The 72089-nt window shown below is 52.9% G+C and overlaps 3 protein-coding genes across 7 annotated transcripts in view; 1 reads left to right on the plus strand and 2 right to left on the minus strand.

The window, feature by feature from the left end:
• Positions 1–1525: 1525 nt before the first annotated feature.
• Positions 1526–29048, minus strand: KREMEN2 (kringle containing transmembrane protein 2). Of its 2 annotated transcripts, none has more exons than XM_073635294.1 (10): positions 27358–29048; positions 27186–27265; positions 26672–26840; positions 24600–24691; positions 21686–21810; positions 16893–17046; positions 16236–16568; positions 15416–15472; positions 5632–5695; positions 1526–4120 (listed from the first exon to the last, which is right to left on the minus strand). In XM_073635294.1, exons 2-10 carry the CDS (start codon positions 27241–27243, stop codon positions 3766–3768), a joined length of 1407 nt encoding a protein of 468 aa, XP_073491395.1. In that variant the 5' UTR covers positions 27244–27265; positions 27358–29048; the 3' UTR covers positions 1526–3765. The 2 variants fall into 2 exon arrangements, with proteins under 2 accessions (XP_073491395.1, XP_073491394.1); XM_073635293.1 differs by having other exon boundaries at positions 1527–4120; positions 27186–27269; positions 27358–29047.
• Positions 29049–33543: 4495 nt separating this feature from the next.
• Positions 33544–60954, minus strand: PELO (pelota mRNA surveillance and ribosome rescue factor). The gene is made up of 13 exons (XM_073635295.1): positions 60679–60954; positions 55978–56070; positions 55747–55897; positions 55325–55415; positions 52961–53124; positions 52262–52322; positions 51942–52103; positions 49485–49531; positions 47047–47120; positions 42589–42660; positions 42431–42505; positions 41371–41402; positions 33544–33904 (listed from the first exon to the last, which is right to left on the minus strand). The coding sequence occupies exons 1-13, from the start codon at positions 60717–60719 to the stop codon at positions 33816–33818; spliced, it is 1152 nt and encodes a 383-aa protein (XP_073491396.1). The 5' UTR covers positions 60720–60954; the 3' UTR covers positions 33544–33815.
• An 8376-nt stretch (positions 60955–69330) lies between these two features.
• LOC141148128 (claudin-6-like) overlaps positions 69331–72089 on the plus strand; it is a 69945-nt gene continuing 67186 nt past the window's right edge. Inside the window, exon 1 of one of the 4 annotated variants that reach the window (XM_073635302.1) lies at positions 69331–69625. Coding sequence is in view for 1 of the 4 variants with exons in the window: in XM_073635300.1 (XP_073491401.1) it covers positions 71122–71198 (77 nt within the window). In the remaining 3 variants the exon portion in view is untranslated. The other 3 variants (XM_073635303.1, XM_073635300.1, XM_073635304.1) reach the window with 3 other exon arrangements.

The raw sequence follows: 72089 nt of genomic DNA on the forward strand, positions 1-72089 counted from the left end.
ACTACTGTATTTCTATTTGAATATATACATGTGTGTGATTGGTTCTTTTGAAAGAATACAAATGTCTGATTGGCTGATTCTGAAGCCACCACCTTCCTTTGTTATTCATGTTTACAGTATAAATAAAAGGAGTTGCTCATCCTAGGGAGGATGGTCTGCTGAGCTCAACGTGATATCAGCGTCTGTCTGTGTTACTTGGAGATATACAGGCGTGCTTTCCCAGCATTATACAAGAGAGCTATGGTTGTGCTTATTAGCGCATGGAATTATTTGCTTATAAAGAGAAGCTTTAAATAATCCACAACACAATGTATAGTCTGATCTGTGGGGGGAGGGGGACTAAGGAAATGCCTCCTCCTCCTTCTACAAAGTGACAATGTACAGTCTGATCACTGGGGGGAGGGGGACTGAGGAAATGCCTCCTCCTCCTTCTACAAAGTTATAATGTACAGTCTGATCACTAGGGGAGACGGAGGAAATGACTCCTCCTCCTTCTACAAAGTTACAATGTACAGTCTGATCACTGGGGGAGATGGAGGAAATGCCTCTTCCTCCTTCAACAAAGTTACAATGTACAGTCTGATCACTGAGGGAGGGGAGACTGAGGCAATGCTTTCTTCTGCCCGCAGCAGACTGACGACAGAGGCACACAGCCCACTTGTGTAACAGGAAGGCTTACATGTTATAAATTAATAAAAGGCTTCCAATGATTGGCTAGGGAGGTTGTGATGTCATCACAATACGGTGTCAAGGATGGTTGTTGGGGACAGCAGAGGAGAGTAGGGTACAGTGTCAGGGATGGTGGAGGAGAGAAGGGTACGTTGTTGGGGATGGGGGAGGAGGGTACGATGTCAGGGACGGAGGAAGAAAGGAGGGTGCGGTGTCGTAGATGGGGGAGGAGAGAAGGGTATGGTGTTAGGAATGGCAGTGGAGAGGAGGGAGCGGTGTCAAGCATGGTGGAAGAGGGGGGTGGGTATGGTGTCAGGGATGGCGGGGGAGGTACAGGGTTGGAAAGGACAGGAAAGTACTGTGTCGGGGATGGTGTGGGGGAGCAGGGACGGTGTCAGGGATGGTGGGGAGATAAGGTGTGGGGGAGCAGGGATGGTGTCGGGGATGGTGAGGAGATAAGATGTGGGGGAGCAGGGATGGTGTCGGGGATGGTGAAGAGATAAGGTGCGGGGGAGCAGGGATGGTGGGAAGATAAGATGTGGGGGAGCAGGGACAGTGTCAGGGATGGTGAGGAAATAAGGTGTGGGGGAGCAGGGATGGTGTCGGGGATGGTGAAGAGATAAGGTGCGGGGGAGCAGGGATGGTGGGGAGATAAGGTGTGGGGGAGCAGGGATGGTGGGAAGATAAGATGTGGAGGAGCAGGGATGGTGGTGACGAACACTCTACCCCCCTTCCCACCCACCATCTTTGACATTGTACCTCCAAATCACCCCTGGCCCTGTACCCTCCTATCCCATGCCATTTCCTTTCCCTCCCCCGCCCTCCCTAATCTAACATTGATTGGTTTAGGTTTGCCCTCATATCACATGGTTCTGGGCCGGGCAATGATTGGACAGTCAGATGGATACTTGTATGGCCAGCTTACAGTGCGTAGAATGAATACCCAAAGTGTAGACAGAGCGATATAGAAGACACCAGAAGGGCTCTATATTTGGAGATCCTTTATACACATCATTGTATATACATTATTCACATTGTATGGCCCACATGGAGTGCTGGGTGTTCATCGTCTGGTCTTCCTCTACCAAGCTTAGCTGTGCCGTTCTCCGAGGACACAACAGGTCCTCTTATGTTTCTGATTGATACAAGGACACCATGCGTTGGTTTAGTACTGACTGCACAGCTATTGGTCCTTCATGACAGGTCCTCTTGAGTGTTCTCTCTGTGAAGTGTAAACACTGCTTTTGATGGTAGAAAAAGAAGAAGAGCAGAAACTAAAGAGGAGGTGTCTAAGCATGATCCACAAGAAGACCTGTCTATGCAGATCACAAATAACATGACTGTGCTGCCCTTTGCGGCTTCCTCTCCAGTTTATACGGATCGCTGTGATGGATCATTTGGGATGTTTAGATGTCAAGGTACAAAAAAAAAATCTGAAAAAAAAAAAATCTGAAAAAAAAAAAAAACAGAAAAGTGGTGGGAACTGGCAAAGTGACACCACCTGGGGGGAATACCTTCTGCAGCTCCCCTTAGACAAATGTCTTTGAATACACCGCTCCAGGCAAAGTCATGCAGCACCCGACTGCAGGTGCTTGGCTACCTGGGATCCACCTTCATCCCTCCAGACATGTAAACTCATTAGCCACGCTTTGATTAATTTTATTTTTTTGCTGAATCAAAACAAGTTTTATGGAGACCAGAGTAGGTCTAATTATCACCCTTGTGAGAGGTGACCCTGCCAAAATGCATTTCGCCCGTAATAAAAACTTGATCATAGCAGATTAAGCACATATTACAGGTGAAGCACGTCAGGTTCAGAGTTACATCTAATGAGGGAGAAAAGGTCTGTCTGACCTAATCTGGTGTGAATAAAGCTTGGTGTAGTTCAGCAAAAAAATAAAAGTGCAGCTGAAATATACAGTTTCTTAAGCCGAATTTAGCAAGGTGGAAACTCTGAGCAAAATACAGGAATACAAAATATGCAGGAAAGTCTGTAAATTGGTGGACAGTTGGCTGTTAGGTTCAACGTGATGGAAAACTAGGGAGAACAAGCAGAGGGGATGCCCGCGGTACATTGACATTTGGAGCTTTAATCTGATAAGATCTGATTGGCTTGCGTGAGTTCAGATTTTTTAATTAACAATTGATGAGGTTTATTCCAGAAGAGTCCTGGGCTGCCAACAGCTAATTCCCAGCAAAACCCGCTGCCAGCAGCACCCATTCCAGAGAAGCAGAGAACGGTTGGACCCTGCTTGAGGTTTGATAAGCAGTCCTGGGCTTTCCCAGACTGTCCTTGGGTGGATTCCTCAGTCATGGATATTCCCCAACTATCCTTGCGTGGATTCTTCAGTCATGGACCTTCCCAGACTATCATTGCGTGGATTCCTCAGTCATGGACCTTCCCGGATTATCCTTGGGTGGATTCCTCAGTAATGGACCTTCCTGCACTTTTTCCTTGGGTGGATTCCTCAGTCATGGACATTCCCCAACTATCCTTGCGTGGATTTTTCAGTCATGGACATTCTCCAAAATTCTTTGTGTTGATTCTTCAGTCATGGACCTTCCCAGACTATCATTGCGTGGATTCCACAGTCCTGCACCTACCAGGATTATCCTTGCGTGAACTCGGCAGTCCTGGACCTTCCCAGACTATCCTTGGGTAGACTATGATTGTAACAATAAAAATTTGGGAACGTTATTGTATTTATCTTTTCTGTTTATTGTCTGTGCTCTGAAAGCCCCAAATACCCACCACTACTTTGTATCCTTTTCAAGTAATACTATGGAATGTTGGTGCACACACACACAGTATCAGGTAACACCACGTTTTCTATCTATCCTTGGGAGGATTTAGCAGTCCTGGAACTTTCTGGATTATCCTTGGATGGATTTTGCAGTCCTGGGCCTTCTTGGTCAATCCATGAGTGGATTTTGCAGTCCTGGAACGCCTTGGACAATCCTTGGGTGGATTTTGCAGTCCTGGAACGCCTTGGACAGACCTTCGGTGGATTTTTCAGTTCTGGACTTTATTGGACAATCTTTAAGAGGATTTTGCAGTCCTTGTTCTTCCCAGATGATATGGCCTTGGTTCAGATCTCATGCTGTGACCCATGGTCTGATAGCAGGGACAGAGAAGTCTGTTCCATCCTCACAGTGTCCAGCACTGTATGAGTGTCTATAAATGTTCCACCACATTGGCTCAGTGACCACCATGTGCGGTTTGCAGGCTTCATTCACCACTGGTCTGCAGGGGGCCACAATGACCCATTGCCTGTAATTACAAAGTTCAGACTGCTCAATTTTGGACCATCGGATCAGAGATTTCATTGAAGACTGATTGACGCTAGCCAGATCCCCAGTCGGGCCCTTTGTTTGTCTGCACAGCATGAAGCAGTATGGACGCTCGCCATCTTTTCCCCGGACCAGAGCCCGCCGTCCACAGGGGGCATACCTGAGAAAAAGCATAACCTTATGAATAAGAGTCATGTCTGATAACGAACCTTATCGGCAGTATTAGAACTAACATTCAAAACTGCACATTGTTCCTCAGAGGATGAACAATCGACCTGTGGGGTACCAGTGGAAAATGCACAGAAACTCAAAGTTTAGCAATTAAGAAGGGTGAGGGTTGAGGAACTGCAAATGGCATAAATGTACCTGCCTGCCATAGGGTCCCACGCCACTCTGTCCTGGTCATGTGACCTGTCATGTGGTCTGTGCCGGCTGGAAAAGGATGCGGATTACAATACGCTTACCTTCTCTCCATATTATTTATAGTAGCCCTCAATCCTGGTTCTGAGTTCTGGTTCTGGTGAGCATTTTAATTGGACAGAAAGTGATGGGAAATTCAAACAGGAGGAACGGAAATCTTATGCTGGTGACAGCTGTCTAAAAGGGGATTCTACCTCACTTTAGTGGGATATCCTTTTACTACCTGTTGTGTCGACAGCAGTGGTTTCCAAACTGCTGCTCTTTTCTTGCCTTTTTTCAGCCATTGGGGCAATGTTTCTTCCACTGATACAAGGTACTATTCCTCCCACTGACACCAACGATTAGGAACCTTTCCTTTCACTGACACCAATGACGGGGCACTATTCCTTCCACTGATACCAATGATGGGGCACTATTCCTTCCACTGATACCAATGATGGGGCACTATTCCTTCCACTGATACTAATGATGGGGTGCTATTCCTTCCAATGACACCAATGATGAGGAACCATTTCTCCCACTGACACCAGTGATGGGGCACTATTTATTCCACTGATACCAATGATGGGGTACAATGTTTCTTCCACTGATACCAAAGATGGGGCACTATTCCTCCCAAACTATAGTTATGTGTGTGAATGTCAAAGTTTTACAATGCCTCATGGGACGTGTAGTTCCGCATCAGCTGGAGGGCCATAGTTTGGAGATCCCTGGTCTACAGGATGGAAAGTGAGGGGGACTTTCCCCAACAGGACACAGACAATAAAAAAATAAACTGTTGGGCTATAACCCTTCCACACTTCCTCCAAAACAAAGGTTTTTGCCAGAGATACACCTCCAAGTAAAACTGCCTTATTGGCACTAAACAATGCTGACAGACCCCAATATCTGACCAGGACTGGGAGCCATTCATAGTATAAGAGACATGTTTTTGGTTCAGGATTTAACAGGTGCAACTGGAAAGCTCCAGCATTAGATTTACAAGTCATCGAGTTGGTTATCCACCAAGACCTGAATGAGGGTTTTGTCACCTAAGGCTTCTTTTACCCCTCACCAATCCCCCAACATCAGACCAGTACCCCGCTCCGATCCCCGCACTGTGTCCATTTGATCAGTGGAATGGGAACCCTCATTAAATACTTCCAAGTCAGAGGTTGATCGGAAGTGAAAGGTCCCAGCATTCTTTGACATCACAACCCCAACAAACGGCTTCACCCATTACACAAAGATGTGTTTTCCAGGAATACTTACTGCCATATGAAGTAGCCGATCCCGAGAGCCAGGAGGGACAATCCAGCCGCCAGGAGGAACCAGGCTGTAACACAGATTATGACTGGGTATGAGGTCACGTAGTTCTAAGACCATTTCAGATCTACAGCCACTCCAACAAAACCCCTACCTAACCCACAAGCATGCCAGATCTAGCTTCAACAAAACCCCAACCCAACCCACAAGCATGCCAGACCCAGCTCCAACAAAACCCCAACCCAACCCACAAGCATTCCAGATCCAACAAAACCCCAACCCACAAGCATGCCAAACTCAGCTCCAACAAAATCACAACCTAACGCACAAACATGCCAGACCCAGCTCCAACAAAAACCCCAACCCAACCCACAAGCATGCCAGACCCAGCTCCAACAAAACCACAACCCAACACACAAGCAAGCCAGACCCAGCTCCAACAAAACCCCAACCAAACCCTCAAGCTTGCCAGACCCAGCTCCAACAAAACCCCAACCCACAAGCATGCCAGACCCAACTCCAACAAAACCCCAACCCACAAGCATGCCAGACCCAACTCCAACAAAACCCCAACCCACAAGCATTCCAGATCCAAAAAAACCCAACACACAAGCATGCCAGACCCAGCTTCAATAAAACCCCAGCCCAAACCACAAGCATGCCACACCCAACTCCAACAAAACCCCAACCCACAAGCATGCCAGACCCAGCTTTAACAAAAACCCAACCCAAAAGCACACTGGAGCCAGCGCCAACAAAACCCCAACCCACAAGCATGCCAGATCCAGCTCCAACAAAACCACAAGCATGCCAGACCCAGCTCCAACAAAACCCTAACCCAACCCACAAGCATGCCAGACCCAGCTCCAACAAAACCCCAACATAACCCTATAAGCATGCCAGACCCAGCTCCAACAGAAACCCCAAACCCAACCCACAAGCATGCCAGGTCCCAGCTCCAGCAAAGCCACAACCCAACCCACAAGCATGCAAGACCCAGCTCCAACAAAACATAACCCTATAAGCATGCCAGACCCAGCTCCAACAAAACCCCAGCCCACAAGCATGCCAGACCCAGCTCCAACAAAACCACAACCCACAAGCATGCCAGACCTAGCTCCAACAAAACCCCAACCCAACCCACAAGCATGCCAGACCTAGCTTCAACAGTACCCAAACCCAACCTATAAGCATGCCAGACCCAGCTCCAACAAAACCCTAACCCACAAGCATGCTAGACCCAGCTCCAACAAAAACCCAACCCACAAGCATGCCAGACCCAACTCCAACAAAACCCCAACCCACAAGCATTCCAGATCCAAAAAAACCCAACACACAAGCATGCCAGACCCAGCTTCAATAAAACCCCAGCCCAAACCACTAGCATGCCACACCCAACTCCACCAAAACCCCAACCCACAAGCATGCTAGACCTAGCTCCAACAAATCCCCAACCCAACCCACAAACATGCCAAACCCAGCTCCAACAAAACCACAATCCAATGCACAAGCATAACAGACCCAGCTCCAACAAAACCCCAAACCCACCCACAAGCATGCCAGACCCAGCTCCAACAAAACCCCAACCCACAAGCATGCCAGGCCCAGCTCCAACAAAACCCCAACCCACAAGCATGCCAAACCCAGCTCCAACAAAACCACAACCCAACACACAAGCATGCCAAACCCAGCTCCAACAAAACCACAACCCAACACACAAGCATGCCAGACCCAGCTCTAACAAAACCACAACACAAGCCACAAGCATGCTAGACCCAGTTTCAACAAAACCCCAACCCAACCCACAAGCATGCCAGATCCAGCTCCAACAAAACCACAACCCAACACACAAGCATGCCAGATCCAGCTTCAACAAAACCCCAACCCACAAGCATGCCAGACCCAGCTCCAACAAAACCCCAACACAACTCACAAGCATGCTAGACCCCGCTTCAACAAAACCCCAACCCAACCCACAAGCATGCCAGATCCAGCTCGAACAAAACCACAACCCAACACAAAAGCATGCCAGACCCAGCTTCAACAAAACCCCAACCCACAAGCATGCCAGACCCAGCTCCAACATGACCCCAACCCACAAGCATTCCAGATCCAACAAAACCTCAACACAACCCACAAGCAAGCCAGACCCAGCTCCAACAAAACCACAACCCAACACACAAGCATGCCAGACCCAGCTTCAACAAAACCCCAACCCACAAGCATGCCAGACCGAGCTCCAACACAACCCACAAGCATGCCAGACCTAGCTCCAACAAAACTTCAACCCAACCTATAAGCATGCCAGACCCAGCTTCAACAAAACCCTAACCCACAAGCATGCTAGACCCAGCTTCAACAAAACCCCAACCCACAAGCATGCCAGACCCAGCTCCAACATAACCCCAACCCACAAGCATGCCAGACCCAACTCCAACAAAACCCCAACCCACAAGCATTCCAGATCCAAAAAAAACCAACACACAAGCATGCCAGACCCAGCTTCAATAAAACCCCAGCCCAAACCACAAGCATGCCACACCCAACTCCAACAAAACCCCAACCCACAAGCATGCCAGACCCAGCTTTAACAAAAACCCAACCCAAAAGCACACTGGAGCCAGCGCCAACAAAACCCCAACCCACAAGCATGCCAGATCCAGCTCCAACAAAACCCCAACCCAACCCACAAGCATGCCAGACCCAGCTCCAAAAAAACCACAAGCATGCCAGACCCAGCTCCAACAAAACCCTAACCCAACCCACAAGCATGCCAGACCCAGCTCCAACAAAACCCCAACATAACCCTATAAGCATGCCAGACCCAGCTCCAACAGAAACCCAACCCACAAGCATGCCAGGTCCCAGCTCCAGCAAAGCCACAACCCAACCCACAAGCATGCAAGACCCAGCTCCAACAAAACATAACCCTATAAGCATGCCATACCCAGCTCCAACAAAACCCCAGCCCACAAGCATGCCAGACCCAGCTCCAACAAAACCACAACCCACAAGCATGCCAGACCTAGCTCCAACAAAACCCCAACCCAACCCACAAGCATGCCAGACCTAGCTTCAACAGTACCCAAACCCAACCTATAAGCATGCCAGACCCAGCTCCAACAAAACCCTAACCCACAAGCATGCTAGACCCAGCACCAACAAAAACCCAACCCACAAGCATGCCAGACCCAACTCCAACAAAACCCCAACCCACAAGCATTCCAGATCCAAAAAAACCCAACACACAAGCATGCCAGACCCAGCTTCAATAAAACCCCAGCCCAAACCACTAGCATGCCACACCCAACAAAACCCCAACCCACAAGCATGCTAGACCTAGCTCCAACAAATCCCCAACCCAACCCACAAACATGCCAAACCCAGCTCCAACAAAACCACAATCCAATGCACAAGCATAACAGACCCAGCTCCAACAAAACCCCAAACCCACCCACAAGCATGCCAGACCCAGCTCCAACAAAACCCCAACCCACAAGCATGCCAGGCCCAGCTCCAACAAAATCCCAAAACACAAGCATGCCAAACCCAGCTCCAACAAAACCACAACCCAACACACAAGCATGCCAAACCCAGCTCCAACAAAACCACAACCCAACACACAAGCATGCCAGACCCAGCTCTAACAAAACCACAACACAACCCACAAGCATGCTAGATCCAGTTTCAACAAAACCCCAACCCAACCCACAAGCATGCCAGATCCAGCTCCAACAAAACCACAACCCAACACACAAGCATGCCAGATCCAGCTTCAACAAAACCCCAACCCACAAGCATGCCAGACCCAGCTCCAACAAAACCCCAACACAACTCACAAGCATGCTAGACCCCGCTTCAACAAAACCCCAACCCAACCCACAAGCATGCCAGATCCAGCTCGAACAAAACCACAACCCAACACACAAGCATGCCAGACCCAGCTTCAACAAAACCCCAACCCACAAGCATGCCAGACCCAGCTCCAACATGACCCCAACCCACAAGCATTCCAGATCCAACAAAACCTCAACACAACCCACAAGCAAGCCAGACCCAGCTCCAACAAAACCACAACCCAACACACAAGCATGCCAGACCCAGCTTCAACAAAACCCCAACCCACAAGCATGCCAGACCGAGCTCCAACACAACCCACAAGCATGCCAGACCTAGCTCCAACAAAACTCCAACCCAACCTATAAGCATGCCAGACCCAGCTTCAACAAAACCCTAACCCACAAGCATGCTAGACCCAGCTTCAACAAAACCCCAACCCACAAGCATGCCAGACCCAGCTCCAACATAACCCCAACCCACAAGCATGCCAGACCCAGCTCCAGCAAAACCCCAACCCACAAGCATGCCAGACCCAGCTCCAACAAAACCACAACCCAACGCACAAGCAAAACAGACCCAGCTTCAACAAAACCCCAACCCACAAGCATGCCAGACCCAGCTCCAACAAAACCACAACCCAACGCACAAGCAAAACAGACCCAGCTTCAACAAAACCCCAACCCACAAGCATGCCAGACCGAGCTCCAACAAAATCACAACCCAACACACAAGCATTCCAGATCCAACAAAACCCCAACACAACCCACAAGCATGCCAGATCCAGCTCCAACAAAATCACAACCCAACACACAAGCATGCAAAACCCAGCTTCAACAAAACCTCAACCCACAAGCATGCCAGACATAGGCAGGCTGGCAGCGGTGCGCTGTGCAGAACAATACCTATTATTTCACAGCCAGCAGGGAGGGGCAGGGCTGGAGCGCCAGTGATGCTCTGACCCCGCCCCATGCAGCTTAAATACTCGGGACTCAAAGGCTGCGGGGTAGGAGCTGGAGTGGGAGCTGCTGAGTCGACAGCTTTGAGAACCTGCCTGCGGAAGTGGCATTGTGGCTGGTGTCATGGTGAGCCCAGCTGTCCAGCACTGTTTGCACAGAAGGGCTTTGAATGCCCGGAGGGATGCTTCCTCTTCTGCCCCTCCTTCTGCCTGCTTGACTTGATTGGTATAGTTGAGTCCTTGTCACAGTGCTGGAGGTGGGCCAAAAGTTCATATGCACTGCATCTCCACTGGAAAAGGGGGTACTACATGGATGGAATAATGGTGCTGGGGGATATCAAGGGTGTATGGGGTAAAACAATGCTGAGGGGGGATCTGGGGTGTATAGGGGGTAGCAATGCTTTGGGTATCTTGGATGGCTATAGTGTTAGAGGTATCAGGGATGTAGTGAGGCCACCGTGTAGGGTGTATCAGGGATGTAGTGGGGTCACAATACAAGGGGTATCTTATGGTATATGGTAACAGTGCTGGGGGGATATCTGGGGTGTAGAGGGGTCAGAGTGCTGGGGGATATCTGGGGTGTAGAGGGATCAGAGTGCTGGGGGGATATCTGGGGTGTAGAGGGGTCAGAGTGCTGGGGGATATCTGGGGTGTAGAGGGGTCAGAGTGCTGGGGAGATATCTGGGGTGTAGAGGGGTCAGAGTGCTGGGGGGAAATCTGGGATGTAGAGTGTGTCACAGTGCTGGGGGGATATCTGGGGTGTAGAGAGATCAGAGTGCTGGGGGGGGATATCTGGGGTGTAGAGAGATCAGAGTGCTGGGGGGGGATATCTGGGGTGTAGAGGGGACAGAGTGCTGGGGGGATATCTGGATATCTAGGGTGTAGAGGGGTCAGAGTGCTGGGGGGATATCTGGGGTATAGAGGGGTCACAGTGCTGGGTGGGAGATATCTGGGGTGCAGAGGGGTCAGAGTGCTGGGGGGATATCTGGGGTATAGAGGGGTCAGAGTGCTGGGGGGAAATCTGGGGTGTAGAGGGGACAGAGTGCTGGGGGGATATCTGGATATCTAGGGTGTAGAGGGGTCACAGTGCTGGGGGGGGGATATCTGGGGTACAGAGGGGTCACAGTGCTGGGTGGGAGATATCTGGATATCTGGGGTACAGAGGGGTCACAGTGCTGGGTGGGAGATATCTGGGGTGTAGAGGGGTCAGAGTGCTGGGGGGAAATCTGGGGTGTAGAGGGGTCAGAGTGCTGGGGGGGATGTCTGGGGTACAGAGGGGTCACAGTGCTCGGTGGGAGATATCTGGGGTGTAGAGGGGTCAGAGTGCTGGGGGGGAAATCTGGGGTGTAGAGGGGTCAGAGTGCTGGGGGGGGATATCTAGGGTGTAGAGGGGTCAGAGTGCTGGGGGGATATCTGGGGTGTAGAGAGATCAGAGTGCTGGGGGGGGGGGAATACCCGGATATCTGGGGTGTAGAGGGGACAGAGTGCTGGGGGGATATCTGGATATCTGGGGTGTAGAGGGGTCACAGTGCTGGGTGGGAGATATCTGGGGTGTAGAGGGGTCACAGTGCTGCGTGGAAGATATCTGGGGTGTAGAGGGGTCACAGTGCTGGGGGGATATCTGGGGTGTAGAGGGGTCAGAGTGCTGGGGGGAAATCTGGGGTGTAGAGGGGTCAGAGTGCTGGGGGGATATCTGAGGTGTAGAGGGGTCAGAGTGCTGTGGGGATATCTGGGGTGTAGAGGGGTCGGAGTGCTGGGGGGATATCTGGGGTGCAGAGGGGTCAGAGTGCTGGGAGATATCTGGGGTGTAGAGGGGTCAGAGTGCTGGGGGCATATTTGGGGTGTAGAGGGGTCAGAGTGCTGGGTGGAAGATATCTGGGGTGTAGAGGGGTCAGAGTGCTGGGGGGAAATCTGGGGTGTAGAGGGGTCAGAGTGCTGTGGGGATATCTGGGGTGTAGAGGGGTCAGAGTGCTGGGGGGATATCTGGGGTGTAGAGGGGTCAGAGTGCTGGGAGGATATCTGGGGTGTAGAGGGGTCGGAGTGCTGGGGGGATATCTGGGGTGTAGAGGGGTCAGAGTGCTGGGGGCATATTTGGGGTGTAGAGGGGTCAGAGTGCTGGGGGGATATTGGGGTGTAGAGGGATCAGAGTGCTGGGGGGATATCTGGGGTGTAGAGGGGTCAGAGTGCTGGGGGCATATTTGGGGTGTAGAGGGGTCAGAGTGCTGGGTGGAAGATATCTGGGGTGTAGAGGGGTCAGTGTGATGGGGGGGGGATATCTGGGGTGTAGAGGGGTCACAGTGCTGGGGGGATATCTGGGGTGTAGAGGAGTCAGAGTGCTGGGGGGAAATCTGGGGTGTAGAGGGGTCAGAGTGCTGGGGGGATATCTGAGGTGTAGAGGGGTCAGAGTGCTGTGGGGATATCTGGGGTGTAGAGGGGTCAGAGTGCTGGGGGGATATCTGGGGTGTAGAGGGGTCAGAGTGCTGGGGGATATCTGGGGTGTAGAGGGGTCAGAGTGCTGGGGGGATATCTGGGGTGTAGAGGGGTCAGAGTGCTGGGGAGATATCTGGGGTGTAGAGGGGTCAGAGTGCTGGGGGGGATATCTGGGGTGCAGAGGGGTCAGAGTGCTGGGAGATATCTGGGGTGTAGAGGGGTCAGAGTGCTGTGGGGATATCTGGGGTGTAGAGGGGTCGGAGTGCTGGGGGGATATCTGGGATGTAGAGGGGTCAGAGTGCTGGGGGGATATCTGGGGTGTAGAGGGGTCAGAGTGCTGGGTGGAAGATATCTGGGGTGTAGAGGGGTCAGAGTGCTGGGGGCATATTTGGGGTGTAGAGGGGTCAGAGTGCTGGGTGGAAGATATCTGGGGTGTAGAGGGGTCAGAGTGCTGGGGGGAAATCTGGGGTGTAGAGGGGTCAGAGTGCTGGGGGGATATCTGGGGTGCAGAGGGGTCAGAGTGCTGGTGGATTTATCTAGGGTGTAGAGGGGTCAGAGTGCTGTGGGGATATCTGGGGTGTAGAGGGCTCGGAGTGCTGGGGGGATATCTGGGGTGTAGAGGGGTCAGAGTGCTGGGGGCATATTTGGGGTGTAGAGGGGTCAGAGTGCTGGGGGGATATCTGGGGTGTAGAGGGGTCGGAGTGCTGGGGGGATATCTGGGGTGTAGAGGGGTCAGAGTGCTGGGGGCATATTTGGGGTGTAGAGGGGTCAGAGTGTTGGGGGGATATCTGGGGTGTAGAGGGATCAGAGTGCTGGGGGGATATCTGGGGTGTAGAGGGGTCAGAGTGCTGGGGGCATATTTGGGGTGTAGAGGGGTCAGAGTGCTGGGGAAATATCTGGGGTGTAGAGGGATTGGAGTGCTGGGGGATATCTGGGGTGTAGAGGGGTCAGAGTGCTGGTGGATTTATCTAGGGTGTAGAGGGGTCAGAGTGCTGTGGGGATATTTGGGGTGTAGAGGGGTCAGAGTGCTGGGGGCATATTTGGGGTGTAGAGGGGTCAGAGTGCTGGGGGGATATCTGGGGTGTAGAGGGGTCAGAGTGCTGGGGGCATATTTGGGGTGTAGAGGGGTCAGAGTGCTGGGGGGATATCTGGGGTGTAGAGGGGTCGGAGTGCTGGGGGGATATCTGGGGTGTAGAGGGGTCAGAGTGCTGGGGGCATATTTGGGGTGTAGAGGGGTCAGAGTGTTGGGGGGATATCTGGGGTGTAGAGGAGTCAGAGTGCTGGGGGGGTTTATCTGGGGTGTAGAGGGGTCAGAGTGCTGGGGGGATATCTGGGGTGTAGAGGGATCGGAGTGCTGGGGGGATATCTGGGGTGTAGAGGGATCGGAGTGCTGGGGGGATATCTGGGGTGTAGAGGGATCGGAGTGTTGGGGGGATATCTGGGGTGTAGAGGGATCGGAGTGCTGGGGGGATATCTGGGGTGTAGAGGGGTCAGAGTGCTGGGGGCATATTTGGGGTGTAGAGGGGTCAGAGTGCTGGGGGAATATCTGGGGTGTAGAGGGATTGGAGTGCTGGGGGGATATCTGGGGTGTAGAGGGGTCAGAGTGCTGGGGGGATATCTGGGGTGTAGAGGGATCGGAGTGCTGGGGGGATATCTGGGGTGTAGAGGGGTCAGAGTGCTGGGGGGATATCTGGGGTGTAGAGGGATCGGAGTGCTGGGGGGATATCTGGGGTGTAGAGGGGTCAGAGTGCTGGGGGCATATTTGGGGTGTAGAGGGGTCAGAGTGCTGGGGGAATATCTGGGGTGTAGAGGGATTGGAGTGCTGGGGGGATATCTGGGGTGTAGAGGAGTCAGAGTGCTGGGGGGGATATCTGGGGTGTAGAGGGGTCAGAGTGCTGGGGGGATATCTGGGGTGTAGAGGGGTCAGAGTGCTGGGGGGGATATCTGGGGTGTAGAGGGATCGGAGTGCTGGGGGAATATCTGGGGTGTAGAGGGATTGGAGTGCTGGGGGGATATCTGGGGTGTAGAGGGGTCAGAGTGCTGGGGGGATATGTGGGGTGTTGAGGGATCGGAGTGCTGGGGGGATATCTGGGGTGTAGAGGGGTCAGAGTGCTGGGGGGATATCTGGGGTGTAGAGGGGTCAGAGTGCTGGGGGGATATCTGGGGTGTAGAGGGATCGGAGTGCTGGGGGGGGGGGCATCATTCTAGCAGATATATTATATGCACAGAACAGTTTTGTTACTTTATGTAATATTTTGTTTCTTTGCTGTACAGAATGATTGTTCATGTAGTTAATGCGGAGCTCCACCCAAAAGGGGAAGCTCCGCTTGTCTGCCTCCTACCTACTTGATGTCTGTTTACCTGTGCTGTCTTCATTGTAGGGGCCCCAGAGCATTACTTTGCCCAGGGGCCCATGATGCTATTAAGACGGTCCTGCCTATAAGCATGCCAGACTCAGCTCCAACAAAACCTCAACCCTCAAGCATGTTTAGACCCAGCTTTCTGCAGATGTTGGCCCTCATTGAACAGCACCAGGCATTGAGGGTTATTGGCAATAAAACTCACTGTTATTGGTCTTTACTTCAACTGGAGTAGTCGAATTTTCAGAGTCGGGTATCATACCTAAAACACAGGGTGAGAAGCCGGTTACTTCCTGTATTACACCTTCTCGGCATCCTCTCCTGACCTGTAGCAGTGTGACTTGGCTTCATTGAATAACAATCCCATGTGACCATTACGTCAGTGCAAATCTGGTGATCACATAACTTTGTTAGGTCCATCTCTGCTCCTCATCCCTAATTAAATGCAGATAAGGCACCAAGTGAGTTTAGTAACCACCTTAATCAGCCACAGAACGTGTGTAATTAATATGTGTTCGGGTTTAAAGGGATGAGGTGGCAACCATATATGGTGGTGATAATAAAACTCTGCCTTGGAAGGTCATTCACTTCATTGGAGGTTACATAGCTCAGTAAATACTTTTTCTGAAGAATGGGTTGGTCAGTGTATTCTTCTATCCTCGTCTACCTGCACCTGTCATGCTGACTCCTTAGTGGTTAGGAATGAAGGAACCCCAACTAGACTAGTGCGATTAATTTCATTACGAATCGAAATTTGGATTAAATTTTCATTATTTGGTGATTTGGATTTAATCCATCTTCTGAAACTCGAATTTCAAATCGATTTGAAGATAACGAATATAAGAAACAAATTCCGAAAATGAATCATTCTAACATAACAAATATGACGAAACAAAATTATTGATGTAACCTATCTGAAATTAAGCAAATTTTTCCGTGGTGCACCTCTGTAACCCCCACCACCACCCACACCAATCTCCTGAACCCCCTGTAATCTGTAGGAGATCCCACCCACCTCGTCTTACCTTTGTAGGTCAGGACAAATCCCTGGCCGCTGCGTGCGCCATCAGATGTGAAGATGAGGCGGAGAGATCCGGTTGGATAGGTCACAGTGTTGGGAGGATCCTGGCCTCCTTTTATTTGGGTGAGAAGACTTCCGGTTTCTTTATCTCGCACCTCCAGAACGTCGTTTGGGTCTTCAACATGGAAGATATGAAAGGTGATCTCCATGGTGGCGGCTCCCGGGGTGTGAATATCCCAGGAACAGGAGCTGCCCGGACCGTATTCATCAGGATAATCCGGAGAGTATAGGACTCCGGATAGAGAAGAGAAGTTCCCGCTACAGGCCCCGATCCACGCTGCAGAGAGAACACAACACCAACATTACCCCATGGAGGCCTACAGAGAGGATCTCCTGCATATCGGGGGCCAAATGGGCACCCTAGGCCCGACTCTCACCCCCTCTGAGGAGTGACGGAAATGTTGACAAGTCGATAGACCTCTGAAATTATCTGCCACATTCTAATGAATTATCTGTGGACACGTATTTATAAATCTCTTGGTAATCTGTGGACTATCTTCACCTCTATGGGAACATGAAGAGATTGGCTCCAGCAACTGGAAGCCTTTTATAAACCGGGCCCTGTATACATGGAGCCCCCAATCTATATCACCATACTTACTGCTATACACGCTGAGATTCCCGTCTCCACCGCACACCTCGCTGGCCTTCCCGAAGCAGGTATGGTCACACTGGGAGTTGCTAACCCTCTGCAACAAGGCCACATCGGAAGGACTGCCGCAGAAACAGGCGTAGCCTGCCTCCAGACCTGCATACTGACACAAAGACCAGATACCAAAGTCAGGAACCGTGCACCGACAGGCACCTCTATTCACAAAGGGCATAGCGCTCAATTCACAAAGATCATAAGGTTCAATTCACCAAGGGCATAAGGCTCCATTCACAAAAAGGCATAGGGCTCCATTCACAAAGGGCATAAGGCTCAATTCTCAAAGGGAATAAGGCTCTACTCACAAAGAGCATAGGGCTCAATTCACAAAGGGCATAGGGCTCAATTCACAAAGGGCATAGGGCTCAATTCACAAAGGGCATAGGGCTCAATTCACAAAGGGCATAGGGCTCAATTCACAAAAGAGAATAAGGCTCCATTCACAAAGAGCATAGGGCTCAATTCATAAAGGGCATGGGACTGCGGAGTGTATCGGAGGGTGTTGGGACAGTAGAGTGTATCAGAGGGTGGTGGGACTATGGAGTGTATCGGAGGGTGTTGGGACTATGGAGTGTATCGGAGGGTGTTGGGACTATGGAGGGTGTTGGGACTATGGAGTGTATCGGAGGGTGGTGGGACTATGGAGTGTATTGGAGGGTGTTAGGACTATGGAGTGTATCGGAGGGTGTTGGGACTATAGAGGGTGTTGGGACTATGGAGTGTATTGGAGGGTGTTGGGACTATGGAGTGTATCAGAGAGTGTTGAGACTATGGAGTGTATCAGAGGGTGGTGAGACTGTGGAGTGTATCGGAGGGTGTTGTGACTATGGAATGTATCGGAGGGTGGTGGGAATGTGGAGTGTATCGGAGGGTGTTGTGACTATGGAATGTATCGGAGGGTGGTGGGACTATGGAATGTATCGGAGGGTGGTGGGACTGTGGAGTGTATCAGAGGGTGGTGGGACTATGGAGTGTATCGGAGGGTGGTGGGACTACAGAGTGTATCGGAGGGTGGTGGGACTGTGGAGTGTATCGGAGGGTGGTGGGACTATGGAGTGTATCGGAGGGTGGTGGGACTACAGAGTGTATTGGAGGGTGGTGGGACTGCAGAGTGTATCGGAGGGTAGTGGGACTGCGGAGCATATTGGAGGGTGTTGGGACAATGGAGTATATCGGAGGGTGGTGGGACTACGGAGTGTATAGGAGGGTGTTGTGACTATGGAATGTATCGGAGGGTGTTGGGACAATGGAGTATATCGGAGGGTGGTGGGACTATGGAGTATATCGGAGGGTGGTGGGACTATGGAATGTATCGGAGGGTGGTGGGACTACGGAGAGTATCGGAGGGTGGTGGAACTGCGGAGTGTATCGGAGGGTAGTGGGACTGCAGAGTATATCGGAGGGTTTTGGGACAATGGAGTATATCGGAGGGTGGTGGGACTACGGAGTGTATCGGAGGGTGGTGGGCTTTTGGAGTATATTGGAGGGTGTTGGGACTATGGAGTATATTGGAGGGTGGTGGGACTACGGAGTGTATCGGAGGGTGTTGGGACAATGGAGTATATCGGAGGGGTGGGACTACGGAGTGTATCGGAGGATGGTGGGACTGCAGAGTGTATTGGGGGGGTAGTTGGACTGCGGAGTATATCGGAGGGTGCTGGGACAATGGAGTATATCGGAGGGTGGTGGGACTACGGAGTGTATCGGAGGGTGTTGGGACAATGGAGTATATCGGAGGGTGGTGGGACTACGGAGTGTATCGGAGGATGGTGGGACTGTGGAGTGTTCTGGACGATGGTGGGACTATGGAGTGTATAGGAGGGTGTTGTGACTATGGAATGTATCGGAGGGTTGTGGGACTGTGGAGTGTACTGGAGGGTGGTGGGACTACGGAGTATATCGGAGGGTGTTGAGACAATGGAGTATATCGGAGGGGGTGGGACTGCAGAGTGTATTGGGGGGGGGGGGGGGCGGGGTAGTTGGACTGCGGAGTATATTGGAGGGTGTTGGGACTATGGAGTATATTGGAGGGTGGTGGGACAATGGAGTATATCGGAGGGTGGTGGGACTACGGAGTGTATCGGAGGGTGTTGGGACAATGGAGTATATCGGAGGGTGGTGGGACTACGGAGTGTATCGGAGGATGGTGGGACTGTGGAGTGTTTTGGACGATGGTGGGACTATGGAGTGTATAGGAGGGTGTTGTGACTATGGAATGTATCGGAGGGTTGTGGGACTGTGGAGTGTATTGGAGGTTGGTGGGACTACGGAGTATATCGGAGGGTGTTGAGACAATGGAGTATATCGGAGGGGTGGGACTACGGAGTGTATTGGGGGGGTAGTTGGACTGCGGAGTATATCGGAGGGTGCTGGGACAATGGAGTATATCGGAGTGTGTTGGGACTACGGAGTGTATCGGAGGGTGGTGGGACTGCGGAGTGTATCGGAGGGTGGTGGGACTGCGGAGTATAAGGGAGGGTGTTGGGACAATGGAGTATATCGGAGGGTGGTGGGACTGAGGAGTGTATCGGAGGGTGTTGGGACAATGGAGTATATCGGAGGGTGGTGGGACTACGGAGTGTATCGGAGGGTGGTGGGACTATGGAGTATATCGGAGGGTGGTGGGACTATGGAGTGTATAGGAGGGTGTTGTGACTATGGAATGTATCGGAGGGTGTTGGGACAATGGAGTATATCGGAGGGTGGTGGGACTATGGAGTATATCGGAGGGTGTTGGGACTATGGAGTATATTGGAGGGTGGTGGGACTATGGAATGTATCGGAGGGTGGTGGGACTACGGAGAGTATCGGAGGGTGGTGGAACTGCGGAGTGTATCGGAGGGTGGTGGAACTGCGGAGTGTATCGGAGGGTAGTGGGACTGCAGAGTATATCGGAGGGTTTTGGGACAATGGAGTATATCGGAGGGTGGTGGGACTACGGAGTGTATCGGAGGGTGGTGGGCTTTTGGAGCATATTGGAGGGTGTTGGGACTATGGAGTATATTGGAGGGTGGTGGGACTACGGAGTGTATCGGAGGATGGTGGGACTATGGAGTATATCGGAGGGGGTTGGGACTGCGGAGTGTATTGGGGGGGGGGGTAGTTGGACTGCGGAGTATATTGGAGGGTGTTGGGACTATGGAGTATATTGGAGGGTGGTGGGACTACAGAGTGTATCAGAGGGTGTTGGGACTGCGGAATATATCGGAGGGTGTTGGGACAATGGAGTATATCGGAGGGGTGGGACTACGGAGTGTATCGGAGGATGGTGGGACTGCAGAGTGTATTGGGGGGGTAGTTGGACTGCGGAGTATATCGGAGGGTGCTGGGACAATGGAGTATATCGGAGGGTGGTGGGACTACGGAGTGTATCGGAGGGTGGTGGGACAATGGAGTATATCGGAGGGTGGTGGGACTACGGAGTGTATCGGAGGGTGGTGGAACTGCGGAGTGTATCGGAGGGTAGTGGGACTGCAGAGTATATCGGAGGGTTTTGGGACAATGGAGTATATCGGAGGGTGGTGGGACTACGGAGTGTATCGGAGGGTGGTGGGCTTTTGGAGCATATTGGAGGGTGTTGGGACTATGGAGTATATTGGAGGGTGGTGGGACTACGGAGTGTATCGGAGGATGGTGGGACTACGGAGTGTATCGGAGGATGGTGGGACTGCAGAGTGTATTGGGGGGGTAGTTGGACTGCGGAGTATATCGGAGGGTGCTGGGACAATGGAGTATATCGGAGGGTGGTGGGACTACGGAGTGTATCGGAGGGTGTTGGGACAATGGAGTATATCGGAGGGTGGTGGGACTACGGAGTGTATCGGAGGATGGTGGGACTGTGGAGTGTTCTGGACGATGGTGGGACTATGGAGTGTATAGGAGGGTGTTGTGACTATGGAATGTATCGGAGGGTTGTGGGACTGTGGAGTGTATTGGAGGGTGGTGGGACTACGGAGTATATCGGAGGGTGTTGAGACAATGGAGTATATCGGAGGGGGTGGGACTGCAGAGTGTATGGGGGGGGGGGTAGTTGGACTGCGGAGTATATTGGAGGGTGTTGGGACTATGGAGTATATTGGAGGGTGGTGGGACAATGGAGTATATCGGAGGGTGGTGGGACAATGGAGTATATCGGAGGGTGGTGGGACTACGGAGTGTATCGGAGGGTGTTGGGACAATGGAGTATATCGGAGGGTGGTGGGACTACGGAGTGTATCGGAGGATGGTGGGACTGTGGAGTGTTTTGGACGATGGTGGGACTATGGAGTGTATAGGAGGGTGTTGTGACTATGGAATGTATCGGAGGGTTGTGGGACTGTGGAGTGTATTGGAGGTTGGTGGGACTACGGAGTATATCGGAGGGTGTTGAGACAATGGAGTATATCGGAGGGGTGGGACTACGGAGTGTATTGGGGGGGTAGTTGGACTGCAGAGTATATCGGAGGGTGCTGGGACAATGGAGTATATCGGAGTGTGTTGGGACTACGGAGTGTATCGGAGGGTGGTGGGACTGCGGAGTGTATTGGAGGGTAGTGGGACTGCGGAGTATATCGGAGGGTGTTGGGACAATGGAGTATATCGGAGGGTGGTGGGACTGAGGAGTGTATCGGAGGGTGTTGGGACAATGGAGTATATCGGAGGGTGGTGGGACTACGGAGTGTATCGGAGGATGGTGGGACTGTGGAGTGTATTGGACGATGGTGGGACTGAGTAGTGTTTTGGGAAGATCTGGCTGTAGTGAGTACCTGATACCCCCGTATGCGGCAGAACTGGATGCAGGTGTGGATGGTCAGTTTTCCGGAGGTTCCGCTACTCCCGGAAAAAGCCGGAGGAGTCCCGTAGTCTACAAAGCATCCAATGTACCCAGGCACTGCAGGAAGACACATTTCACCATCATCATCCTCATCCCTTTATCCAGAGAACATTTTATATTATACAGACACTGAAGTAACACTACCACCTAGTGGCAGAACTAGAAATCACAGCATAATGTATGAGAATGGTTGTTGCACCTGTGTCTGTAAAAACTGCATGCCAACACCCCCACTCAACAGCAATCTCACAATTTGGCATTGCTAGTGGTTTTGTCACAGCATCTGCTTTTATCACAGTATAATATATGAGAATGGTTGTAGCACCTCTGTCTGTATAAAACAACATGCTAACGCCATGCTAATCTAGTCTAGCAGTGCCATCTTCTGAGAACCCAATACCTGGCGGCACCCAGAACATACAGAGGACATGGAAGGATGGACCCTCACCAAAACATTTCTAACATTACATTTCTGCAGATCTCGTGGACTTGTTAGAACTCTTCAAAGAAAACATTTGATTCCAATACCAGTATGGTCATTGAGTCAACCATCCAATGTGACAACACTGATGGGATCAAATATAAATCTCTAATCAGTGCCCCCCCCCCCACCCCCCATTTGATTGACTCATAAGGTTTTCAATCTCTCTCAGCTCTACTGATTGGCCGGTGGCAGAATATTTGTTGACCACTTCTGTTTGCTTGAACCATTTTTTGTGTGTGTGCCGAACTGATCCATTAAACACCTTACTACCGCCATATTGGAAAAGAACGGCGGTTAGGTTATTTCTTTGGGGTGCAGACTGGGGGCATATTAACCACTAATGAGAAAACACCACTGACCACCAACAGTTATGAGGCACTCACCACTTACCACTGCCAGAAAGGGGCACTCACCACCGACCACCACCATAAGGGGCCACTTACTACTGGCCACCACCATAAGGGGCACTCACCACCAACCACTACCATAGAGGGGCACTCATCATCGACCACCACCATAAGGGGGCACTCACCACCGACCTCCATCATATAGGGGGGGGGGGATCGCCACCGACCACCACCATAAGGGGGCACTCACCATCGACCACCGACAGAAGGGGGCACTCACCACTGACCACCACCATAAAGGGGCACTCACGACCGACTACTATCATAAAGGGGCACTTACTACCAAACACTGCCAGAAGGGGGCACTCACCATCAACCACTATCAGAAGGGGGCACTCAACACTGATGACTGCCAGAAGGGGGCACTCACCACTGACGACTGCCAGAAGGGGGCACTTAACTCCGATCACCGCCAAAAAGGGGCACTCACCATCACCAGAGGGAGGCACTCACTACTGATCACCACCAGAAGAGGGCACTCACCACTGACCAGCACCATAAGAGGGCACTCACCACCAACCATACCCAGAAGGGGGCACTCACCACCAACCACCGCCAGAAGAGGGCACTCACCGCGACCACCGCCAGAAGGGGGCACTCACCACTGACCACCAACATAAGGAGGCACTAATAAGTGACCACCAACATAAAGGGGCTCTCACCACCAACCACTGTCAGAAGGGGGCAATCACCACCGCTAGAAGGGGGCACTCACCACTGACCACCGCCAGAAGGGGGCACTCACCACTAACCACCAACATAAGGAGGCACTCACCACCGATCTCCATCATAAATGGGGGGAAATCACCACCAGCCACCACCATAAGGGGGCAATCACCACCGACCACCGTCAGAAGGGGGCACTTACCACTTACCACCACCATAAGAAGGCACTTACTACCAAACACTGCCAGAAGGGGGCACTCACCACTGACCACCTCCAGAAGTGGTCACGCACCTCCAACCACAGCCAGAAGGGGGCACTCACCTCCGACCATCACCAGAAGGGGGCACTCACCTCTGACCACCGCCAGAAGGGGGAACTCACCTCCAACCCCCGCCAGAAGGGGGCACTCACCATCATTATAGGGAAGCACTCACCACTGACCACCACCAGAATGGGCACTCACCACTGACCACCACCATAAGATGGCACTCACCACCGACCATACCCAGAAGGGGGCACTCACCCCCGACCACTGCCAGAAGAGGGCACTCACCACCGACCATCGCCAGAAGAGAGCAGTCACCACTGACCACCAAAATAAGGAGGCACTCACCACCAACCACTGCCAGAAGGGAGCAATCACCACCGCCAGAAGGGGGCACTCACCACTGACCACCGCCAGAAGGGGGCACTCACAACTGACTCCTGACTATTGATATCTGCAAGCTGCTCTGCTCTCTGACCCCTGCATTGTCCTAAAGAATTTTGGGGGTGTTTATACTCTCCTGGCATTTTAGGGCTATTTTTGAAATATGATGGCAGCCAAAACATTTTTTTCCAAATGTTTTCCTATATTACTAAATACCACCAACAAAAATCGTTCTGTCTCAAATAAAGGGTACAAAATTAATCTGGGCATAGTGTTGCATGAGTCAGTAATTGTCAGTCAAACTATGACAGCACTGGAAATTGGTCTGGTAATGAAAAGGTATGTACAGGTAAGTGGTTACACGATCAATACAATTCATTGTTTACATTTAGGATTGATTGATCACAAAAGTGCATGAACACGGGATGTCCAATCACTTCACCTCATACAGGACATGGACTTGGAGGGAAAGGTTCCTACAGAGATAACGTAACACGGATGACCATCGATGGCCGTCGTGTGCCAGCTACTAATCCGATCCTTCACCCGGGCCACTAATGACTGGAATGTCTGGAATATTCTACACATACCCAACATTCCCACTGAGAAGAACGATCTAGCCAGGCGTGTGCTACTCACTGTGGCATGTCGGGATATCGCAAAACTTCCAGTATTGTCCATCGTCTGTCTCCGATACGTAGCACCACGGCTGGACGTCAGAGTCCGGGTTCCTGCAGGAAAATGCCATCTCTGTATACTCTGTATATATGGAAGTGCCATTAAGTGATACAGGAGAAACCCACCCAGATATCATCCCATAATCTAGTGGTCTCCAAACTGAGACCCACGGGCTGGAAAAAAAACGCTGTGAAGGTGCACCTACCCTGGACCGAAGAGTGCTGATGGCGAGAAAGCAAAGACTCTGCTACTGACGATAGGCGCCAGAAAAATATCTTTGCCAGTATCTTTCTATCGACATTAAGAAGGCTGATGGGGCGCCAATTCTCAACCATCGAAGGAACTTTGAAAGAAGAATCACAGCCGAGTGCCTCATGGAAGGGGGAAGTACCCCCTCAGCAAGGCAACTGTTAAAAACCTCAACCAAATGTGGGGGCCAGAATAGGCTTAAAAGCTTTGTAAAACTCAGCCGTCAAGCCATCCGGTCCAGGTGACTTTTTGATGGCAAGCTGTTCAATTGCCCTCATCACCTCTTCAACTGTGATCTCCTCTGTCAGTCACACATTCAATTTCCCATCAGGAATAGTCACAATTTGTGATGTAATACCAGCTGTCTCCTGAAGCTGTGCTGTAGAGTCTTCAGCAGCTGTGGGGCAAACAGCTTTGGACTCAGCTAAAGGAGGGTTAATAGGTTGGGCTGACACTTGTAGTTCCTCTGCAGGAAAGTCATTTTTTAATTGCAACTTTTGCTGCGCTGCAGCATCAGCAGGCACAGCATTCCTACACATGGGATTAGCAACATGATGGGGCACTATTCCTCCCACTGACACCAATGATGGGGCACTATTCCTCCCACTGACACCAATGATGGGACACTATTCCTCCCACTGACACCAATGATGGGGCACTATTCCTCCCACTGACACCAATGATGGGACACTATTCCTCCCACTGACACCAATGATGGGGCACTATTCCTCCCACTGATACCAATGATGGGACACTATTCCTCCCACTGACACCAATGATGGGACACTATTCCTCCCATTGATACCAATGATGGGGCACTATTCCTCCCACTGATACCAATGGTGGGGCACTATTCCTCCCACTGACACCAATGATGGGGCACTATTCCTCCCACTGATACCAATGATGGGACACTATTCCTCCCACTGACACCAATGATGGGACACTATTCCTCCCATTGATACCAATGATGGGGCACTATTCCTCCCACTGATACCAATGGTGGGGCACTATTCCTCCCACTGACACCAATGATGGGGCACTATTCCTCCCACTGATACCAATGATGGGACACTATTCCTCCTACTGACACCAATGATGGGACACTATTCCTCCCACTGATACCAATGATGGGGCACTATTCCCCCCACTGATACCAATGATGGGGCACTATTCCTTCCACTGACACCAATGATGGGGCACTATTCCTTTCACTGACACCAATGATGGGATACTATTCCTCCCACTGACACCAAGGATGGGCCACTATGCCTCCCATTGACACCAACGATGGGCCACTATTCCTCCCATTGACACCAATGATGGGCCACTATTCTTCTCACTGACACCAATGATGGGACACTATTCCTCCCAATGATGGGACACTATTTCTCTCACTGACACCAATGATGGGGCACTATTCCTCCCACTGACACCAATGAGGGGGCACTATTTCTCCCACTGACACCAGTGATGGGGCACAATTCCTCCCACTGACACCAATGATGGGACACTATTCCTCCTACTGACACCAATGATGGGACACTATCCCTCCCACTGACACCAATGATGGGACACTATTCCTCCTACTGACACCAATGATGGGGCACTATTCCTCCCACTGATAGCAATGATGGGCACTATTCTTCCCACTGATTCTGGGGTAGTTTCTACTCCCACTGGTCACAGTCCTGCCCCCCTAAGTCTGAAGGACAGTAAACTGGCCCTTTGTTTAGAAAGTTTTGGAGAACCCTGCCATAACCCATCCCCACAGGTGGACTTACCTGCAGTAGTTGTGGTCCCCGAGTCCCAGTTCTCCAGACGGGTCAGAATGGGTGTTGAAGCGGTGCTGGATGGTTTGGTTCCAGTAGAGACACCGGATGTCTTCTGCTCCGGCACGGTTCACGGAACCCCGATAATCCCTCCCATTCACCGTAAAACATTCCGAATGTTCTAATGTGACAATAGAGATTTGATTGTCAGCTCCCCGAGCCAGGCTTTATTATCTCATATGTACTATGCTGACACTGTAATAACTCTTCTTAGCTTTAACTTCAAAAGAATAAAAACTTCAAAGGCTGATCCATCTGCACAGCTGGCCTGACCCTCCCCCCACCGAGACCCATAACATCATTCTATCAATCCCACTTCAAAGGGGCCCAGGAGCCGCCCCAACACGCCGGGAGCCCCAGGCAGAAATGTGATGTAGGGACAAGACTTGGGATCAACTTGTGTCTACCAAGAGCAAAAAAACAATGGTGCAAATAGAACCAAACTTAACCCTTTATTTGTACACACCTGGGGGGGAGCCCTCACCCCTCACATAGAGGACAAGAGTCAGGAGCAGGAGAAACATCTTCCATGGAGGACAAGGAGACCTGACTATGGAAAAATAATTGGATCAATGATAAAAATACTACTACAAGACAGAGCAGTAATGTCTCCAGGACAGGAGCACCAGGAACCTCACCTGAAGAGTATGGAGGGACTTCCTGCTCATAGAAAGTCCACTAGGTCAGCATTCTTCGACCACTCAGGAGGATCTAAGTATGTGTTCTTTGGAAGAGAACCGGTCAGGGGGATCAAGCTATCTCTTCCTCAAGGTAGAACAGGTCAGGAGGGTCTAGATATCTCTATTTTCAGGGCAGAACCGGTCAGGAAAGTCTAGGTATTTCTTCTTCAGGGTAGAGACAGTCAGGAGGGTCAAGGTATCTCCTCCTCAGGGCAGAACCAGTCAGGAAGATCTAGGTGTCTCCTCTTCACGGCAGAACTAGTCAAGACGGTCTAGGTGTTTCTTCTTCAGGGTACAGCGAGTCAGGAGGATCTAGATATCTTTTTCTCAGGATAGAGCCAGTCAGGAGGGTCTAGGTGTCTCTTCTTCAAGGCAGAACCAGACAGGACAGTCTAGGTGTCTCTTCCTCATGGCAGAACCAGTGAGGAGGGTCCAGGTATCTCTTCCTCAGGGCAGAACCTGACAGGAGGATTTAGGTATCTTTTCCTCAGAGCAGAACCGGTCAGGGGGGTCTAGGTATCTCTTCTTCAGGGCAGAACCAGTCAGGGGGTCTAGAAATCTCTTCCTAAGGACAAAACCGGTCAGGAGGGTCTTGGTATCTCTTCTTTAAGGAAGAACCAGTCGGGGGGGTCTAGGTGTCATCTCTTCAAGGCAGAACCGATCAGAAGGGTCTAGGTATCGCTTCCTTAGGACAAAACTGGTCAGGAGGGTCTAGGAATCTCTTCTTCAATGCTAAACCAGTCAGGAGGGTCTAGGTTTCTTCTTCAAGGAAAAAACAGTCAGGAGGAGCTAAGTATCTCTTCCTCAGTCAGAACCGGTCAGCGGGGTCTAGGTGTCGCTTCCTTAGGGCAGAACCAGTCAGGATAGTCTAGGTATCTCTTCTTTAGGGCAGAACTGGTCAGGAGGATCTAGGTATCTCCACAGCCTTCAGTACGACCCCCTCTATCAGGAGAGCCAAGTGTCTCCTCACTGTGGTCTAGCGGTAGATCCCACTATCTTCTCTTAAGGAAGAGCTCCCAGTCCAGACATCATGATGGCATTTCAGAGTTCTTCAGTTTGAGACCCCCAGCCTACTCTATATATGTACTAATAGTGTACACAGCGATGATAGACCTCCACATCTCTGTATACTGCAATGCTAGACCCAAAATCTTCTCTATAGACAGCAATGATGGACCTCCAATCTTCTCTGTATACTGCGATGTTGGACCCCCAACCTTCTCGGTATACTGCGATGTCAGACCTCCAACCTTCTCTGTACACTGCGATGTCAGTCCTCCAACCCCCTCTGTATACTGCAATGTCAGTCCTCCAACCTTCTCTGTATACTGTAATGTCAGTCCTCCAACCTCCTCTGTATACTGCGATATCAGTCCTCCAACCTTCTCTGTATCCTGCGATATCAGACCTTCAATCTTCTCTGTATACTGCAATATCAGACCTTCAATCTTCTCTGTATACTGTGATGTCAGACCTCTAAACTTCTCCGTATACTGCGATTATGGCTCTCCAGCTCAGAATGAGTGTGGCGTCCTCTCTGAAGAGACTGAATGTGTTGGTATAAGTGGGAGGTTTCTAATGTGTACAGCACCTGCAGGTGACTCATGTCTCTACCTGTAGAGGTGTCTCATCTCCCCCCTGCAGGCAGCTGCCTCTCAGTTGGGATGAGCCGTCCTTAGAGCTCTGTAACCTTATTCCTAATAATTGGCTCAGGCACCTCCTGCTGTGTACATTGCTGTCCCACTATTCTGTCAGGTCTCCTCTACCCATCATCCTCATCCTCCAAGTTCATCTCTACCCCATCATCCTCATACTCTGGGTTCATCCTTTTAGGACTTTTGTGTTCTCTTTAATGGCCTGTGACCCGGAAACTCAGCACAGGCATAGTGGGAACCCCTCATAATGGGCACAGCGGGTGTACAGACCCTGGAACTCAGCACAGGGATGGTGGGAACCCCTCATAATGGGCACAGCGGGTGTACAGACCCTGGAACTCAGCACAGGGATGGTGGGAACCCCTCATAATGGGCACACCGGGTGTACAGACCAGGGAACTTAGCACAGGGATGGTGGGAAACTGCCATTCTGCTCCTTGACAGTGAGGTTGCTGGTTCCTTAGCTCCTGTGCTTCCAGACACCAGGGGCTAGAGTTGCTTCTCTGCCCCAGGAGTGAATGCGGATTCTGAGAAGGATCCCTGGATAGGCCTGTGGAAGATACTGGGCCTGGCCCAAGGAGTGATGAGTCCCTGTCTGCCTTTAGACAGAGGATTGTCGGTAAGCTGAAACGGATTGAGAAAGAAGAGGAGAAATTGTTGATTTTGATGGCTGAATTTAGGAAGAAAAAACAGATTTGTTCCAAACCATACAGCAAGAAGGGAGCAACTCTGAGGCCTGAGCTGAAGGACTTGGAACAAACTGTGAGGAAGCAGAAAGAATTGGTGATCTCTCTGAAGGAGAATAGTGGAATATTTAAAGAAAAATATAGAAATAAGGAATGATTTAACCGAATGAGGAGAGGAGCAGCTTCCTGCATAGAAAGTGACCCACTCAGTGAGGAGATGCAGGTACTGACAGAGTCAGCAGAGAGTGAGAAAGTAGGCACGGAGGATGAGCCCAGCTCTTCAACACCTCAGCCATCTGCTGAGCCCTCAATGGCGGAGGCCCCTGTCTCCCTCCCTCTGCAGCAGCAACATGGAACATCTGAGCAGGAGGTTGAGGGAGGTACTGGCATGCTGGAATTCATCTGTAAGCTGGAATCCCCTCCTGATGCGGATTCCCCAGATGATGATGAGAAGATGGACACCGTTCCTCACCCCATGAAACAGAGACCTGTAGTGAGAGCAAGATCCACCATGAAGTCTGTAGAAGCTGGGGGGGGGGGGGGGGGGGAGTCTGATCCCACCGTCAGCCATGACATCGCAAAGGTAACAACACAGCAAGCAGGTACAGTCTGTGTGCAAGTTAGTGATGTGAACTTTATTAATGACGATGAGCTTGCTGAGGTTTGTAATGCTACGGGCAGTCAGCCCAGACCCATAGACAATGTATAGTATGAAGTGCAGTCTGAATTACCTGCTGAAAACAAAGCTTCAGATATAACTGGTGAGAGTAACTGTCAGCTTCTGGGGGAAGAGTCTGCAGTGAGGAGCTCCATGGACAATACAGAGACTTTGCCTGGACCAGACACAGCGGCTGTTCCTGTGAATGGTGGAGGAGATGCTGGGTGCAGTAGTGCTACAACTCTCCAGGAGTCTGCAGTAATTAAGACTGTGATTGATCCCAGGAAAGAAGCTGAGTGTTCAGAGCAGGGGGAAAGGGCGGGTCCTGCCTCTGCTAATCAGAAGACTGCTATCCCAGCTGATTCATACTTGATTGTGTCTAAGCACAAGACTGCAAATGCTGGTGCTGTAAGAAAATTTTATGCTGGTGTTGCTGCTACAGGATCTGGGAAAGGGGAGCAAGTAGGGAAGGAATATGAAAATGTTTTATCTTTCTCCCTGGTTAAAAAGAGAAATGTTGTGCAGCTTAGATGGGAGAGTGGAGGACTTCCTCCGCATAGGACAGCGGTGGATAAAATCCTGCAGATGGGGTTTAGGCCCACGGATATCTTCGTCCTGATAAGTCCGGCAGGTTCCTATGAATATGATTTGTCATTTATTTGTCCGGAGTCTTTGGACATATTTTGGGAGAAGTATGAACACGTGTGTAGGGGCCTACCGGACTGGAAAGGGCTCATCCCAAAGCTTGTATCACGCCAGCCACTCTTTAAAATGGTGACAATTCTTGTCTGCAATGAGTCCATACCACAAGGGGATTTATCTGTATGGTTGAGAAGGTATGGAGACGTCCTGAGCCCTATAAAGATTTTGGACGATCGGGGAATATGGAAGGGGGGATGGTCTGTGCAGCTAAAATTAAAAGTAATTGACAATGTCGTCCAGCATCTGCCATCCTCAGCTTTCCTGGGGAGGGACAGGCTGACCATCTTATATCCAGGCCAGCCAAAGCTCTGCAATAAGTGTGGTGATAAAGGGCATCTTGCATCCTCCTGTCCAGTGATGAAGTGCTCTCTGTGTCAGGGTGTAGGACATTTGGCGAAGGATTGTAATATCATCAGGTGCAATGCAGTGAGACATCCTTACAGTGTCCTGAGGCAATGCACAACAATCCTGAGCTCATGAGAGAGTTCATCCGCATGGACATGGAGGATGCTCAGAGCTCAGCACCTGGGGTGCCTGTGAGTCCATCTGAGTCTGTGCCAATACCTAATGTGTCTCCCCAGTCTGTGCCAATACCTAATGTGTCTTCCCAGTCTGTGCCAATACCCAATGTGTCTGTGTTTTCCCAGTCTGTGCCAATACCCAGTATGCCTGTCTTCCCATTTGCCCCAGTCTGTGCCAATACTCAGTATGTCTGTGTCTTCCCAGTCTGTAGGTAAGGTTTCAGTTACCAAGAATGCGTCCAATCCTTCTGTGTCTTCTAAAATTGCAGAGGCAGCGAGAGGTGCTGAGGCAGGTACAGTGCCAGTCCCCCTCCCCCAGCGCTGCAAGGCTTCTATTGAGGATCATGGGGTGCAGAGGATGGTGGAGAGGCTGACCTAGTAGTAGGTAAGGGAAGGGAGAGTGGGGGGGAGGGGGGTGAAGGGGAGGATAGGTGTGGGGAGGCTGCTGACTCCGGTTTGTCCAAGGATGATATGGAGTGGTTGGAGGATAAAAGGAGGAGGAGGGGCAAAAGAAAGAAAGAAAAAAAAAAAAAAAAAAAAAGTACAGTTACCTTAAGTCCTAAGGTTTTGCCTTTGGAAAATAAGTTTGAAGTCCTGTCAGATGATGATGATGAATGGGACTCGTTGAATTCAGCGTTCTCTATGGATGAGGAGTACCAGGGTGCACCAAAGCGCGCTGGTTCTCCAGGGAGAGGGAGTAGTCAGTCTGAAACGTCTGCTTCAACTACCCTAATGGCAGTTCCCACTCCGTTTTTATAAAAGGCTCCATGCATGGTGACGGTAATGTTCCTTAGTCTGGCTCTCCCGTAGGAATTGTGTTGTGTGCAATTTGGTTTGTACCATTTATTATGTTCTTGTTTTGTATTATCATATTCAATTATTTTGTAAATATGTTTTATTTATTATGGTTTTATTGTATATAAGTTGTTTGTAAGATTTTTCAACAAACAAAATGAACCCCTCATAATGGGCACAGCGAGTGTACAGACCCGGGAACTCAGCACAGGGATGGTGGGAACCCCTCATAATGGGCACAGCGGGTGTACAGACCTGGGAACTCAGCACAGGGATGGTGAGAACCCCTCATAATGGGCACAGCGGGTGTACAGACCCGGGAACTCAGCACAGGGATGGTGGGAACCCCTCATAATGGGCACAGCGGGTGTACAGACCCGGGAACTCAGCACAGGGATGGTGGGAACTCCTCATAATGGGCACAGCGGGTGTACAGACCCGGGAACTCAGCACAGGGATGGTGAGAACCCCTCATAATGGGCACAGCGGGTGTACAGACCCGGGAACTCAGCACAGGGATGGTGAGAACCCCTCATAATGGGCACAGCGGGTGTACAGACCCGGGAACTCAGCACAGGGATGGTGAGAACCCCTCATAATGGACACAGCGGGCGTACAGACCCGGGAACTCAGCACAGGGATGGTGAGAACCCCTCATAATGGGCACAGCGGGCGTACAGACCCGGGAACTCAGCACAGGGATGGTGGGAACCCCTCATAATGGGCACAGCGGGTGTACAGACCCGGGAACTCAGCACAGGGATGGTGAGAACCCCTCATAATGGGCACAGCGGGTGTACAGACCCGGGAACTCAGCACAGGGATGGTGGGAACCCCTCATAATGGGCACAGCGGGTGTACAGACCCGGGAACTCAGCACAGGGATGGTGGGAAGCCCTCATAATGGGCACAGGGATGGTGGGAACCCCTCATAAAGGGCACAGCGGGTGTACAGACCCGGGAACTCAGCACAGCGATGGTGGGAACCCCTCATAATGGGCACAGCGGGTGTACAGACCCGGGAACTCAGCACAGGGATGGTGGGAACCCCTCATAATGGGCACAGCCGGTGTACAGACCCGGGAACTCAGATAAAAGAATGACATTCAGATTACAGGGACACACAATGCGGTCCACACTCCACATCTTTTATTGCTGGACCATGGCAGATGACATTATGTGACCTCATATACCAATGACATCACAATGAGAGCATTGATCTCCCCCCAGCGCACGTCCCGTATCCTGTATAATAAATAACGGCCATTCAGTCAATTAGGCTTCCATTGTATCTCCCATGCAGAGCCACACATGGGCGGGGGAGGAGCCAGATATGAGAGAGGGCGGGTCCACATAAAGTCAGACATGGGAGGGGACAGGGTGAGTCTTCCTCAGAGCTTCAGTCTTCGTCTGAGCTTGACTCCTCATCTGACCCGTCAGCCACTGGAAATCGTAGGATGGCCGCCACGCCTGTCAGCTGGTTCAGTTCTGAAAAACAAAAACATCCACCATTCAATGACATTAAATCCCTTTATTATATCCACATATGGGACAGCCTGTCCCTAGTACTCCGGGTACCGCCCCACATGGGTCAACCTGTCCCTAGTACTCCGGGTACCGCCCCACATGGGTCAACCTGTCCCTAGTACTCCGGGTACCGCCCCACATGGGTCAACCTGTCCCTAGTACTCCATGTACCGCCCCACATGGGTCAGCCTGTCCCTAGTACTCCGGGTACCGCCCCACATGGGTCAGCCTGTCCCTAGTACTCCGGGTACCGCCCCACATGGGTCAGCCTGTCCCTAGTACTCCGGGTACCGCCCCACATGGGTCAGCCTGTCCCTAGTACTCCGGGTACCGCCCCACATGGGTCAGCCTGTCCCTAGTACTCCGGGTACCGCCCCACATGGGTCAGCCTGTCCCTAGTACTCCGGGTACCGCCCCACATGGGTCAGCCTGTCCCTAGTACTCCGGGTACCGCCCCACATGGGTCAACCTGTCCCTAGTACTCCGGGTACCGCCCCATATGGGTCAACCTGTCCCTAGTACTCCGGGTACCGCCTCATATGGGTCAGCCTGTCCCTAGTACTCCGGGTACCGCCCCATATGGGTCAGCCTGTCCCTAGTACTCCGGGTACCGCCCCATATGGGTCAGCCTGTCCCTAGTACTCCGGGTACCGCCCCACATGGGTCAACCTGTCCCTAGTACTCCGGGTACCGCCCCACATGGGTCAACCTGTCCCTAGTACTCCGGGTACCGCCCCACATGGGTCAACCTGTCCCTAGTACTCCTTGTACCGCCCCACATGGGTCAACCTGTCCCTAGTACTCCGGGTACCGCCCCACATGGGTCAACCTGTCCCTAGTACTCCATGTACCGCCCCACATGGGTCAACCTGTCCCTAGTACTCCGGGTACCGCCCCACATGGGTCAACCTGTCCCTAGTACTCCATGTACCGCCCCACATGGGTCAACCTGTCCCTAGTACTCCGGGTACGGCCCCACATGGGTCAACCTGTCCCTAGTACTCCATGTACCGCCCCACATGGGTCAACCTGTCCCTAGTACTCCATGTACCGCCCCACATGGGTCAGCCTGTCCCTAGTACTCCGGGTACCGCCCCATATGGGCATATGGGTCAGCCTGTCCCTAGTACTCCGGGTACCGCCCCACATGGGTCAACCTGTCCCTAGTACTCCGGGTACCGCCCCACATGGGTCAGCCTGTCCCTAGTACTCCGGGTACCGCCCCACATGGGTCAACCTGTCCCTAGTACTCCGGGTACCGCCCCACATGGGTCAACCTGCCCCTAGTACTCCGGGTACCGCCCCACATGGGTCAACCTGCCCCTAGTACTCCATGTACCGCCCCACATGGGTCAGCCTGTCCCTAGTACTCCGGGTACCGCCCCACATGGGTCAGCCTGTCCCTAGTACTCCGGGTACCGCCCCACATGGGTCAGCCTGTCCCTAGTACTCCGGGTACCGCCCCACATGGGTCAACCTGTCCCTAGTACTCCGGGTACCGCCCCACATGGGTCAACCTTTCCCTAGTACTCCGGGTACCGCCCCACATGGGTCAACCTGTCCCTAGTACTCCGGGTACCGCCCCACATGGGTCAGCCTGTCCCTAGTACTTCGGGTACCGCCCCACATGGGTCAACCTGTCCCTAGTACTCCGGGTACCGCCCCACATGGGTCAGCCTGTCCCTAGTACTCCGGGTACCGCCCCACATGGGTCAGCCTGTCCCTAGTACTCCGGGTACCGCCCCACATGGGTCAGCCTGTCCCTAGTACTCCGGGTACCGCCCCACATGGGTCAGCCTGTCCCTAGTACTCCGGGTACCGCCCCACATGGGTCAACCTGTCCCTAGTACTCCGGGTACCGCCCCACATGGGTCAACCTGTCCCTAGTACTCCATGTACCGCCCCACATGGGTCAACCTGTCCCTAGTACTCCGGGTACCGCCTCATATGGGTCAGCCTGTCCCTAGTACTCCGGGTACCGCCCCACATGGGTCAGCCTGTCCCTAGTACTCCGGGTACCGCCCCACATGGGTCAACCTGTCCCTAGTACTCCGGGTACCGCCCCACATGGGTCAACCTTTCCCTAGTACTCCGGGTACCGCCCCACATGGGTCAACCTGTCCCTAGTACTCCTTGTACCGCCCCACATGGGTCAACCTGTCCCTAGTACTCCGGGTACTGCCCCACATGGGTCAGCCTGTCCCTAGTACTCCGGGTACCGCCCCATATGGGTCAGCCTGTCCCTAGTACTCCGGGTACCGCCCCACATGGGTCAACCTGTCCCTAGTACTCCGGGTACCGCCCCACATGGGTCAACCTGTCCCTAGTACTCCGGGTACCGCCCCACATGGGTCAACCTGTCCCTAGTACTCCGGGTACTGCCCCACATGGGTCAACCTGCCCCTAGTACTCCGGGTACCGCCCCACATGGGTCAACCTGCCCCTAGTACTCCATGTACCGCCCCACATGGGTCAACCTGTCCCTAGTACTCCGGGTACCGCCTCATATGGGTCAGCCTGTCCCTAGTACTCCGGGTACCGCCCCATATGGGTCAGCCTGTCCCTAGTACTCCGGGTACCGCCCCACATGGGTCAACCTGTCCCTAGTACTCCGGGTACCGCCTCATATGGGTCAGCCTGTCCCTAGTACTCCGGGTACCGCCTCATATGGGTCAGCCTGTCCCTAGTACTCCGGGTACTGCCCCATATGGGTCAGCCTGTCCCTAGTACTCCGGGTACCGCCCCACATGGGTCAACCTGTCCCTAGTACTCCGGGTACCGCCCCATATGCGTCAGCCTGTCCCTAGTACTCCGGGTACCGCCCCACATGGGTCAGCCTGTCCCTAGTACTCCGGGTACCGCCCCACATGGGTCAGCCTGTCCCTAGTACTCCGGGTACCGCCCCACATGGGTCAACCTGTCCCTAGTACTCCATGTACCGCCCCACATGGGTCAACCTGTCCCTAGTACTCCGGGTACCGCCTCATATGGGTCAGCCTGTCCCTAGTACTTCGGGTACCGCCCCACATGGGTCAACCTGTCCCTAGTACTCCGGGTACCGCCCCACATGGGTCAGCCTGTCCCTAGTACTTCGGGTACCGCCCCACATGGGTCAACCTGTCCCTAGTACTCCGGGTACCGCCCCACATGGGTCAGCCTGTCCCTAGTACTCCGGGTACCGCCCCACATGGGTCAGCCTGTCCCTAGTACTCCGGGTACCGCCCCACATGGGTCAGCCTGTCCCTAGTACTCCGGGTACCGCCCCACATGGGTCAGCCTGTCCCTAGTACTCCGGGTACCGCCCCACATGGGTCAACCTGTCCCTAGTACTCCGGGTACCGCCCCACATGGGTCAACCTGTCCCTAGTACTCCATGTACCGCCCCACATGGGTCAACCTGTCCCTAGTACTCCGGGTACCGCCTCATATGGGTCAGCCTGTCCCTAGTACTCCGGGTACCGCCCCACATGGGTCAGCCTGTCCCTAGTACTCCGGGTACCGCCCCACATGGGTCAACCTGTCCCTAGTACTCCGGGTACCGCCCCACATGGGTCAACCTTTCCCTAGTACTCCGGGTACCGCCCCACATGGGTCAACCTGTCCCTAGTACTCCTTGTACCGCCCCACATGGGTCAACCTGTCCCTAGTACTCCGGGTACTGCCCCACATGGGTCAGCCTGTCCCTAGTACTCCGGGTACCGCCCCATATGGGTCAGCCTGTCCCTAGTACTCCGGGTACCGCCCCACATGGGTCAACCTGTCCCTAGTACTCCGGGTACCGCCCCACATGGGTCAACCTGTCCCTAGTACTCCGGGTACTGCCCCACATGGGTCAACCTGCCCCTAGTACTCCGGGTACCGCCCCACATGGGTCAACCTGCCCCTAGTACTCCATGTACCGCCCCACATGGGTCAACCTGTCCCTAGTACTCCGGGTACCGCCTCATATGGGTCAGCCTGTCCCTAGTACTCCGGGTACCGCCCCATATGGGTCAGCCTGTCCCTAGTACTCCGGGTACCGCCCCACATGGGTCAACCTGTCCCTAGTACTCCGGGTACCGCCTCATATGGGTCAGCCTGTCCCTAGTACTCCGGGTACCGCCCCACATGGGTCAGCCTGTCCCTAGTACTCCGGGTACCGCCCCACATGGGTCAACCTGTCCCTAGTACTCCGGGTACCGCCCCACATGGGTCAACCTTTCCCTAGTACTCCGGGTACCGCCCCACATGGGTCAACCTGTCCCTAGTACTCCTTGTACCGCCCCACATGGGTCAACCTGTCCCTAGTACTCCGGGTACCGCCCCACATGGGTCAGCCTGTCCCTAGTACTCTGGGTACCGCCCCATATGGGTCAGCCTGTCCCTAGTACTCCGGGTACCGCCCCACATGGGTCAACCTGTCCCTAGTACTCCGGGTACCGCCCCACATGGGTCAACCTGTCCCTAGTACTCCGGGTACCGCCCCACATGGGTCAACCTGCCCCTAGTACTCCGGGTACCGCCCCACATGGGTCAACCTGCCCCTAGTACTCCATGTACCGCCCCACATGGGTCAACCTGTCCCTAGTACTCCTTGTACCGCCCCACATGGGTCAACCTGTCCCTAGTACTCCGGGTACCGCCCCACATGGGTCAGCCTGTCCCTAGTACTCCGGGTACCGCCCCATATGGGTCAGCCTGTCCCTAGTACTCCGGGTACCGCCCCACATGGGTCAACCTGTCCCTAGTACTCCGGGTACCGCCCCACATGGGTCAACCTGTCCCTAGTACTCCGGGTACCGCCCCACATGGGTCAACCTGCCCCTAGTACTCCGGGTACCGCCCCACATGGGTCAACCTGCCCCTAGTACTCCATGTACCGCCCCACATGGGTCAACCTGTCCCTAGTACTCCGGGTACCGCCTCATATGGGTCAGCCTGTCCCTAGTACTCCGGGTACCGCCCCATATGGGTCAGCCTGTCCCTAGTACTCCGGGTACCGCCCCACATGGGTCAACCTGTCCCTAGTACTCCGGGTACCGCCTCATATGGGTCAGCCTGTCCCTAGTACTCCGGGTACCGCCTCATATGGGTCAGCCTGTCCCTAGTACTCCGGGTACTGCCCCATATGGGTCAGCCTGTCCCTAGTACTCCGGGTACCGCCCCACATGGGTCAGCCTGTCCCTAGTACTCCGGGTACCGCCCCACATGGGTCAACCTGTCCCTAGTACTCCGGGTACCGCCCCACATGGGTCAACCTGTCCCTAGTACTCCGGGTACCGCCCCACATGGGTCAACCTGTCCCTAGTACTCCTTGTACCGCCCCACATGGGTCAACCTGTCCCTAGTACTCCGGGTACCGCCCCACATGGGTCAGCCTGTCCCTAGTACTCCGGGTACCGCCCCATATGGGTCAGCCTGTCCCTAGTACTCCGGGTACCGCCCCACATGGGTCAGCCTGTCCCTAGTACTCCGGGTACCGCCCCACATGGGTCAACCTGTCCCTAGTACTCCGGGTACCGCCCCACATGGGTCAACCTGCCCCTAGTACTCCGGGTACCGCCCCACATGGGTCAACCTGCCCCTAGTACTCCATGTACCGCCCCACATGGGTCAACCTGTCCCTAGTACTCCGGGTACCGCCTCATATGGGTCAGCCTGTCCCTAGTACTCCGGGTACCGCCCCATATGGGTCAGCCTGTCCCTAGTACTCCGGGTACTGCCCCATATGGGTCAGCCTGTCCCTAGTACTCCGGGTACCGCCCCACATGGGTCAACCTGTCCCTAGTACTCCGGGTACCGCCCCACATGGGTCAACCTGTCCCTAGTACTCCTGGTACCGCCCCACATGGGTCAACCTGTCCCTAGTACTCCGGGTACCGCCTCACATGGGTCAACCTGTCCCTAGTACTCCGGGTACCGCCTCATATGGGTCAGCCTGTCCCTAGTACTCCGGGTACCGCCCCACATGGGTCAGCCTGTCCCTAGTACTCCGGGTACCGCCCCACATGGGTCAGCCTGTCCCTAGTACTCCGGGTACCGCCCCACATGGGTCAGCCTGTCCCTAGTACTCCGGGTACCGCCCCACATGGGTCAGCCTGTCCCTAGTACTCCGGGTACCGCCCCACATGGGTCAACCTGTCCCTAGTACTCCGGGTACCGCCCCACATGGGTCAACCTGTCCCTAGTACTCCGGGTACCGCCCCACATGGGTCAGCCTGTCCCTAGTACTCCGGGTACCGCCTCATATGGGTCAACCTTTCCCTAGTACTCCGGGTACCGCCCCACATGGGTCAACCTGTCCCTAGTACTCCTTGTACCGCCCCACATGGGTCAACCTGTCCCTAGTACTCCTTGTACCGCCCCACATGGGTCAGCCTGTCCCTAGTACTCCGGGTACCGCCCCATATGGGTCAGCCTGTCCCTAGTACTCCGGGTACCGCCCCACATGGGTCAACCTGTCCCTAGTACTCCGGGTACCGCCCCACATGGGTCAACCTGTCCCTAGTACTCCGGGTACTGCCCCACATGGGTCAACCTGCCCCTAGTACTCCGGGTACCGCCCCACATGGGTCAACCTGCCCCTAGTACTCCATGTACCGCCCCACATGGGTCAACCTGTCCCTAGTACTCCGGGTACCGCCTCATATGGGTCAGCCTGTCCCTAGTACTCCGGGTACCGCCCCACATGGGTCAACCTGTCCCTAGTACTCCGGGTACCGCCTCATATGGGTCAGCCTGTCCCTAGTACTCCGGGTACCGCCCCACATGGGTCAACCTGTCCCTAGTACTCCGGGTACCGCCTCATATGGGTCAGCCTGTCCCTAGTACTCCGGGTACCGCCTCATATGGGTCAGCCTGTCCCTAGTACTCCGGGTACTGCCCCATATGGGTCAGCCTGTCCCTAGTACTCCGGGTACCGCCCCACATGGGTCAACCTGTCCCTAGTACTCCGGGTACCGCCCCATATGCGTCAGCCTGTCCCTAGTACTCCGGGTACCGCCCCACATGGGTCAGCCTGTCCCTAGTACTCCGGGTACCGCCCCACATGGGTCAGCCTGTCCCTAGTACTCCGGGTACCGCCCCACATGGGTTGGCCTGTCCCTAGTACTCCGGGTACCACCTCTATGCCTGTCCCTAGTACTCCGGGTACCGCCCCATATGCGTCAGCCTGTCCCTAGTACTCCGGGTACCGCCCCACATGGGTCAGCCTGTCCCTAGTACTCCGGGTACCGCCCCACATGGGTTGGCCTGTCCCTAGTACTCCGGGTACCACCTCTATGCCTGTCCCTAGTACTCTATTTACCCCTACATGGGTGTTTAGGCATCATTCAGGGTCAAAGTTAACACAAGCATTTAAATCCTGCTGCCTGTGCCATTCAACAAATCTAATCCCTCCTGACAGATCTACTAATAACCACCCCCCCCCTCCCCATAAGGCTACTTACGTTCTCCGGAGACGTGCAGGCTGGAGAATATCCTGAAACAAGAAGGAGAAGAGTAAAAACTCCCAGAATTCACTGCAGCCCACCCATGTGACCAACCGCAAGCAGGCAGATCCAAACATCCACCCCGGACTCCGACACACCCACACAGACCATGAAATATCATATGATATACGGTGATGTCACTCATTCAAATCACAAAGCTCCACCCCCCATAACAACCCCACCCCCCAAGACAAACACACCCAAGTATTGCCTACTCCATCGTTTCCCCACCCACGTCATCTGCTTACCTCCTTCTGCCTAATAGCGCATGTGATGTCCTTACATAAAACTCTACCCTCCCAAGACACACCCCCAAGGAGCACCTGCTCTATGATTTCCTTGCACCTCCTTCTGTCCAATAGCTTCTGTGATGTCCCTACACAAAGTCCTGCCCCCAAGACACACACCCAAGCAGCATCTGCTCTATGATTTCCTCACCCACCTTCTTCTGCCCAATAGCTCCTGTGATATAACTACACGAAGCCCCACCCCTACATTATTACCCCACTTCCAAGACACACACTCAAGGAGCATCTGCTCTCAGCTTTCTCCACCGACCTCCTTTTGCCCAATAGCTCCTGTGATGTAACTACACAAAGCTCCACCCCTGGGTTATTGCCTCAGGACACATTCCAGAGGAGCATCTGCTCTTCTCCGCCCACATCATTCGCTCACCTCCTTCTGCCCAATGGCTTTTGTGATGTCCCCACGCAAAGCCCCAAGACACACACCTGAGGAGCATCTACCCTTTCATTTCTATGCCCATATCACCTGCTCACCTTCTTCTGCCCAATATCTCCTGTGATGTAACTAAACAAAGCCCCACCCCCGATTATCACCCCCCTCCAAGACACACACCCGAGGAGTATCTACTGTATCATTTCTCCACCCACGTCATCCGCTCAACTTTTGCCGAATGGCTTTTTGATGTCCCTACACAAAAGCACTGCCCCTTATTAAAACCCCGCCTCCAAGGCACACACCCAAGGATGTTCTGCTCTATCATTTCCCCACCCACCTTACGGTTCCCCCGTTGTCTTTCACGCTGTCCACCAGTCTCACGTATCGGCTTCGTGTCGGCACGTCCTGATGTCTGGAGGAGAGGATACAGAGTGTCAGGGAAGCTGCGGCCTACGCAACCAACAGGAGAGCACATTGTAGGTCAACCGCACTCACCTGAACAGCTCGTCTGTCACCAGCAACGTATCGATGGCCAGCCCCTCGTTAGCCCTCTCCACGTGTTTAATCCTAGGAAGGAAACATCAAGAGATGAGGAAGATGGCGAGAGCACAGGCCCGGGAGGAACAATTCTACTGGTGTCACACATGACAGACGTCCTGATGGAGGGACCATTCCCTGGGACCAGATCTTGTCTGCTAAGAAAATCTGCCCTTGAGTTCTCCACCCCAGAAGTGTGCACTGCGGTGATTGCTGGAGCATGAAACTCCACCCAGGACAGACTCCACCTTCACCACAACATTCCTGATGTAAGCCACAACTTTCTCTCTTTATCTCAACCCCAATCTGTCAACTGCTTCATTTAAAGTCCCAATGCCCCCCTTTTTCTCTCGTGCACCTGGGATGCAGGCACAATCCTGTGCTTCACTCAAAGTCCCAAAACCTCCCATTTCTACAATGAATTTGGCCCAAATGGCTGGTCAGAAGGAGGTCCAAAGAGCTAAGGGGACTAGCTTGGCTCTCCAGAATGTTAACTGGAAGTGTTAAATCTCAGAACTCTGCCCCAACCCAGAAGACTGACGTCCATTTTCCATTGTAAGGGGAGAAGACTGACAACCGGCAACAGCGGGAAAAGGAGCCACCACGACAAGGAAATCTTGACCGCCCCATGCCCTGGGAATGTCCCATTGCAGGTTTCCTGAGTAGAACCACTTCAAAAAGGGACACCGCCAATCCCACCACCCACAAGTAGCTCCATGGAGAAGACCAACATCAGGAAGGGGGGTGAGATTTCTCCTGGGGCAGGAGGACATCCACCTAAACACTCCTGATGCCCCCTCCCCCAATGATAAGCCACAAATTTGAATTTGGACCAGCTGACTGGTCAAAAGGATGTCCAATGAGGTAGACTAACGTGGAACTGGTGGATGTTGATTGGAAGAGTTGAGTCTGAAGAGACCAACAACCCTGAAAAAACAGAGGGGTTAGAACTCTGCTCAACCCAGAAGACTAGCATCCATCTTTCATTGTAAGTGGAGAACAAAACTGCCCTTGGGCAACAGAAGCCACCATGACAAGGACATCTTGGTCCTTGCATGCAACCAAATCGTCCTGACTAGAGAAAGACTGTCCCACACCCTGGGAATGTTCCATTGCAGAACCACTTCAAAAGAGGACACCACCAATCCCACCACTCAGAATGTAGCTCCACAGGGAAGACTAATATCAAGACTGGAGTTGCCAAATTATGTCAACCTCTCCTGGAGCACGAGAACGTCCACCGTAAAGCTCTTGATGTCCCCTCAATGTAGGCCTTGTCTGAATTTTGACCAGATGACTGGTCAGAAGGATATCCAATGAGGTAGACAAAATTAGAACTGCTGGATGTTGATTGGAAGGGTTCATTCTGAAGAGACCAACAATCCTAAAGACACAGCACTCCACCCCAACCCAGAAGACTAGCGTCCATCTTCCATTGTAAGGGGAGAACCGGTCTGACAACCATCAATGGTGGGGACTAAAGCCACCATGACAAGGACATCTTGGTACCTGGATATAACCAAACCAAAGAACGACTGTCCCACCCTGAGAATGTTCCATTGCAAGATTCCTGAGTAGAACAGAGCCGACGGAACCACTTTGAACGGAGATACCACCAATTTCACCACTAACATGCAGCTCCATAGGGAAGACCAACGTCAGGATTGGAGCTGCTGAACCTCACCCTGCAGCTAGGTCAGCTTCTCCTGGGTCAGGAGACCATCTACCTGAAGGGTATCCAGAAGCATTAAGTACTCCAATCTAAATGGGCAATTGTAATTAAAGCTTTACCAGCAACTAAATGGTGAGAGGGTCTATCTACACAAACCATCAAATTTACAGTGCCTTGAAAAAGTATTCATAGCAATTGAAATTTTCCACGTTTTGTCATATTATAACTAAAAAAATGTAAATGTATTTTATGTGATAGACCAACACAAAGTGTACATAATTGTGAAGTGGAAGAAAAATGTTACAAATAAATGTGAAAAGTGTGGGGGGGGCATTTGTATTCAGCCCCCTTTACTCTGATACCCCTAACTAAAATCTAGTGGAACCAATTGCCTTCAGAAGTCACCTAATTAGTAAATAGAGTCCACCTGTGTGTCATTTAATCTCAGTATAAATACAGCTGTTATGTGAAGCCCTCAGGGGTTTGTTAGAGTTCCTTAGTGAACAAACAGCATCATGAAGGCCAAGGAACACACCAGACAGGTCAGGGATAAAGTGTTGAGAAGTATAAAGCAGGGTTAGGTTATAAAAAAAATCTGCCAAGCTTTGAACATCTCACGGAGCTCTGTTCAATCAATCATCGGAAAATGGAAAGAGTATGGCACAACTGCAAACCTACCAAGACATGGCCGTCCACCTAAACTGACCGGCCGGGCAAGGAGAGCATTCATCAGAGAAGAGCCAAGAGGTCCATGGTAACTCTGGAGGAGCTGCAGAGATCCACAGCTCAGGTGGGAGAATCTGTCCACAGGACAACTATTAGTCGTGTTCTCCACAAATCTGCCCTTTATGGAAGAGTGACAAGAAGAAAGACATTGGTGAAAGAAAGTCATAAGAAGTCCTGTTTGTAGTTTGTGAGAAGCCATGTGGAGGACACAGCAAACATGTGGAAGAAGGTGATCTGGTCACACGAGACCAAAATTCAACTTTATGGCCTAAAAGTAAAACGCTATGTGTGGGGAAAACTAACACTGCACATCACCCTGAACACACCATCCCCACCGTGAAACATGGTGGTGGCAGCTTAATGTGGTGGGGATGCTTTTCTTCAACAGGGACAGGGAAGCTGGTCAGAGTTGATGGGAAGATGGATGGAGACAAATACAGGACAATCTTAGAAGAAAACCTGTTATGCCCCGTACACACGGTCGGATATTGATCGGACATTCCGACAACAAAATCCATGGATTTTTTCCGACGTATGTTGGATCAAACTTGTCCTGCATACACACGATCGCACAAAGTTTTCGGAAAATCTGATCGCTCTGAACGCGGTGACGTAAAACACGTACGTCGGGACTATAAACGGGGCAGTAGCCAATAGCCTTCGTCTCTTAATTTATTCTGAGCATGCGTCAGATTTGTGTACACACAATCGGAATTTAACCGATCGGATTTTGTTGTCGGAAAATTTTATATCCTGCTCTCAAACTTTGTGTGTCGGAAATTCCGACGGAAAAAGTACGATGGGGCCCACACACGATCAGAATTTCCGACAACACAATCCGATCACACTTTTTCCATCGGAAAATCCAACCGTGTGTACAGGGCATTAGAGTCTACAAAAGACTTGAGACCGGGGCGGAGGTTCACCTCCCAGCAGGACAACGACCCGAAACATCCAGCCAGAGCTACAATGGAATGGTTTAGATCAAAGCATATTCATGTGTTAGAATGGCCCAGTCACAGTCCAGACCTAAATCACATTGAGAATCTGTGGCAAGACTTGAAAATTGCTGATCACAGACGCTCTCCATCCAATCTGACAGAGCTTGAGATATTTTACAAAGAAGAATGGGCAGAAATGTCCTCTCTAGATGTGCAAAGCTGGTAGAGACATCCCCAAAAAGACTTGTAGAGAAAGGGGGTTCTACAAAGAATTGACTCCGGGGGGCGCCATACAAATGCCCCTCCCCCACACTTTTCACATATTTATTTGTATCATTTTCCTTCCACTTCACAATTATGTGACACTTTGTGTTGGTCTATCACATAAAATCCCAATAAAATACATTTATGTTTTTGGTTGTAACAAAATGTGTGAGAATTTCAAGGGGTATGAATACTTTTTCAAGACACTGTATGTTCAACCAGACCAGTCACATGACATTGTTGTCCGTAAAGAAGATTGTACCATGAGATGGGCAGTGGGCAGTGTTGTGAGGGCTCTGCGTGCAGAAGGGAAGGGTGAAGATAGAGATATCAGACACGTCCATCCTAGAGCAGTGTCCCATGACAGGGGAAGACTTCAGAGCGGAGCTGTGCTGGTTTGGGTGGAGCAGAGCGGGTGCAGACATGTTGGTGCTCTGGCAGAGGGTGAAGGGGGTTTTCTCAGTACACCAGATGTTCGCTCTGCGAGGCAGGGTGGGTGCCCAGGACCAGAGCCAGGGATCAGGGTGTGGCGATACGGAGGAGCAGATAAGGATCTGCAGGTGAGAACGACTGATAACCCTGGGGGCGTCACATCTCCCATGACCTAACCTGCTCCCAAGAAAACAGGAAACACGAGACATACATCATAAACGCATGGATTTCCCCAGCACAATATGGCCTATTTATCATGGTGGACACGGCTACCACAGGGGGACAGAGGGAGAGGACACCGTCTGGAGGGACAGAGGGAGGAGGACATAAGCTCAGAGATAGAAGATGGCATAGATCTGGGGGGCAGAAGAAGGGTCTTACCCATAGAACGCCCGGTCAGGCTCATGCTGCAGCATTTTGTAGAAGTCGGACAGGGCTTTAATTTCAGCAGCTGCCTGAAATCATGAAAAAAAGGCCATTAGTTTGCCAGTGTAGAGAGAAGGAAAGATGGAGGGCGACACGGGGGGACGACACACAGCTGGAGGGCGACACGGGGGGGAAGACACACAGCCGGAGGGCGACACGGGGGGAAGACACACAGCCGGAGGGCGACACGGGGGGAAGACACACAGCCGGAGGGCGACACGGGGGGAAGACACACAGCCGGAGGGCGACACGGGGGGAAGACACACAGCCGGAGGGCGACACGGGGGGACGACACACAGCTGGAGGGCGACACGGGGGGGGGGGGGGGGGAGGGACGACGACACACAGCTGGAGGACGGCACACAGCTGGAGGGCGACGACGACACACAGCTGGAGGGCGACGACGACACACAGGGGGGGGGACACACAGCTGGAGGGCGACACGGGGGGGGGGGGGGGACACACACACAGCTGGAGGGCGACACGGGGGGGGGGGGGACACACAGCTGGAGGGCGACACGGTGGGGGGGCGACACACAGCTGGAGGGCGACACGGTGGGGGGGGGCGACACGGAGGGGGGGCGACACACAGCTGGAGGGCGACACGGAGGGGGGGGCGACACACAGCTGGAGGGCGACACGGAGGGGGGGGCGACACACAGCTGGAGGGCGACACGGAGGGGGACGACACGGAGGGGGACGACACACAGCTGGAGGGCGACACGGAGGGGGACGACACACAGCTGGAGGGCGACACGGAGGGGGACGACACACAGCTGGAGGGCGACACGGAGGGGGACGACACACAGCTGGAGGGCGACACGGAGGGGGACGACACACAGCTGGAGGGCGACACGGAGGGGGACGACACACAGCTGGAGGGCGACACGGAGGGGGACGACACACAGCTGGAGGGGGACGACACACAGCTGGAGGGGGACGACACACAGCTGGAGGGGGACGACACACAGCTGGAGGGGGACGACACACAGCTGGAGGGGGACGACACACAGCTGGAGGGGGACGACACACAGCTGGAGGGGGACGACACACAGCTGGAGGGGGACGACACACAGCTGGAGGGGGACGACACACAGCTGGAGGGGGACGACACACAGCTGGAGGGCGACACGGAGGGGGACGACACACAGCTGGAGGGCGACACGGAGGGGGACGACACACAGCTGGAGGGCGACACGGAGGGGGACGACACACAGCTGGAGGGCGACACGGAGGGGGACGACACACAGCTGGAGGGCGACACGGAGGGGGACGACACACAGCTGGAGGGCGACACGGAGGGGGACGACACACAGCTGGAGGGCGACACGGAGGGGGACGACACACAGCTGGAGGGCGACACGGAGGGGGACGACACACAGCTGGAGGGCGACACGGAGGGGGACGACACACAGCTGGAGGGCGACACGGAGGGGGACGACACACAGCTGGAGGGCGACACGGAGGGGGACGACACACAGCTGGAGGGCGACACGGAGGGGGACGACACACAGCTGGAGGGCGACACGGAGGGGGACGACACACAGCTGGAGGGCGACACGGAGGGGGACGACACACAGCTGGAGGGCGACACGGAGGGGGACGACACACAGCTGGAGGGCGACACGGAGGGGGACGACACACAGCTGGAGGGCGACATGGAGGGGGACGACACACAGCTGGAGGGCGACACGGAGGGGGACGACACACAGCTGGAGGGCGACACGGGGGGGGACGACACACAGCTGGAGGGCGACACGGGGGGGACGACACACAGCTGGAGGGCGACACGGAGGGGGACGACACACAGCTGGAGGGCGACGACACACAGCTGGAGGGCGACACGGAGGGGGACGACACACAGCTGGAGGGCGACACGGAGGGGGACGACACACAGCTGGAGGGCGACACGGAGGGGGACGACACACAGCTGGAGGGCGACACGGAGGGGGACGACACACAGCTGGAGGGCGACACGGAGGGGGACGACACACAGCTGGAGGGCGACACGGAGGGGGACGACACACAGCTGGAGGGCGACACGGAGGGGGACGACACACAGCTGGAGGGCGACACGGAGGGGGACGACACACAGCTGGAGGGCGACACGGAGGGGGACGACACACAGCTGGAGGGCGACATGGAGGGGGACGACACACAGCTGGAGGGCGACACGGGGGGATGACACACAGCTGGAGGGCGACACGGAGGGGGACGACACACAGCTGGAGGGCGACACGGAGGGGGACGACACACACAGCTGGAGGGCGACACGGAGGGGGACGACACACACAGCTGGAGGGCGACACGGGGGGACGACACACAGCTGGAGGGCGACACGGGGGGACGACACACAGCTGGAGGGCGACACGGGGGTGGGGGGGCACGCTCACCTTTGTATCTGCTAGCCTGGCAGTGACAGCGGGATCAGTCAGAACCTCTGAAAGTACAAAATGTGAAAAGAACGTTTGATTATACTACACAGAATAAGAACAAAAACAGACAAACTCCACTTTATATGTCCCCATCACCCCCACCCTGCCAATGCCAGGGGGACTTTATATGGCATTCCACACTGCCCCCCACTGGAGGGGGGGGGGGGGGGGTGTTTTGCCACATCTGGAGATGATGAACCTGAGTCAGCTATGTGAGGAGTACCTGTGTCCGGAGGAACTGTGGGGGTCCTGTGAGGGAGTCCATCAAGTTTAAAAAGCAAACTTATTGTAGTTCACTTACAATTAGTCATCATGATGTGTAAAACCGCGGCTCTCAGCGTGCTTCCATCTCCCCGCCTGACGTGTTTCATCCAACCGGATTTCATCAGAGCCTCTGATGGCGGGGAGATGGAAGCACGCTGAGAGCCGCGGTTTTACACATCATGATGACTAATTGTAAGTGAACTACAATAAGTTTGCTTTTTAAACTTGACAGGCTTCACTATTGCTTTTCTTTTCATTTGGGTATCGCTGACCTATTGACTGGACATTCTACTCTGGCTCTGGAGTTCGTGATTTTGGTGGCTTTATGTGAAAAAGTGCCCATTATATCTTATGATCGGATCCGTTTCTATTCACCATCAGTGTTGGGAGAAGTGATGCTTTGGGATTATTATATGCCTATTTATCACAATTTTCTGGTAAGCAGATTGGTTTCACATTGGGTGTGGTGCGCCTTTCCATACACACTGAAGCTGGTGAAGGGTCCTTTCATATGTATCCCTTTATGGAAAGATCGGTTATTTGAAACAAGCGCTGCATTTGGACTTTTATTTATTATAGTTTGACGATCAACAAACTGTGCTGGCTGCTTTTATAGATAATATGACATTATAGTAAACGCGGATACCCACCCTCTTTTTTCTTTTAACCTGTGTTGGAGTACCCGTGTCTGGAGGAGCTATGGGAGTACCTGTGAGGGAGTGCCTGTGTCTGGAGTACCTGTGAGGGAGTGCCTGTGTCTGGAGTACCTGTGAGGGAGTGCCTGTGTCTGGAGTACCTGTGAGGGAGTGCCTGTGTCTGGAGTACCTGTGAGGGAGTGCCTGTGTCTGGAGTACCTGTGAGGGAGTGCCTGTGTCTGGAGTACCTGTGAGGGAGTGCCTGTGTCTGGAGTACCTGTGAGGGAGTGCCTGTGTCTGGAGTACCTGTGAGGGAGTGCCTGTGTCTGGAGTACCTGTGAGGGAGTGCCTGTGTCTGGAGGAGCTGTGGGAGTGCCTGTGTCTGGAGGAGCTGTGGGACTGCCTGTGTCTGGAGGAGCTGTGGGACTGCCTGTGTCTGGAGGAGCTGTGGGACTACCTGTGTCTGGAGGAGCTGTGGGACTACCTGTGTCTGGAGGAGCTGTGGGAGTGCCTGTGTCTGGAGGAGCTGTGGGACTACCTGTGTCTGGAGGAGCTGTGGGACTACCTGTGTCTGGAGGAGTTGTGGGACTACCTGTGTCTGGAGGAGCTGTGGGACTACCTGTGTCTGGAGGAGCTGTGGGACTACCTGTGTCTGGAGGAGCTGTGGGACTACCTGTGTCTGGAGGAGCTGTGGGACTACCTGTGTCTGGAGGAGCTGTGGGAGTACCTGTGTCTGGAGGAGCTGTGGGAGTACCTGTGTCTGGAGGAGCTGTGGGAGTGCTTGTGTCTGGAGGAGCTGTGGGAGTACCTGTGAGGGAGTACCTTTGTCTGGAGGAGCTGTGGGAGTACCTGTGTCTGGAGGAGCTGTGGGAGTACCTGTGTCTGGAGGAGCTGTGGGAGTACCTGTGTCTGGAGGAGCTGTGGGAGTACCTGTGTCTGGAGGAGCTGTGGGAGTACCTGTGTCTGGAGGAGCTGTGGGAGTACCTGTGTCTGGAGGAGCTGTGGGAGTACCTGTGAGGGAGTACCTTTGTCTGGAGGAGCTGTGGGAGTACCTGTGTCTGGAGGAGCTGTGGGAGTACCTGTGAGGGAGTGCTTGTGTCTGGAGGAGCTGTGTGAGTACTTGTGTCTGGAGGAGCTGTGGGAGTACCTGTGAGGGAGTACTTGTGTCTGGAGGAGCTGTGGGAGTACCTGTGAGGGAGTGCTTGTGTCTGGAGGAGCTGTGGGAGTACCTGTGAGGGAGTGCTTGTGTCTGGAGGAGCTGTGGGAGTACCTGTGAGGGAGTGCTTGTGTCTGGAGGACTTGTGGGAGTACCTGTGAGGGAGTGCTTGTGTCTGGAGGAGCTGTGGGAGTACCTGTGAGGGAGTACTTGTGTCTGGAAGAGCTGTGGGAGAACCTGTGAGGGAGTGCTTGTGTCTGGAGGAGCTGTGGGAGTACCTGTGAGGGAGTACTTGTGTCTGGAGGACTTGTGGGAGTACCTGTGAGGGAGTACTTGTGTCTGGAAGAGCTGTGAGAGTACCTGTGAGGGAGTGCTTGTGTCCAGATGAGCTGTGCACTTGCAGGAACTTCCCTCTGTTTTCCAGGATCGTCTTCAGATCTTGTTTCACAGCTCGAAGGAAAAGGAACTCGCAGAATTGTTCCCGGACAAACCCTGGAGATGCCACCAAAACCACCTTCACCACTGAGGAGGACAAGAACAAGATTGCAGGGAGGGGTGAGATAAGCAGAAACGATGGTGGGGGGAAAACGACAGACGGGCAGAGCTGGGGTCGGGGGTTCAGGAGGGACAGACTGACAGGCGGAGCTCAGAGGAACACGAAGGAAACAGTGAGGACTTACCATCAAAGTTGATGTGACGGATAATTCCCTGCATGACCTGTTCATAGAACTTATCCAGAGCCTGAGAGACAGACAAGATGCACAAAAGATAATATGAAGGACCAAATCAAGGGAAGGTGTCCAAGAGAGGCATATGGGAAGACAAGATGGAGGATGGGATCAAGGGAAGATGTCAACGAGAGGCACACAGGAAGACAAGATGAAGGATCAAATTGAAGGAAAGATGTTCAAAAGAGGCACACAGGTAGATAAGATGGAGGACCAAAACAAGGGGAGATGTCCAAGAGAGGCACAGGGCAAGATAAGTTGGTGGACCGAATCAAGGGAAGATGTCCAAGAGAAGTACATGGAAAGACAAGATGGAGGCCCGAATCAAGGGAAGATGGAGGACCACCAAATCATGGGGAGATGTCCAAGAGGTGCACAGGAGAATATGGAGGACCTAATCAAGGGAAGAGGTACACAAGAAGTCAAGACTAAGGACATGAGGCACACAGGAAGCTATGATGGAGCATGGGACCAAGGGATGGCACCAGAGAGGTACATGGGAGGAGAAAAGGGATGATGGGATCAAGGGAAATGTGTTTAAGAGGCACACAGGAAGAAAACATGGAGGACGGGAGACACACGTGAGGACAGAATCACGGGAAGGTGTCAGGGAGAGTCACAGAAGATAGAATGCAGCCAATCACTGGGCACCTTTTCATGTTGGGTGCAGTTACCCCTCCTCTTGCGCGGGATGTTTGTCTCTATCTTGGCACGGAGGAGAGTCATACTGGGTGTGACCAGACAGATGTGGGCGAGTCCTTCCTGCATGACCACTGCCGCAACATCAGCACTGAAGGCGGGGTCACAGGCCTGCTCTAAGGAAAGAGAGTTTTTTTTTTAGAGGAAGGGCATCCAATCATCATCTACCGGGCTCAGTACCACTGTATGCCACCCTCTGCCCGCACTTACCGTACTCATCATCTACCGGGCTCAGTACCAATGTATGCCACCCTCTACCAGCACCCACTCATCTACCGGGCTCAGTACCACTGTATGCCACCCTTTGCCCGCACTTACCGTACTCATCATCTACCGGGCTCAGTACCAATGTATGCCACCCTCTACCAGCACCCACTCATCTACCGGCTCAGTACCAATGTATGCCACCCTCTACCGGCACTCACTCATCATCTACCGGGCTCAGTACCAATGTATGCCACCCTCTACCGGCACTCACTCATCATCTACCGGGCTCAGTACCGATGTATGCCCACCCTCTGCCCGCACCTACTCATCATCTACCGGGCTCAGTACCAATGTATGCCTCCCTCTGCCCGCACCCACTCATCATCTACCGGGCTCAGTACCAATGTATGCCACTCTCTGCCGGCACCCACTCATCTATCAGGCTCAGTACCGATGTATGCCACCCTCTGCCCGCACCCACACATCATCTATCAGACTCAGTACCAATGTATACCACCCTCTTCCGGCACCCACTCATCATCTATTGGGCTCAGTACCGATGTATGCCACCCTCTGCCCGCACCCACACATCATCTATCAGACTCAGTACCGATGTATACCACCCTCTTCCGGCACCCACTCATCATCTATTGGGCTCAGTACCGATGTATGCCACCCTCTTCCGGCACCCACTCATCTATCGGGCTCAGTACCAATGTATGCCTCCCTCTGCCAGCACCCACTCATCATCTACTGGGCTCAGTACCGATGTATGCCACCCTCTGCTGGCACCCACTCATCATCTATCAGGCTCAGCACCGATGTATGGGTGCCGGCAGAGGGTGGCATACATCGGTACTGAGCCCAGTAGATGATGAGTGGGTGCTGGCAGAGGGAGGCATACATCGGTGCTGAGATTGATAGATGAGTGGGTGGCACTCATCATCTATCAGGCTCAGCACCGATGTATGCCTCCCTCTGCCAGCACCCACTCATCATCTACTGGGCTCAGCACCGATGTATGCCTTCCTCTGCCGGCACCCACTCATCATCTACTGGGCTCAGCACCAATGTATGCCACCCTCTGCCGGCACCCACTCATCATCTACTGGGCTCAGCACCAATGTATGCCACCCTCTGCCGGCACCCACTCATCATCTACTGGGCTCAGCACCAATGTATGCCACCCTCTGCCGGCACCCACTCATCATCTACTGGGCTCAGCACCAATGTATGCCACCCTCTGCCGGCACCCACTCATCCATCGGGCTCAGTACCGATGTATGCCACCCTCTGCCGGCACCCACTCATCCATCGGGCTCAGTACAAATGTATGCCTCCCTCTGCTGGCACCCACTCATCCATCGGGCTCAGTACCGATGTATGCCACCCTCTGCCGGCACCCACTCATCCATCGGGCTCAGTACCGATGTATGCCACCCTCTGCCGGCACCCACTCATCCATCGGGCTCAGTACAAATGTATGCCTCCCTCTGCTGGCACCCACTCATCCATCGGGCTCAGTACCGATGTATGCCACCCTCTGCCGGCACCCACTCATCTATCGGGCTCAGTACCGATGTATGCCACCCTTTGCCCGCACTTACCGTACTCATCATCTACCGGGCTCAGTACCAATGTATGCCTCCCTCTACCGGCACCCACTCATCATCTATCAGGCTCAGCACCGATATATGGGTGCCGGCAGAGGGTGGCATACATCGGTACTGAGCCTGATAGATGATGAGTGGGTGCTGGCAGAGGGAGGCATACATCGGTGCTGAGATTAATAGATGATGAGTGGGTGCCGGCAGAGGATGGCATACATTGGTGCTGAGCCCAGTAGATGATGAGTGGGTGCCGGAAGAGGGTGGCACCCATCTATCAGGCTCAGTACCGATGTATGCCTTCCTCTGCCGGCACCCACTCATCATCTATCAGGCTTAGTACCGATGTATGCCACCCTCTGCCGGCACCCACTCATCATCTATCAGGCTCAGTACCGATGTATGCTGTACTCTTGACCCCAGTGTGTGAAGATCACAAGGACTATTCATAGTAACAATGTGTGCACTTTGAGTAGGGTGCGGACCGATGGTCCTCTCTTACCGATCCTCTCCAGCACAATGCTGTCCCACTGCTTCTTGGCCAGGGTGAACTTGCGGTTCGGTTCCAGCTCAATGGTGTGATAGGCCCCCATCTGCAGACAAGAGGAGACGGGTGAGAGACGGGGGGCCCAGGGGGGGTTATGAAGGTGTGGAGCGCAGGGGGAGGAGTTTGAAGAGGAGGAGCACATTGGGTGGAGTGTGGGGGAGGTATGAATGGGTGGAGCACATTGGGCGGAGTGTGAGGGGGGCGGGGGGGTATGAAGGGGTGGAGCACAGGGGGTGGAGTATGAAGAGGAGGAGCACATTGGGTGGAGTGTGGGGGAGGTATGAATGGGTGGAGCACATTGGGCGGAGTGTGGGGGGGGGGGGGGGAGCAGCACAGAAGTAGTGAGAGTGGGTGGAGCACAGGGGAGGAGCCCTCACCTTGACATACTGGTTCTCCTGGATGTTGGTGCCTTTCACCCGGAGCTGGCAGACCTGAGAGTCGAAGTCGATGGTCTCAATCCGGATGGTGAGTGTGGTCCGGACCCGGGTGCTGCCGACACTTCCTGTAGTGGACTCAGTCTGTACCTTCCTTCAAGCAGACACAGTGGCATCATGAGCACCGCACAACTCCGCCCCCACCGCACAACTCCGCCCCAGAGGAGTACATACCTGATAGTGGAGGCTTGCAGGCTATCCCCCACCTGCAGCAGGTTATAGGTGTGCCACATGTCCTCCGCCTCATCCGGGAGCAACGTCACCTGACTGGGAGAGAGAAGTCACATGACGCTATCCCCATCCCCCAATACAGATAACACAGTACAAGAGAAGCGGTACTGTGCAGAGTCCATATATACAGGTGTTATGGGAAGTTGTACTGTGTATGGGATGGAAGTTGTACTGTGTTTGTGGGATGGCCTGAGAGCCAGGAAGGTGGAGGGACAGTAATGGTGCACCACCCCTCCCCCAATACAATGACAGATGTCTCAATAAACCCCAAAACTCTCCTTGTCTGCAGTCGCCTTTCATAGATTGGAGGATTAGTAGAACACACAGCGGGAAGTGTAATAGGGAGGGGCCTCAGAGATGAGGAACCTCCTTCTTCTGGACACTTCTCCGCACCGCGCTACACAGACTCCGCCCACTGGGTGTGTCCCACTGTCCTATGGTATACACAGCAGAGAACACAGTTGTAGGCTGCGATTTCTCTACGCGTTTCACAGATGTGCTTCCCCAGGGGAGGGGCGTTGTAGATGATGGAAATAAGAAGAACCAAAATCTTCACCAAACATGAAAAGAAGAATCTACAGACCATATATGGTGACACGAGTGAGTCGGGACATCCCTCACAATCATACTGTATACAGATTTTCTATCACTCCAAAATATGTTAATAGAAAAAAAATATATATATATATATCTATATATAGTATATGGTATGTGGGGGTCAGACTACGATACACTCCACAATACTGAATGTGATTTTATGTTCTACCAGAAAGATGCTGATAAAATTTCCATGTGAAATGTCGGTTATGGCCGCCACCAGGAGACAGAGGAAGGAGGAAACAAGAGAAGGTGACATAGTCCTCTCATCTACACCCCAACCTATGCTCCTCACAGACATGGAGGATACAAGAGAAGGTGACATAGTCCTCTCCTCTACACCCCAACCTATGTTCATCACAGACATGGAGGATACAAGAGAAGGTGACATAGTCCTCTCATCTACACCCTAACCTATGCTCCTCATAGACATGGAGGATACAAGAGAAGGTGAGATAGTCCTCTCATCTACACCCCAACCTATGTTCATCACAGACATGGAGGATACAAGAGAAGGTGACATAGTCCTCTCATACACACTCCAACCTATGTTCATCGCAGACATGGAGGATACAAGAGAAGGTGACATAGTCCTCTCATCTACACCCTAACCTATGCTCCTCATAGACATGGAGGATACAAGAGAAGGTGAGATAGTCCTCTCATCTACACCCCAACCTATGTTCATCAGAGACATGGAGGATACAAGAGAAGGTGACATAGTCCTCTCATTTACACCCCAACCTATGCTCATCACAGACATGGAGGAAACAAGAGAAGGTGAAATAGTCCTCTCATCTACACCCCAACCTATGCTCATCACAGATATGCAGGATACAAGAGAAGGTAACATAGTCCTCTCATCTACACCCCAACCTATGATCATCGCAGACATGGAGGATACAAGAGAGGGTGACCTAGTCCTCTCATCTACACCCCAACCTATGATCATCACAGACATGGAGGATACAAGAGAAGGTGACATAGTCCTCTCATCTACACTCCAACCTATGCTCATCACAGACATGGAGGATACAAGAGAAGGTGACATAGTCCTCTCATCTATACCCTAACCTATGATCATCACAGACATGGAGGATACAAGAGAAGGTGACATAGTGCTCTCATCTACACCCCAACCTATGCTCCTCACAGACATGGAGGATACAAGAGAAGGTGACATAGTCCTTTCATCTACACTCCAACCTATGTTCATCACAGACATGGAGGATACAAGAGAAGGTGACATAGTGCTCTCATCTACACAACAACCTATGCTCATCACAGACATGGAGGAAACAAGAGAAGGTGAAATAGTCCTCTCATCTACACCCCAACCTATGCTCATCACAGATATGGAGGATACAAGAGAAGGTAACATAGTCCTCTCATCTACACCCCAACCTATGATCATCTCAGACATGGAGGATACAAGAGAGGGTGACCTAGTCCTTTCATCTACACCCCAACCTATGCTCATCACAGATATGGAGGATACAAGAGAAGGTAACATAGTCCTCTCATCTACACCCCAACCTATGATCATCTCAGACATGGAGGATACAAGAGAGGGTGACCTAGTCCTTTCATCTACACCCCAACCTATGCTCATCACAGACATGGAGGATACAAGAGAAGGTGACATAGTCCTCTCATCTACACCCCAACCTATGATCATCTCAGACATGGAGGATACAAGAGAGGGTGACCTAGTCCTTTCATCTACACTCCAACCTATGCTCATCACAGACATGGAGGATACAAGAGAGAGTGACATAGTCCTCTCCTCTACACCCCAACCTATGTTCATCACAGACATGGAGGATACAAGAGAGAGTGACATAGTCCTCTCCTCTACACCCCAACCTATGCTCATCACAGACATGGAGGATACAAGAAAAGGTGACATGGTGCTCTCATCTTCATCCCAACCTATGCTTATCATAGACATGGAGGAAACAAGAGAAGGTGACATAGTGCTCTCATCTTCATCCCAACCTATGTTCATCACAGACATGGAGGATACAAGAGAAGGTGACATAGTCCTCTCATCTACACCCCAACCTATGTTCATCACAGACATGGAGGATACAAGAGAAGGTGACATAGTCCTTTCATCTACACCCCAACCTATGCTCATCACAGACATGGAGGATACAAGAGAAGGTGACATAGTCCTCTCATCTACACCCCAACCTATGATCATGACAGACATGGAGGATACAAGAGAAGGTGACATAGTCCTCTCATCTACACCCCAACCTATGTTCATCACAGACATGGAGGATACAAGAGAAGGTGACATAGTGCTCTCCTCTACACCCCAACCTATGCTCATCACAGACATGGAGGATACAAGAGAGGGTGACATAGTCCTCTCATCTACACCCCAACCTATGTTCATCACAGACATGGAGGATACAAGAGAAGGTGACATAGTCCTCTCATCTACACCCCAACCTATGTTCATCACAGACATGGAGGATACAAGAGAAGGTGACATAGTGCTCTCCTCTACACCCCAACCTATGCTCATCACAGACATGGAGGATACAAGAGAAGGTGACATAGTGCTCTCATCCTCATCCCAACCTATGTTCATCACAGACATGGAGGATACAAGAGAAGGTGACATAGTGCTCTCATCTTCATCCCAACCTATGTTCATCACAGACATAGAGGATACAAGAGAAGGTGACATAGTGCTCTCATCTTCATCCCAACCTATGTTCATCACAGACATGGAGGATACAAGAGAAGGTGACATAGTCCTCTCATCTACACCCCAACCTATGCTCATCACAGACATGGAGGATACAAGAGAAGGTGACATAGTCCTCTCATCTACACCCCAACCTATGATCATGACAGACATGGAGGATACAAGAGAAGGTGACATAGTCCTCTCATCTACACCCCAACCTATGCTCATCACAGACATGGAGGATACAAGAGAAGGTGACATAGTGCTCTCCTCTACACCCCAACCTATGTTCATCACAGACATGGAGGATACAAGAGAAGGTGACATAGTGCTCTCCTCTACACCCCAACCTATGTTCATCACAGACATGGAGGATACAAGAGAAGGTGACATAGTCCTCTCATCTACACCCCAACCTATGTTCATCACAGACATGGAGGATACAAGAGAAGGTAACATAGTGCTCTCCTCTACACCCCAACCTATGTTCATCACAGACATGGAGGATACAAGAGAAGGTGACATAGTCCTCTCATCTACACCCCAACCTATGCTCTTCACAGACATGGAGGATACAAGAGAAGGTAACATAGTTCTCTCCTCTACACTCCAACCTATGCTCCTCACAGACATGGAGGATACAAGAGAAGGTGACATAGTCCTCTCATCTACACCCCAACCTATGTTCATCACAGACATGGAGGATACAAGAGAAGGTGACATAGTCCTCTCATCTACACCCCAATCTATGTTCATCACAGATATGGAGGATACAAGAGAAGGTGACATAGTCCTCTCATCTACACCCCAACCTATGCTCATCACAGACATGGAGGATACAAGAGAAGGTGACATAGTCCTCTCATCTACACCCCAATCTATGCTCATCACAGACATGGAGGATACAAGAGAAGGTGACATAGTCCTCTCCTCTACACAACAACCTATGTTCATCACAGACATGAAGAAGAAGGGGGTTCTTCATCATCTTGGGGTGTCTTCTCATTAAAGCGGAACTAAACCCACCAATTTAACAGTTACATCCCCGGAACGCCCCTAACCAACCTATCAAATATCTGGATTCCTGATCACATGAGCGGCACCATGGCAACTGCGCATCATACAGAGCCCAAGATGGCGGCTTCCTTGTCTGGAGAGGAGGGTTTAGTTCCACTTTAATCTTCCTGCTGTTATAAGAATGCTCCAGTCTATGGAGGAGGACTTCATACAAAGTTTTGGGGGATTGTATTGGAGGGCACCATGACTTCCCCCTTCACCTTGCTGCCTCTCAGTCCACACAGTGTCTTGTGTCTGGGATGGAAGTTGTACTGTGTATGGCTCACCCCGCGTTGTCTTTTTCGATGTCTTTTCGGATCAGCTTCATGTTTGCAGTCGGCTCTCTTCTCAATCATTGGAGTAATATGGCGGGTGAAGTCAGGGCGCCGCCATTTTTGTACACCCGCTGTTAAAAGTTAGCACTCAATACTATAAATAGTTGGGATTTTTGTGATGCGGGAGATCGTCCCAAGGGATTTCAGTGATAGAAGTCACCGTCTGACCTTCCCAGCAAGGCTCCGAACCGATCAACTGTGCTCAGAGTGTACCAACATGGCCGCCGCAGCATTTCCTGATTACGGCTGTACTGTGCACCACGTGTAACTTCCGGAGCCCCGCCCCTTCCGGGACCCACAGGAGCGCCATATTAACTGAGGGCAACAGGGGATGGACTCTTCACGGATACCAGAGGAGGGCGCTGTGATATTATTATTATTATTATATGAATACATGATTGATATCGTGCCAACAGTTTATCATCATCCTCATTATTGTTATATCCGCACCTCCCAACTTCCTGAGATGGGAATGAGGGACACCTATCAGCAAAAGCCTGCAGGCATAGGACACACCCCCTGGCCACACCCCCTTAAAGGAGAATTGTACAAAAAAACAAGATTGGTTAAACCCACAAGTGATTTTTTACCACAACTATTCCTTTATATCGGCTTTTAAAATGTACAAATGTAGAAATTTAGAGATCAGATGAAACGTTTAGAGCTGGAAAAACACTTTCTGAAAGATAAAACGTGCATTTTATATACAACTATAGAGATCAGATCAACATGAGGGACAACGGAGGAGGAATGAGGAGGAATGAGGGACAACGGAGGAGGAATGAGGGACAACGGAGGAGGAATGAGGAGGAATGAGGGACAACGGAGGAGGAATGAGGGACAACGGAGGAGGAATGAGGGACGAATGAGGAGGAATGAGGGACAACGGAGGAGGAATGAGGAGGAATGAGGGACAACGGAGGAGGAATGAGGGACAACGGAGGAGGAATGAGGGACGAATGAGGAGGAATGAGGGACAACGGAGGAGGAATGAGGAGGAATGAGGGACAACGGAGGAGGAATGAGGAGGAATGAGGGACAACGGAGGAGGAATGAGGGACAACGGAGGAGGAATGAGGAGGAATGAGGGACAACGGAGGAGGAATGAGGGACAACGGAGGAGGAATGAGGGACAACGGAGGAGGAATGAGGGACAACGGAGGAGGAATGAGGAGGAATGAGGGACAACGGAGGAGGAATGAGGGACAACGGAGGAGGAATGAGGGACGAATGAGGAGGAATGAGGGACAACGGAGGAGGAATGAGGAGGAATGAGGGACAACGGAGGAGGAATGAGGAGGAATGAGGGACAACGGAGGAGGAATGAGGGACAACGGAGGAGGAATGAGGAGGAATGAGGGACAACGGAGGAGGAATGAGGGACAACGGAGGAGGAATGAGGAGGAATGAGGGACAACGGAGGAGGAATGAGGGACAACGGAGGAGGAATGAGGAGGAATGAGGAGGAATGAGGGACAACGGAGGAGGAATGAGGAGGAATGAGGGACAGCGGAGGAGGAATGAGGAGGAATGAGGGACAACGGAGGAGGAATGAGGGACAACGGAGGAGGAATGAGGAGGAATGAGGGACAACGGAGGAGGAATGAGGGACAACGGAGGAGGAATGAGGAGGAATGAGGGACAACGGAGGAGGAATGAGGAGGAATGAGGGACAACGGAGGAGGAATGAGGGACAACGGAGGAGGAATGAGGGACAACGGAGGAGGAATGAGGGACAACGGAGGAGGAATGAGGAGGAATGAGGGACAACGGAGGAGGAATGAGGGACAACGGAGGAGGAATGAGGGACAACGGAGGAGGAATGAGGGACAACGGAGGAGGAATGAGGAGGAATGAGGGACAACGGAGGAGGAATGAGGGACAACGGAGAAGGAATGAGGAGGAATGAGGGACAACGGAGGAGGAATGAGGGACAACGGAGGAGGAATGAGGAGGAATGAGGGACAACGGAGGAGGAATGAGGAGGAATGAGGGACAACGGAGGAGGAATGAGGGACAACGGAGGAGGAATGAGGGACAACGGAGGAGGAATGAGGAGGAATGAGGGACAACGGAGGGGGAATGAGGAGGAATGAGGGACAACGGAGGAGGAATGAGGAGGAATGAGGGACAACGGAGGGGGAATGAGGAGGAATGAGGGACAACGGAGGAGGAATGAGGAGGAATGAGGGACAACGGAGGAGGAATGAGGAGGAATGAGGGACAACGGAGGGGGAATGAGGAGGAATGAGGGACAACGGAGGAGGAATGAGGAGGAATGAGGGACAACGGAGGAGGAATGAGGAGGAATGAGGGACAACGGAGGAGGAATGAGGGACAACGGAGGAGGAATGAGGGACAACGGAGGAGGAATGAGGAGGAATGAGGGACAACGGAGGGGGAATGAGGGACAACGGAGGAGGAATGAGGGACAACGGAGGAGGAATGAGGGACAACGGAGGAGGAATGAGGAGGAATGAGGGACAACGGAGGAGGAATGAGGGACAACGGAGGAGGAATGAGGAGGAATGAGGGACAACGGAGGAGGAATGAGGGACAACGGAAGAGGAATGAGGAGGAATGAGGGACAACGGAGGAGGAATGAGGGACAACGGAGGAGGAATGAGGAGGAATGAGGGACAACGGAGGAGGAATGAGGAGGAATGAGGGACAACGGAGGAGGAATGAGGGACAACGGAGGAGGAATGAGGAGGAATGAGGGACAACGGAGGAGGAATGAGGGACAACGGAGGAGGAATGAGGAGGAATGAGGGACAACGGAGGAGGAATGAGGAGGAATGAGGGACAACGGAGGAGGAATGAGGAGGAATGAGGGACAACGGAGGAGGAATGAGGGACAACGGAAGAGGAATGAGGAGGAATGAGGGACAACGGAGGAGGAATGAGGAGGAATGAGGGACAACGGAGGAGGAATGAGGGACAACGGAGGAGGAATGAGGAGGAATGAGGGACAACGGAGGAGGAATGAGGGACAACGGAGGAGGAATGAGGAGGAATGAGGGACAACGGAGGAGGAATGAGGGACAACGGAGGAGGAATGAGGAGGAATGAGGAGGAATGAGGGACAACGGAGGAGGAATGAGGAGGAATGAGGGACAGCGGAGGAGGAATGAGGAGGAATGAGGGACAACGGAGGAGGAATGAGGGACAACGGAGGAGGAATGAGGAGGAATGAGGGACAACGGAGGAGGAATGAGGGACAACGGAGGAGGAATGAGGAGGAATGAGGGACAACGGAGGAGGAATGAGGAGGAATGAGGGACAACGGAGGAGGAATGAGGGACAACGGAGGAGGAATGAGGGACAACGGAGGAGGAATGAGGGACAACGGAGGAGGAATGAGGAGGAATGAGGGACAACGGAGGAGGAATGAGGGACAACGGAGGAGGAATGAGGGACAACGGAGGAGGAATGAGGGACAACGGAGGAGGAATGAGGAGGAATGAGGGACAACGGAGGAGGAATGAGGGACAACGGAGAAGGAATGAGGAGGAATGAGGGACAACGGAGGAGGAATGAGGGACAACGGAGGAGGAATGAGGGACAACGGAGGAGGAATGAGGGACAACGGAGGAGGAATGAGGAGGAATGAGGGACAACGGAGGAGGAATGAGGGACAACGGAGAAGGAATGAGGAGGAATGAGGGACAACGGAGGAGGAATGAGGGACAACGGAGGAGGAATGAGGAGGAATGAGGGACAACGGAGGAGGAATGAGGGACAACGGAGAAGGAATGAGGAGGAATGAGGGACAACGGAGGAGGAATGAGGGACAACGGAGGAGGGTTGAGGAGGAATGAGGAGGAATGAGGGACAACGGAGGAGGAATGAGGGACAACGGAGGAGGAATGAGGAGGAATGAGGGACAACGGAGGAGGAATGAGGGACAACAGAGGAGGAATGAGGAGGAATGAGGGACAACGGAGGAGGAATGAGGGACAACGGAGAAGGAATGAGGAGGAATGAGGGACAACGGAGGAGGAATGAGGGACAACGGAGGAGGGTTGAGGAGGAATGAGGGACAACGGAGGAGGGTTGAGGAGGAATGAGGAGGAATGAGGGACAACGGAGGAGGAATGAGGGACAACGGAGGAGGAATGAGGAGGAATGAGGGACAACGGAGGAGGAATGAGGGACAACAGAGGAGGAATGAGGAGGAATGAGGGACAACGGAGGAGGAATGAGGAGGAATGAGGGACAACGGAGGAGGAATGAGGGACAACGGAGGAGGAATGAGGAGGAATGAGGGACAACGGAGGAGGAATGAGGGACAACAGAGGAGGAATGAGGAGGAATGAGGGACAACGGAGGAGGAATGAGGGACAACGGAGGAGGAATGAGGGACAACGGAGGAGGAATGAGGAGGAATGAGGGACAACGGAGGAGGAATGAGGAGGAATGAGGGACAACGGAGGAGGAATGAGGAGGAATGAGGGACAACGGAGGAGGAATGAGGAGGAATGAGGGACAACGGAGGAGGAATGAGGAGGAATGAGGGACAACGGAGGAGGAATGAGGAGGAATGAGGGACAACGGAGGAGGAAAGAGGGACAACGGAGGAGGAATGAGGAGGAATGAGGGACAACGGAGGAGGAATGAAGAGGAATGAGGGACAACGGAGGAGGAATGAGGAGGAATGAGGGACAACGGAGGAGGAAAGAGGGACAACGGAGGAGGAATGAGGGACAACGGAGGAGGAAAGAGGGACAACGGAGGAGGAATGAGGGACAACGGAGGAGGAATGAGGGACAACGGAGGAGGAATGAGGGACAACGGAGGAGGAATGAGGAGGAATGAGGGACAACGGAGGAGGAAAGAGGGACAACGGAGGAGGAAAGAGGGACAACGGAGGAGGAATGAGGGACAACGGAGGAGGAAAGAGGGACAACGGAGGAGGAATGAGGAACAACGGAGGAGGAATGAGGAGGAATGAGGGACAACGGAGGAGGAATGAGGAGGAATGAGGGACAACGGAGGAGGAATGAGGGACAACGAAGGAGGAATGAGGGACAACGGAGGAGGAATGAGGGACAACGGAGGAGGAATGAGGGACAACGGAGGAGGAATGAGGAGGAATGAGGGACAACGGAGGAGGAATGAGGGACAACGGAGGAGGAATGAGGAGGAATGAGGGACAACAGAGGAGGAATGAAGAGGAATGAGGGACAACGGAGGAGGAATGAGGAGGAATGAGGGACAACGGAGGAGGAATGAGGGACAACGGAGGAGGAATGAGGGACAACGGAGGAGGAATGAGGGACAACGGAGGAGGAATGAGGGACAACGGAGGAGGAATGAGGAGGAATGAGGGACAACGGAGGAGGAATGAAGAGGAATGAGGGACAACGGAGGAGGAATGAGGAGGAATGAGGGACAACGGAGGAGGAATGAGGGACAACGGAGGAGGAATGAGGGAGAACGGAGGAGGAATGAGGGAGAACGGAGGAGGAATGAGGAGGAATGAGGGACAACGGAGGAGGAATGAGGGACAACGGAGGAGGAATGAGGGACAACGGAGGAGGAATGAGGAGGAATGAGGGACAACGGAGGAGGAATGAGGGACAACGGAGGAGGAATGAGGGACAACGGAGGAGGAATGAGGGACAACGGAGGAGGAATGAGGGACAACGGAGGAGGAATGAGGAGGAATGAGGGACAACGGAGGAGGAATGAGGGACAACGGAGGAGGAATGAGGGACAACGGAGGAGGAATGAGGGACAACGGAGGAGGAAAGAGGGACAACGGAGGAGGAATGAGGGACAACGGAGGAGGAATGAGGGACAACGGAGGAGGAATGAGGAGGAATGAGGGACAACGGAGGAGGAATGAGGGACAACGGAGGAGGAATGAGGAACAACGGAGGAGGAATGAGGAACAACGGAGGAGGAATGAGGGACAACGGAGGAGGAATGAGGAACAACGGAGGAGGAATGAGGGACAACGGAGGAGGAATGAGGAACAACGGAGGAGGAATGAGGGACAACGGAGGAGGAATGAGGAGGAATGAGGGACAACGGAGGAGGAATGAGGGACAACGGAGGAGGAATGAGGAGGAATGAGGGACAACGGAGGAGGAATGAGGAGGAATGAGGGACAACGGAGGAGGAATGAGGGACAACGGAGGAGGAATGAGGAGGAATGAGGGACAACGGAGGAGGAATGAGGGACAACGGAGGAGGAATGAGGAGGAATGAGGGACAGAGGGACATCCCTCCAAATCAGGGACAGTTGGTTATATATTTCTATAGGGGAGTCTGTGCACCGTAGGAGCTTACACTCCATGTATTGTAGTATAGGGGGGTTCCATCATCATACATGGGAAGGGGAGTCCATGTCTGGTTATGGGGCGTCCTACCCTGATCCGGCCAGGAAGTGACATGTGATTGGTTGCTATGGGTTACCACACTCTGCAGATCGCAGCATGACCCTGGACAACAGAGCTGACGCTCTATCCCAGGCTCTCCGGAGGGGGGAGGGGATAATGTGTATCCGGAGACGTTCCGCTCTGATCGGGATAATGAGGGAGATTATCTCTGGAATCCGAAAATTACATCTAACAATCCGTAACACTCCAGACATCCCCCATCCCCCCCCCACCGAGAGACAAACCGTACTCCTCTGAATACTGCCCCCCCAACTCCACCGATACCTGGAGTGTATACTCCACCTCCTAATCATTGAGCTCTACCCCCTAATCATAGAGCTCCACCCCCTAATCATAGCACCCCACCCCCAACCATTGAGCTCCACCCCCAATCATAGAGCCCCACCCCCTAATCATAGAGCACCACCCCTAATCATAGAGCCCCACGCCCCAATCATAGAGCTCCACCCCCTAATCATAGAGCCCCATGCCCCAATCATAGAGCTCCACCCCCTAATCATAGATCCCCACCTCCTAATCATAGAGCCCCACCCCCAATCATAGAGCCCCACCCCCTAATCATAGAGCACCACCCCTAATCATAGAGCCCCACGCCCCAATCATAGAGCTCCACCCCCTAATCATAGAGCCCCACGCCCCAATCATAGAGCTCCACCCCCTAATCATAGAGCCCCACCCCCTAATCATAGAGCCCCACCCCCCAATCATAGAGCCCCACCCACAATTATAGAGCCCCACTCCAAATATGGACCCCCACAGCCCAATCATAGAGCTCCACCACCTAATCGTAGAGCTCCACCCCCTAATCACAGAGCACCACCGCCTAATCATAGAGCCCCACCCCCTAATCATAGAGCTCCACCCCTAATCATAGAGCTCCACCCCCTAATCATAGAGCCCCATGCCCCAATCATAGAGCTCCACCCCCTAATCATAGAGCCCCACCTCCTAATCATAGAGCCCCACCCCCTAATCATAGAGCACCACCCCTAATCATAGAGCCCCACGCCCCAATCATAGAGCTCCACCCCCTAATCATAGAGCCCCACCCCCTAATCATAGAGCCCCACCCCCCAATCATAGAGCCCCACCCACAATTATAGAGCCCCACTCCAATTATGGACCCCCACCCCCAATCATAGAGCTCCACCACCTAATCGTAGAGCTCCACCCCCTAATCACAGAGCACCACCGCCTAATCATAGAGCCCCACCCCCTAATCATAGAGCTCCACCCCTAATCATAGAGCTCCACCCCTAATCATAGAGCTCTATCCCCAATCATAGAGCCCCACCCCCCAATTATAGCACTCCTGCCACAATCATTGAGCTAATCATAGAGCTCCACCCCCAATCATAGAGCCCCACCCCCAATCATAGAGCTCCTGCCACAATCATAGAGCTACCCCCCAATCATTGAGCTCCACCCCCCAATCATAAGAGTACCACCTCCATTCATAGCACTGCACCCCCAATCATAGAGCTCCAGGGGTGAAGGACACTGAATGGAGACCAGTGGAGGGATTGGTAGAGAGGGGTGGAGGACACTGAATGGAGACCAGTGGAGGGATTGGTAGAGAGGGGTGGAGGACACTGAATGGAGACCAGTGGAGGGATTGGTAGAGAGGGGTGGAGGACACTGAATGGAGACCAGTGGAGGGATTGGTAGAGAGGGGTGGAGGACACTGAATGGAGACCAGTGGAGGGATTGGTAGAGAGGGGTGGAGGACACTGAATGGAGATCAGTGGAGGGATTGGCAGAGAGGGGTGGAGGACACTGAATGGAGACCAGTGGATGGATTGGTAGAGAGGGGTGGAGGACACTGAATGGAGATCAGTGGATGGATTGGTAGAGAGGGGTGGAGGACACTGAATGGAGATCAGTGGAGGGATTGGTAGAGAGGGGTGGAGGACACTGAATGGAGACCAGTGGAGGGATTGGCTGAGAGGGGTGGAGGACACTGAATGGTTGGTAAAGTGGATGAGTCTTGCAGCCGCATTCATTATGGACTGAAGGGGGAGGAGTCTATGTAAACGTAATCCAATGAGGAGGGAGTTGCAGTAGTCGAGGTGAGAGATGACCAGGGAGTGAATTCGAAGCTTGGTGGTGTCATTAGTTAAAAAGGGGCGTATTCTGGAAATGTTGCGGAGGCGGCATGATTTGGACAGGGATTGGATGTGGGCCTGAAAGGACAGTTCAGAGTCTAAGGTCACCCCTATCACCGTGGCATATGGGGACGGACTGATAGATGTGCCATTGATCTTGACAGAGAAGTCAGGGGAAGGGGCACGTGGGGGAGGAAATATTAGGAGCTCAGTTTTAGATAGATTGAGTTTGAGGAAGTGGTATGACATCCAGGCTGATCCAGGGAGGACGTGTGGATCGAGAATAGTAGAAGTCCAAGGACAGAACCTTGAGGGACCCCTACTGGTAAGAGGAGTTGGAGAAGAGGAAGTGGAGTTGTAAGTGACACTGAAGGTGCGGTGAGATAGGTAAGATTCGAACCAACGCAGGGGTGGATCCAGAGTCTAGTCTCGGGAGGGGCACTGCCAGAAAATACGTTTTTTTGTGGGCAATTTATCAAGGAAATGGCTGGTGTTGGCGCTTCAATTATTCCAGCACCATGGTTGTTATTTCTATTAATATATTGTAATATAACATTTAATGGTTCAACTCACCATAATGCAGAATCAGTGGGAGCCCTGAGCGTGTCACTTGCCACCGTCGCCTGGCACACATTGCGGATTATCACTTGCCACGTCACCTGCCACATGTTGCAGATTGTCACTTGCCTGCCACTAGATGCGGATTGTCACCTGCCACATGTTGCTGATTGTCACTTGCCACGTCACCTGCCACACGTTGCAGATTGTCACTTGCCACGTTACTGGCCACACATTGCGGATTGTCACTTGCCACGTCACCTGCCACCAGATGCAGATTGTCACTTGCCACGTCACCGGCCACACATTACGGATTGTCACTTGCCACGTCACCTGCCACCAGATGTGGATTGTCACTTGCCACGTCACCTGCCACACATTGCGGATTGTCACTTGCCTGCCACCAGATGCAGATTGTCACCTGCCACATGTTGCGGATTGTCACTTGCCACGTCACCTGCCACCAGATGTGGATTGTCACTTGCCACGTCACCTGCCACACCTTGCACATTGTCACTTGCCACGTCACTTGCCACACATTGCAGATTGTCACATCACCTGCCACCAGATGCAGATTGTCACTTGCCACGTCACCTGACACCTTGCGGATTGTCACATAGCTGCTAAGGTGGTGTTTTGCTTGCCTCCTTTCAGATCAGGCAGCAGAAAGATAATGTAATCTCTCTGCTGCCCACACTGCCTGTTCATTGAAGGCAGAAGTTACTGCAGGGATGCGGGGCAGTGAGAGATGATGTCATCTCTCTGCTCCCCTGCACGCCGGCTTGCTGATTGGCCAGCCACCCCCACTCACACCACCTAGCCTGCTCTCACCCGCCCAAGCCGCCCGGTCCTCCCGCGGAGCCACCCGCTCCCGCATCCGCTCGGGGAGCCGCCCGCTCCCGCATGCGCTCGGGGAGCCGCCCGCTCCCTCATCCGCTCGGGGAGCCGCCCGCTCCCTCATCCGCTCGGGGTGCCGCCCGCTCCCTCATCCGCTCGGGGAGCCGCCCGCTCCTGCACCCGCTCGGGGAGCCGCCCGCTCCCTCATCCGCTCGGGAAGCCGCCCGCTCCCGCACCCGCTCGGGGAGCCGCCCGATCCCTCATCCACCCGCTCTCTCACCCGTCCGGCCCGCAACAAATTTCTCGGGGATGGCAATTGCCCCGTTGCCCCCCCCCCCTGGATCCGCCCCTGAACCAACGAAGAGTGCAGCCATGGAGACCAAGCAAATTGAGTTTTTTGAGAAGGAGGGGGTGGTCAACTGTATCAAAGGCAGCAGAAAGGTCCAAGAGTAAGAGTATGGAATTTGGAGGCAAAAGGGAGTAAAGAGATGGGTCTTAGCATCACATTTTTTAAGTTATTCTTCAGTACGAAAACAGACAGAGGCGGAAATATTACACCCAAACTGTGAGTATTATTTTGGGGTTAGCAAAGTGTCTCAATGACCTAAAAAAAAACAAAAAAACATTGGTCGCCGGACTCCCGCTTTAAGATTGGTGGGGTCTAGTGAGGCCTTTTTTGGTATGGTAGTGACTAGCGCATGTTTCAGAGGGTTGGGGAAGATGCCAGTAGAGAGTGAGAGGTTGAAGATATGAGTTTAGGAGTTTAGGATAGAGTCAGATGGTGACCGTAGTATTTGAGAAGGAACAGGGTCCAGGGGGCAGGAGGTTAGGTGGGCATTAGAAAAAAGTTTAGTGACTTCCTCTGTAGTAGCTGGGTTGAAAGAGGGAAGTATTGGTTGTGCAGGAGGACAAGGAATGTAAAGTGAGGGAGATGTCCGTAGAGCGGAGATCTTGAGAGGAATGGTTTCAATCTTATTTTTGAAGTGATTAGCAATCTCCTAGGCAGTGTGTAAGTTAGTTGGAGGCGGTAGTGGAGGACGAAGTAGAGTGGTAAAGGTAGAAAAGAGTTGACGGGGACTGTGTGAGAGGGTGTTAATGAGAGTGATAAAGTAGGTCTGTTTGGCAGTGTGGAGGCAGGAATGGTATTTTTGGAGGGCAGATTTATATTGGCTGAAATCTTGCTGTGACTTAGTCTTACGTCACAGGCCCTTAAGAGGGCAGCTACGTTTTTTGAGGCTTCTGGTATTGTCTCTCTGCCAGGGTTGTAGCGGTCGGGGCCTGATTCTGTGCGTAGTGAGGGGGGCGAAGGTATCCAGGGTGGATGACAGTGAACTGTTGTAGACAGAAGTGGCCAGGTTGGGGCAGGACAAGGATGAGATTTTGTCGTAGAGACAGTCTGTAGCAGAAAAATGAAAGAGAAGGGTTAAGCTGGTGAAGGTTTCTACGGGTAATAGTT

This window comes from Aquarana catesbeiana, linkage group LG06, assembly GCF_042186555.1.
Source record: "Aquarana catesbeiana isolate 2022-GZ linkage group LG06, ASM4218655v1, whole genome shotgun sequence".
NCBI lineage: Eukaryota > Metazoa > Chordata > Amphibia > Anura > Ranidae > Aquarana > Aquarana catesbeiana.

Coding starts and splice junctions, on each gene's coding strand:
- KREMEN2 (XM_073635294.1), bottom strand. CDS start 27,243: ATGTTTCTCCTGCTCCTGACTCTTGTCCTCTATGTGAGGGGTGAGGGC. Junction 21,811..24,599: donor CGATATCCCGACATGCCACA/GTGAGTAGCACA, acceptor GTCTTCCTGCAG/TGCCTGGGTACATTGGATGC. Junction 16,569..16,892: donor GAATCTCAGCGTGTATAGCA/GTAAGTATGGTG, acceptor TTCTCTCTGCAG/CGTGGATCGGGGCCTGTAGC.
- PELO (XM_073635295.1), bottom strand. CDS start 60,719: ATGAAGCTGATCCGAAAAGACATCGAAAAAGACAACGCGGG. Junction 52,323..52,960: donor ACTGCACCCAACATGAAAAG/GTGCCCAGTGAT, acceptor TCTGTCTCTCAG/GCTCTGGATAAGTTCTATGA. Junction 49,532..51,941: donor ACACAAGCACTCCCTCACAG/GTACTCTCACAG, acceptor TTGTACTTTCAG/AGGTTCTGACTGATCCCGCT.